Source organism: Lemur catta, chromosome 19 (genome assembly GCF_020740605.2).
Source record: "Lemur catta isolate mLemCat1 chromosome 19, mLemCat1.pri, whole genome shotgun sequence".
NCBI lineage: Eukaryota > Metazoa > Chordata > Mammalia > Primates > Lemuridae > Lemur > Lemur catta.
In genome coordinates, this window is record NC_059146.1 from 22,615,055 (window position 1) to 22,684,164 (window position 69,110).

At 49.6% G+C, this 69,110-nt stretch overlaps 3 protein-coding genes, 1 long non-coding RNA gene and 3 other non-coding genes across 10 annotated transcripts in view; 6 read left to right on the plus strand and 1 right to left on the minus strand.

Annotated features, from left to right (window-relative positions):
• KLK1 (kallikrein 1) overlaps positions 1 to 2,146 on the plus strand; it is a 4,873-nt gene extending 2,727 nt beyond the window's left edge. Inside the window, exons 3-5 of the mRNA XM_045531030.1 lie at positions 507 to 799; positions 909 to 1,045; positions 1,949 to 2,146. Coding sequence (XP_045386986.1) covers positions 507 to 799; positions 909 to 1,045; positions 1,949 to 2,104 — 586 coding nt within the window. The 3' untranslated portion in view covers positions 2,105 to 2,146. The remainder of the gene's footprint in view (positions 1 to 506; positions 800 to 908; positions 1,046 to 1,948) is intronic.
• Positions 2,147 to 15,455: 13,309 nt separating this feature from the next.
• On the plus strand, positions 15,456 to 22,749 carry LOC123623767 (piggyBac transposable element-derived protein 2-like). 4 transcript variants are annotated; one of them, XM_045531034.1, is made up of 5 exons: positions 15,456 to 15,541; positions 18,088 to 18,132; positions 19,883 to 19,927; positions 20,640 to 20,707; positions 20,933 to 22,749. In XM_045531034.1, exons 4-5 carry the CDS (start codon positions 20,680 to 20,682, stop codon positions 22,729 to 22,731), a joined length of 1,827 nt encoding a protein of 608 aa, XP_045386990.1. In that variant the 5' UTR covers positions 15,456 to 15,541; positions 18,088 to 18,132; positions 19,883 to 19,927; positions 20,640 to 20,679; the 3' UTR covers positions 22,732 to 22,749. The 4 variants fall into 4 exon arrangements, with proteins under 4 accessions (XP_045386990.1, XP_045386991.1, XP_045386988.1 ...); XM_045531035.1 differs by lacking the exon at positions 19,883 to 19,927; XM_045531032.1 differs by lacking the exon at positions 15,456 to 15,541 and having other exon boundaries at positions 17,845 to 18,132.
• LOC123624906 lies at positions 17,931 to 18,021 on the plus strand. Its single transcript, XR_006730268.1, has one exon. It is a non-coding gene; the product is annotated as a small nucleolar RNA SNORD88 (small nucleolar RNA).
• LOC123624907 lies at positions 19,696 to 19,785 on the plus strand. Its single transcript, XR_006730269.1, has one exon. It is a non-coding gene; the product is annotated as a small nucleolar RNA SNORD88 (small nucleolar RNA).
• Positions 22,750 to 23,186: 437 nt separating the features above from the next.
• On the plus strand, positions 23,187 to 23,274 carry LOC123624908. Its single transcript, XR_006730270.1, has one exon. It is a non-coding gene; the product is annotated as a small nucleolar RNA SNORD88 (small nucleolar RNA).
• Positions 23,275 to 26,443: 3,169 nt separating this feature from the next.
• On the minus strand, positions 26,444 to 30,726 carry ACP4 (acid phosphatase 4). Its single transcript, XM_045531036.1, has 11 exons — positions 30,596 to 30,726; positions 30,424 to 30,528; positions 30,265 to 30,351; positions 29,302 to 29,448; positions 28,853 to 28,951; positions 28,682 to 28,777; positions 27,844 to 27,976; positions 27,680 to 27,762; positions 27,092 to 27,216; positions 26,703 to 26,881; positions 26,444 to 26,627 (listed from the first exon to the last, which is right to left on the minus strand). Exons 1-11 carry the CDS (start codon positions 30,701 to 30,703, stop codon positions 26,512 to 26,514), a joined length of 1,278 nt encoding a protein of 425 aa, XP_045386992.1. The 5' UTR covers positions 30,704 to 30,726; the 3' UTR covers positions 26,444 to 26,511.
• A 2,866-nt stretch (positions 30,727 to 33,592) lies between these two features.
• Positions 33,593 to 34,064, plus strand: LOC123623769. The gene is made up of 3 exons (XR_006730022.1): positions 33,593 to 33,685; positions 33,775 to 33,834; positions 33,964 to 34,064. It is a non-coding gene; the product is annotated as an uncharacterized LOC123623769 (long non-coding RNA).
• The last annotated feature ends 35,046 nt before the right edge of the window (positions 34,065 to 69,110 follow it).

Consider the following 69,110-nt stretch of genomic DNA (forward strand, 5'->3'; position numbering starts at 1 on the left):
CCGCTCTCAGGCCTCCCCTCTCCTGCCAAGGCCCCCCTTTTCTCTCACAGCCCAGACCCTTGGCTTCCTCTCTGCCTCTGGCCCTCACTCTTCCTCTGACTTCCTCGCTCCCGCTCCCAATGGATGTTCCTCACACCTTCCCTGTTCTGCTCTCTCCTTCCTCTTCCCTGTGTGTTTCTCGCTGCCTCTGCCTTTCCTCTTTCTCAGCCTGTCTCTTTTTTGCTCCTTCTGTTGTTTCTCACTGTTCCCTGTCTGCCTTTCTCATTCCCTCTGTCCCTCTGACCATTCATTTTTCACTGTTTCTGTCTCTGCACCTGCCTTTTTCACTCACATTGCCTTCTCACTCACTGTATTTCTCCACAACTCTGCATCTTTCTTCCTCTGTCACCGCCCCACCCCCGCCCCAGTTCTTCTGTTTCTCTTTCAGGACCCTCCCCCCTACTCCCCTGCCCCATTTCCCTTTCCCTCTCCCCTCTCCTCATCCCTCCATCCCCCTCTTTCCCCAGCAAGTACCAGGTCTGGCTGGGTCGCCACAACTTGTTTGACGATGAAGACACAGCCCAGTTTGTCCATGTCAGTAAGAGCTTCCCACACCCACAATTCAACCTGAGCCTCCTGAAGAACTACACCCGCGCGGATGACGAGGACTACAGCCATGACATCATGCTGCTCCGCCTGACGGAGCCGGCCACGATCACGGACGCTGTGAAGGTCCTGGACCTTCCTTACGGGGAACCCGAACCTGAAATGGGGACCATCTGTTTTGCCTCTGGCTGGGGCAGCATCAAACCAGAGAACTGTACGCCTGGGCCGACTGTGCAACCTGGAGCGGGGACAGGCACTCCTGGGTCGAGGGAGAAGGATCCAGGTGGGGTCTGGCCTCAGCCCTTTTTCTCCCCGTTTTGTAGTTTCATACCCAGACAACCTCCAGTGTGTGGACCTTGAAATCCTGCCTAATGATGTGTGTGACAGAGCCCACCCCCAGAAGGTGACAGAGTTCATGCTGTGCGCTGGGGACATGAAAGGTGGCAAAGACACCTGCGCGGTGAGCCAGCCCCTCCCCTCAGGGTCTTAGAAGGCCTGGGGGAGGGGACTTAACTTCTGAATTGGTTCCTGAGAGCTAACCAGGCATCTGCCCCTCACCCCGGGGTCCCCAGCCCCTCCACTCCCCTCCAACCCTCTTCCCTTCCCACACCCCCATCCAGTTACCACCTGCAGCTCACCCCCTCGCACTGTAGTTCACCCGTTCCTGCCTTTGACACATATTTACTGTCTAGTCAGAGAAAGCTTCCTGGAGAGGTGGTCTCTGAGATGAACCCTGCTGGGGGCCAGGGAGGGGACAGCAAGGAGGTCCTGTAGATGGTCCTGCCCTGCTCCTCCTGCCACTGACCTGTTTGCCAGGACTGTCCTCCTGGACCCTGCCCCCTGCCCCCTGCACAAGAGCTGGACCCAAAAGTCCTTTCCTCATTGGCCAGGACTCAAGCCACCGTCCCCCTTCTTTTGAGACAGAGTCTTGCTCTGTTGCCCAGGCTAGAGTGCAGTGGCGTCAGCCTGGCTCACAGCAATCTCAAACACCAGGGCTCAACAGATCCTCCTGCCTCAGCCTCCCGGGTAGCTGGGATTACAGGCAGGGGCCACCATGCCTGCCTAATTTTTTCTATTTTTAGTTGCCCAGCCAATTTCTTTCTAGTTTTGGTAGAGACAGGGTCTCACTCTTGCTGAGGCTGGTCTCGAACTCCTGACCTCAAGAGATCCTCCTGACTCAGCCTCTCAGAGTGTTAGGATTACAGGCGTGAGCCACTGTGAACAGCCCACTGTCCCCCTTCTGTTGGAATCCCCACCTACCTTCTGGGAGTGGGGCCTGGAGGCCCTAAGTCTTAAGAGCTGGGGCTCCGCCTGGGCTCTGCTGTCTCCTCTGACACTGTCTCTCCTCCCCTTGTGCTCCCAGGGTGACTCGGGGGGCCCACTGATCTGCAATGGCGTGTTCCAAGGTCTCATAGGATGGGGCCACGTCCCATGTGCCAACCCCAAGATGCCCTCACTCTACGTCAGACTGCAGAAGTACCTTGAGTGGATCAAGGACACCATGGCAAACAACCCCTGAATGCCCAGCCAGTCCCCGACCCCTAAGTAAAATCAGATGTGCATCAAATGTGCCTCAAGTTCTGGCATCATCTGGCCTTCCAGACTCCAGACTCCTAGACACTTGGGACCCACTTGACTGAGGTTAGAGCCACCTCAGCTGTACCAATCTTGTGCCCAGAGGCCTGCAATCATGAGCAAGTGGGGGAAAGGAAGGGGCCCTGTCAGGTATAGACAAACATGCATGAAAAAGTCAGATCCCAAAAGGCAAGTCGGGGACACCAAACCACTTTGCTCACACTGGGCCTGACCCTGCCTTGTGGGGGAGATGGGGGCAGTGGAAGGTGGGATATGGAGATGTTGGATAGCCCCACTCTTTATTGTGATGGGGAAGCCAGGAGAGGGGCCAAGGGATGTTATTGCAAGCCACGCCTTCTGCCTCAGGGCTACACCAAATGCTGAGGGGTGCCGTGTCCACCTGGGGGCAAAAGTGGACATGGGGCGGGGCTGGAACTCCGGGAGAGGGGTTCTGATGGAGATCACCCTGGCTGAAAGGACAGAAAGTGGATTCAGGGCATGGCCTGTGAGGGCTGGGCACCCTGGGGTGGGGCCACACAAACTAGCCACACTGTAGGGCTCAGTGGAACGCTTAGAGCGGGCAGAACTGGAAGGGGTGTCGGCCTTCTGGAATGGGGGCACTGTGAGGACCCGGTGGACAGACACAGAACCACAAAGGGTTGGCCCTACAGCCATGGTCGGGGTTTGTCACCTGTCCTTGGAGGACATGGCCTGGTCTCAGGGAGTGGGGTCTCAAGGGAGGTCTAATCTTGGGGGTGTGGCCACACTGAAGGGGCCGGGGCCAGCATCTGGCCAGGGCTACCGGTCAGTGTCCTGAGAAGATCAGGTGCTATTCCTTGGTGAGACTTGGGGGCTCTCCTGGATGGTGTGTGAATTGGGCAAGTGCAGGATACGCTCACAGTTGATGTCTGGGTTCCGGTGTTTGGATGTGCACCTGTGGGCACAATGCTGCAAGGCCCACCGGCGAGAGCTCAACGGCCGCTCCTTAAAGGTCATCTTCCTGCTCCACAAGCCCACTTGGTTTAAGTAGGACAGGGCTCCTGGGGGAGAGAGCTGGGTGGGTCCTTGGACTCGAGCCCCACCCTCGGCCCCGCCCCATTGCCCATTCCTCGAGGCTTCTCCTCGAAGCTTCCCCTCCAGGTCCGCCCCCATCCAGCCCAAGGCCTCACCTCTTGTTCTCCCCCTCCCGAGATCCGCCCCCTGCCTTGCCGAGGTCCCGCCCCTTCCTGCCGAGGCCTCTCTCTGACCGGCCCACAGCATCAGGGCGCTGGCACACCAGCACAGGTAGAAGGTAACCAGGTAGGATATCCGTGGCTTCGGATGCACTGTCTCACAGTTAACTGCAAAGAGCATCAGGCTGACGAAAATCAGGAGCCCTGGGGTGGGGCCAGAGACGGAAAAGAGGCTGGACAGTGGCTCTGTGACCCCCAGCAAGAGAAGAGAGACAGATACATCCTCTTCTACCCACCATGACAAGCAGAGAGAAACACACACACACGAGACAGAAAGAAAGATACTTGGAGAAAATGCGGGGGTGGGAAGAGAGGGAAACAGTGTGAAACAGAGATACCCCCCACACACACCCCAACTGAGAAAGAGAGTAGAACTCAGGTAAACACAGAGAGTCAGGCAGAGATCCTAAGAGACATTCCAAGACAGAGACCTAGCAGACAGCAGAGCATAAAGTCTAGATACCCCTCCTCAAAGCCAGAAAGAGATGCTGGGGGTAGGAACACCGCCACCCCCACCCCGAGCCAACAATCAACAATGCTGATGCTAAGGGAACTGAAGACAAAGTCGACCTTCCACAGGCAGGGGAAGAATGGCCGGAAGGAGAGGCCCATGGCAGGGAGGAGGAAGACGCACAGCCCCAGGGCCAGGAACATGAAACATTCGCTCATATGGATAAGAACTGGGCGGAGGCAGGACAAGTATCCCAAAGTCACCCCCAGACGCTCCTCAAGGTCACCTTCCAAAGTCATTCCCACTGACACCCATGAGCAGCCCAATAGACATCCCCAAAGTCTGGCTTCAGACATCCTCAAAATCACCCCCACTCACATCAACAAAGTCACCTCCTAGAAACCCCCAAATAACTCCACTCTCACTCACAAAGTCACCTCCAGGTACCCCTAAAGTCAACTCAATGTCATCCCACTTACATCCTCAAAAGTTTTCCCAAATTACCCCCATTTACCTCAATTTCAATGGTCATTCTCATAATCAACCCCACATATACCCCCAAGGTCACCCCACAGATGACCCCCCAAATTCATCCCCGTTTACATCCACATCCTCAAGGTCATCCCGCAGAACCATTTCAGTCATTTCTAGAGTCAGACACCCCCAAACTAACCCTATTCGTATTCCTAAAAGATGTTCCATAGCAACTCACATTAATACCCATAGTATCACCCCCAAACAACCCCAATAGCACCCTCAAGTTATCCAAGACACTTGTCACCCCCAGTGATCTCCAAAGTCACCCTGTGTCTGCTATAGTCTCTCCTAGTCATACCCCAAGGTTCCTTAGTGATCCCATCAACATGCCCAGAACTTCCCCAGACATCCCAATATCACCCCATTCACACCCTACAGCCCCTCAACAAGCACACAAACAGATGTACACACAAGAAAAACTTCCAAATCAAATACTCTAAAACCAATGTGCTCCAAAACTCAGTTCTAGTTTACAACTGATATTTAGCCACTTTACATTTCCAGTATGACAAGGATGTTTCAGCTCTGAGAATTACATCTCCTCCTTTTAGCCCTTTTTCTACTTAGTCTACTGTTGAACAGCACAAGGCTGTTTTAGATAAATGAGCTAAGCTCTCATCTGCTTTGTTTCTAGAAAACTGCATATCTCTCTAACACTGGACAAGAAAGTGAAAGTTTCATCATATATACAGAACAGCAATAGCACTCTCAGGATTTAGGGAGACACCAGTCTTTCCCTAAACCTTGGTTCTGTCTGCTCATTGGAGAGTCAAGAAGCAGAGGTCAGGGAGAAGGGACTGAGCCAGAAATCAAGACCCTGAATGGAGAATTTGGTCTGCCCAGATAGCAGCCTACCATCTCTCGGGGGATACACTCCACTCCACTCAAATAATCCTGGTTGAAGGCTTCTCATGACATACCCTACCCTCTGGGCCACAGAGGTATTCCTGTGACTCAGGCTGAGCCAATCACTGTCCTTTGTGCTCCAGCCCCTGTAATAGGTCCAAAGATGGGGACATGACCAAAGCTAACCAATCAAGGTCTGCCCTGGGAACTTTTCCAATTAAAGCTGTCAGGGAAGAGCACTCTCTCCTCTAGGAAAGGGGATTTATAAGCCTGGAGCTGCCTGAGCCTTGGACCCAGCCTCATGGGGATAGAACTGAGAGTAAAACTAAGAAGGAAAAGCAGACAAGAGAAAGAAAGAAGGAGCACTGAGATGACACTCAAGTCCCTGACTCTCAACATCCCAGAGGCCAGCCCACTCTGTGGTTTGGTCAGGATGAGTGCACATTTACAGCTTACCTCCATGCCTTTCATCCTCCTACCCATGCCACACTCTCAGCCCTAATTATAAGCCAATCAGCACACTGCATTGTTTTGGCCACGTAACTAGTTCAGGGTACCCATGTGCCTCAAGCCACACAGGACTTTTGCAAGAACCATTGACATCTTTTTTTCTACCAGACTTGGAAGTCAATTAGCAATTCTGCAAAGTTGTTAACAGCTTTACCAGTTATTTGTCTGTCTGCTCTCAAGTCATTCCCACCGTGCCCTGTTCTGTATTGCAAGGACTACACTTCTCAGCCTCCTTTGCCTACAGGTTTACCAGTGTGTTTGCCTAATGGGAACTGGCAGAAGACTGGAAAGAGGGGACAAGCCAGGGTATTTGTCCTCTTCTCTATTTAGGCCTCTCTGGTGGTGTCTTCAGTGGTAGCTGAATCTCTTCTCTGATTCTAGCCACTGCTGAGCAAATCCAACCATGGGTCTATGCCTTCCAGATGGCTGAAGTTTCTGGGTTCTAGTAATACCACCTCCACCCATTGTCCTTCTGGCTGAGGGGAGTAGCAGCTTCCTGTAGTTTCTAACACCTGGTTTTCCCCACTATTCCCTATTTGACTTCTCAGCTGTTCTGTTACCCATGAAACCAATTCCCTATGAAGAATCTAGAATCTTCCCTCTGAAGAATCTAGAATGATTTGTTTTCCTAACTGAATCCTGACTTGCCACTACATAGAGCCTTGAGAATGAAACCAACTCAAGTAGCCAAGAAACAGCAGTATCTGAAGCTATCACTTGGACCCCTGAATCCAGCCATGCCTGAAAGCATTCCTACCTCCACCATTTTTCACCCAGGTGATCCCATAAATTCCTTCACTTAAGCTAGTTCAAATTAGTTTCTGTCACTTGTGACCCAAAGACTCCTAATTCAGGTCCCCTCCTTAGGTCAGCCAGGAGCACAAATTCAATGTTCCCTGCATACTAGCCACCAAAATCACAATCACACCCTAAAAATAATAATAATTGTTTTGAGCCAGCATCTCACTCTGTTGCCCAGGCAGTGGCGTCATCATAGCTCACCACAACCTCAAACTCCTGGGCTCAAGCAATTCTCCTGCCTTAGTCTCCCAAGTAACTGGGACTACAGGCATGCGCCACAAGGCCCAGCTAATTTTTTCTATATATATTTTTAGTTGTCCAGATAATTTTTATTTCTATTTTTAGTAGAGATGGGGTCTCGCTCAGGCTGGTCTCGAACTCCTGACCTCCAGTGATCCACCCGCCTTGGCCTCCCAGAGGGCTAGGATTACAGGTGTGAGCCACCGTGCCCGGCCATTGGTACTATCTTAAAATCACCTTTGGCCCTTTGGCTTTTGTTAAAAAAAATTTAGAGACAGGGTCTTTCTATGCTACCCAGGCTGGAGTGCAGTGGCTATTCGCTGGTGTGATCATAGCTCACTGCAGCCTTCAATTCCTGGGCTCAAGAGATCCTCTCGAGTAGATGAGACTACCAGCATGTGCCACCAGGCCCAGCTTTGGCCATTTTTTAGCATTACAGCATCTACTAAGGATAGTGTCTTAGATTTTATGAAATGCAATGCTATGTAGTGGTTAAAATAAAATAACGTGGGTATTCATGTAATTAAAAACAAAAGTTTGTGTTTCTTCTTTCAAAGGATATTCACAAAAGCCAAAGAAAAGAATGGGGAGACAGTAATTTGAAAAGTTCCCACCCCACACCCATATGAGAGGTCACACATATAGCTTGGGGTTCCTGCATCCCTGCTGACTTCTCTGATCTCTTCTTATCAAGCTGTCACTGGGTCTGCCTCCTCTCCCCAACCTGGAATTGGAAATCTTTGAGAGTGAGGAGCAGGACTAATTTTCTCTAGGTCCCTGAGACCCCAGAGAAAGGTGAAGAGAAACAGAGGAAGAAGAGAACAAGGAGAGTCATGGAACTTGAGAAGGGAATAAAAGGATGAAACTGACTCACAAAAGACCCTCAGAGGTGTAGGGGGAGGGGTGGGTAGTGAAACCACGCCAGAGTTAAAGAAACCAGCAACTAACAAATTCTTGAGCTTACAGGATGGCATATAAGAAAAGAAACAACTTGTTGAAACTGCTGAAACCCCTTCTACTTGTAAAATAACAAAACTGGCTGAAATCTGTTGGAACCAATATGGCCAACTGGCATCAACAGAGAATGAACTTGCTGACATCACAGCCAAATTTCATACTAACTCCAGCCAAATTTGCACATGCAACCCTTGAGGCGACATGAAGAGATAACTATGCATCCCTGAGGACTTTCCAGACCTCCCCTTTCCTTCCACCAGTCATAATCACAGAATCCCCACCCCCTAAACCTTTTCTAATTAAAGTACTGCCTTAAAGCCAGCACTAGGAGACAGATTTGAGCTGGACTCCTGTCTCCTTGTTGGCCAACTTGCAATAAAGCTTTTCTTTTCTCAAAAACCTGGCACCACAGTATTGGCTTCTAGCACATCAGGCAGCAAGCCCCTTTTGCTCAGTAACAGCAGGAAGAGGGAATTATAAATTCAGATGTAGGCCCTCCGGAAAATGTTAGAATTCATTGATAGGACAGCCTTACTAATAAATTATCTAACAGAGAAAAATAAACTAACAGAAATAAAAAAGAGGAGTAAACTCACAGCATATAATTTGCCCCTTTGAAGGGAAAGATCACAGCATAACAGCCCCTTGTCTAATTAACCACCTCAGGCTTAACTCGCTGTCTTTTAAGATTAACCACCTGTGTGGCTTAACTTATTCTCTTTAAGAGTTTGTTTTAATAGCCTTGAAGAGCCCTGAGCAGACATACCTGGGAGTATGAACTTCCCCCAGCCCCAGCTATCAGCAGACCATATACCAATGAGGCTGATAAGCCAGCCTCAGAGGAGAGGGAAGGAGGGAGAGAGAGGGAGAGAGGGGGCAGAGAGAGAGAGAGGGAAAGGAAAAACAGACACAGCTGCTTCACAACCGTTTTTGCTATCAGTTGGCAGCAATCACTTTTTTTCATGCTCATTGGCCCCATAAAAACCCCAAACCCCCTATTCTTGTGGCTGGCACTTCTCCTTTTTTCTCTTGTGCTGCGCCCTTCCCTTCCTTGAGAAGTAACTAAAGTTTCTTTCTTTAAAACAATTCTAATCTTTGTGTCGAGAATTCTTTCTCATCCTGCATTACAAGTTCCCACCCTAACATTCATCCTAGAGATGCTGTTGACCCAAGCCTGATTCACCCCTGCCTCAGCCCTGCCTAGCCCTGACCCTAGCCTGGCCCCTCTCTGACCTGCTGCCTCCAACCTGACCCCTCCCTTACCCCATCCCACCCCATCCTAACCCAGCCCCAGCCCCCACGTCACTCACATAAGGTAGAGTCTGAGGCCAGGGCCAAGGTCCCAACCTCCTGGAACCCCTCCAACTGTCATGGAACCTCCCCCAACCCCAGCTGAAAGCCAGACTGAATCCCTGAGCCCTGCCTGTGGATGGCAGGAGAGGCCAAGAAACACAGAAGAAGGGGCAGAGAAATCCAAATGACAGGGGACAGAGTCTGAACTCTAGAGAGAAACCAACAGGCTTCCAGGCAGCCACTGAAGCGTCTGGAAGGAGGGGCTGAGGCAGTTGGCAGGCTGCTGAATGCATCTGGGGACTGACCCTGCCCTGCAAATGGCTCAGAGGCGTCAAGCTGACCTACAGAGCACCCAGTCAGGTTTCCTGCCAGCAGCAACCAACAACACCCAAGCCAAGACCCAAGACCCTCCACCAATTACCTACAACCCCCAAGTCAATACCCAAAACCCTCCACCAGCTGTCAGCAGTCACCAGGTCAGTATCCAAGACCCTCTGCCAACTGTCAAAAGTCACTCAGACAGTATCCAAGACCCCTTGCCAATTATCCACAGTCACCGGGTCAGTATCCAAGACCCTCCATCAGCTACCACCAGGCACCGGGTCAGTATCCAAGACTCTTCACAAGCTGTCAGCAGTCGCCAGGTCAGTATCCAAGACCCCTTGCCAATTATCCACGGTCACCGGGTCAGTATCCAAGACACACCATCCATTACCTACAGTCGCTGTTTCAGTACCCAAGATGCTCAACCAATTTTCCAAACTCACCACAACAGTATCCAAAGTTTTCACCCCTTGACCAATGTTAAATCAGTCACCCATAGTAACCATGACCATATCCAAAACCACCTGCCGACAACCAAGACTTCCCAATTTAGTATTCCAATTCCCATGTCACAAATCTGGGCCAGTGCTGATGTCCCCCCATCAATTACCCGTAGCCCTTAGACCAGTATCCAAAGCTTCAAATTGATTATCTGGGATTTCCGGAGAATTTCCAAGAATATGTGCCCAGCTCCCACCTCAACCAAATTCCACCAGACAATAGCCACAATTTTTCATCGGGCAGCTCCACGGGGACCAGTTCTGGCGGGTAAGAGGCTGGGGCCCAGGCGGTGGGCCACGTTCTGGGCTAGAATTCTGAGGGAGGGGAAGCAGCCAAAAGTCAGGGACCTGAAGCAGGGTTGGTTTTTCAGAAACTAGAGGTGTGGCAGGGCTTGGAAGCTAGACCTAAAGGCTGGCCCCAGGTGGGGCATGGCATAGAGGCAAGACCTGGGAGGTAAAGGGCATGGAGGGTGGCCATGGGGTAGACACGGTCTAAGGCTGGACCTGGGGTAGCTGGGCAGGGTGGCAGGACTCAATGCTGACACTGGCGGTGGGCGATCTGCTGCAGGGTGCAGAAGTGTCACTGCCATTCAACACTGTCTGTATGCTGGTGGCTGCTGCATGAAGCCAAGAAGATCAGCAGCCAGCTGAGCCTGGTGTTGAGCCTGGCTGGTGTGGTGATCATCGCTCTCATCATTCTGGTCCAGCCCTGGGTCCACTTCCAGGTGCCACTGAGGCCCCCTGGGGATCCTGCTGGCTCCCTGACCATGCTCATCAATACCATCTTCTTTGTGCGGTGCCCTGACATCTCCTGCTGGCATGAGTATGACTACGATGCTTGTAAGCCCTGCCCTGTCCTCACCACTCCTGGGACTCATCTCTCTACTTTATCCCAGGGACCCCTTCACCTATCACAGAATGGTTTCTTCCTTCCCTGGAATGATTGTCACAGGCCCTGTGTGGTCCTCACTGCCCCCAGATGATCCTCACTGCCCCAGGATAGTCCTCAGAGCCTCAGGAAGATCCTCACTGCCTGGATGGTCTTCATGGCCCAGGATGGTCTCACTGCCCGAGATGGTCCCCACTGCCTGGGATGGTCCTCATTGCCTGGGATGTTCTCCTCAGCTCTAGGATAGTCTTTACAGCCCTTGGATGCTTCTCACAGCCCTAGGATAGTCCTCACTGCCTGGGGATGGTCTTCACTCCCCTGAGATAGTCCTCACAGCTCTAGGATGGTCCTCACAGTTCGAGAATGGTCCTTACTGTTTCCCACCTCACTTCTCACTGCCCAAGAACCTGTCCTCACCCACCCAGAGATATATCCTCAATGCCAGAGGTATCAGCTTCAATATCCCTCCTTTAGAACCTAATTTAAATTTTCTTAAAATTAGAATAAATAATTTGCAAGGGAGGGGATTTGAGAATACTCTCAGACTAACTGGTGATCCTTTTCCCCATGCCCAGAGCCCGAGGGCCAATCTTGGTGTTCTTGATTCTCTTCCTTCCCCAGACTTGCTGGACCTGGCCTGGGCCTTCCTCATCTTCTCCAGCATCACTAGCCTCTGCCTCTGCATAGCCCTACTGAGCACCATCTTCTTTACCAGCTCCAACCACCCCAAACTGGATTTCTTCATCTTCATCACCAGTATCCTGACAGGCACATCACTTAGATCCTTTCCTTGGGAACTTCACCCAGTGCCAATCATGAAACCCAACCCCATCCCCACTACACTCCAATCCCTTCCCTATCCTCACCTTCACCCCCCATCCTAATCCTATTTCCTTCCAAATCTCTAACCCATCCCAATAAAAAATATCAATCTCCAGTCCAACCCCATCTCCATCACCAACAAATGTCAAACTCATCCACATCCCTTTCCCTGATGTCCATCCCCACCCTGACCCCATCCCTAGTTTATCTTCTTTCTGATTTCCAACCCATCCCCATCTCTTCACAAACTTCAGTACCCAACTTAACCCCACACCTAATTATTCTCAGCACGTTTCAAATTCAACCCAACCCTATCACCTGTGAACTTCAACTTCCAACTGAACGTCTATCTCCAACTTGTATCTTCCAACCCCATCTTCTTTTCAATCCCCAACCCCAACCCTATAACCTGTGTACCTCACTCTCAAACTCAACCCAACCCATTCCCAACTCCATCCTTTTACCTGTATCCAATCCATCCCCACCCCCAACCACAACCAATCCCCATCCCCATCCCAACATCCTCCTCAACTTCACCCTCCACCTGATTCCCAACTCCATTCAAAATCCTGTCCCATCACCAGCTCTGTGATTTTGTTCCAGCTACTTCCTCTTCCCAAAACACAGTTTTCTCACCTGTAAGATGGGGACAAAATTTCCTACCATGTAGAGGTGTAGTGAGGACTGAATTAGAAAATGTCAGTACTTGATGGTAGCTATTTAATTTTGCACAAGTCCTCACCATGATAACCTCCCACCCCACCCAAATAACTCAAAATTGATATTCCAATTAGAATAGTTTAATTTTCCATTTGCATGCCAAATCATACTTTAAAATGGGGATTTTTAATCTGGAAATGAGGGATATTGTGTTCCTGTCCCTCGTAGTAATTGATCACAACTTTTACTTGCATCAGGAAAACAGTCTTGGAGAGTGATAGTAAGGGCAAGAATATAGAACATTTAGCTTCCTGTTTCCTTGTTAGTAACTAGCACTTATCCAGTTTACTAATAGCTCTTCCTAATTGTTTAAATATAAAGTACCAAGTGTAGAAAACACATTGGTTTTAAACCATCTACAACAGGACATTTTTCTATAAGAAAATCATTTCTGTCCATTCCCCTCCTTTTAATTAAGCATAAAACATCTACATTATTTTTCAATAGCAGAAGGCAAAATTTCCCAGTACTCAACTATCTGGGGGGAAAAAAACCAAGTCTTTTCTCATTCACAAATTATCTTTAATTCATGTCATTTCAAATATCCTTAAGGACCAAGTTCTTTGTCCATTGCTTCAGAAGCCTAAAATTAAAGACCAATATAATGATAATGATCATCCCAATCCTTGAGGGCTTACTATGTGCAAGGAAATGTACCTGGCACATAGTCAATAACTCCTCCTGATAGCCCTAGGAGATAGGTCCTATAATTATGCCCACTCTACATGAGGGAACTGAGGCTTAGTGAGATGGAGTGGCTGCCCTAAGGTGACAGGCAAAGGCAGGAAAGAACCCTGTTCTGCTGGACTCAAAGCCTGTGGTTTCAGACAGTATTATTGTCTGGTTAAAGAACATGGCTTGCACTTCCAATGTCCTCTAGCATGACATTGTCAGGAGCCCACCTTCCTGCTTGTGAGCAAAGGTACAGGGTCTGGGAGGTTAAATAAAATGGGGGAAAATGAGCAACAGCTGGGCAGCAGCACAACTATGAGCAAGAGTCCTCACATGCCTGATTCCTGGCCTCCTAACACCTGTATTCATGCAGGGACCAGCATCGTGTTGGGTATCCTGTTCTACCTGCTGCAGGCCCACCAGTACCTGCAGGAAGGCATGGGTTACCAGCTGGGGCCCAGCTTCTACTTGGCATGGACTGGTGTCTTCCTCTTCCTGATGACTGGTCTGGGCTAGGATGGGGTTGAGTTTGGGCATGGGTTCAGGGATGCAGATAGGTATTGTTTGGGATGCGGATGGGGTTGGGGATAGGGCTAGGGAGGATGCGACTGAGGTGGGAGAGACAGGGTTGGGGATGCACATGGGGCTGGATGTGTGGATGGGGTTGGGTTAGAGTTTAGAAATGAGTTGGAGTTGAGTTTGGGTTTAGGGATGGGTTTGTGAGTAGGTGAGAGGAAGGGATGGAATTGGGGATGGGTTTAAAAATAGGTTTGGGGATGAGGTTGGGTTTGAGAATGGGGTTGGACACAGTATAGGGCATGCAGTTGGGCTCGGAGACAGGACTGGGATCGGGGTTGGGCTGATGAACTCTGTGTCTCATCCCTTGTCCTCTTCCTCTCCCCAGGTTTCTTCTCCTATCTGAATTACATGAATTTCTGGTCCATCCTACCAATAGAGGCCATCTGGACTTAACACATTGGAAATGACCCCACTGCTGGCCTGCTCTCACGGCTCTTTGTCAAGCACCTGACAACCCTGCTCTCTAGCCCCCACCTCCACCAAGACTCTTGTCCTTTTTCAGTCCCTCTGACTCCTCTCAATCCAGATTAATAATCTGTACTATTAAATCTGTATTTTCTGCCCAAAATATTCTTTAATTTAGCTCGGTACCTTGGAAGTATTCTGTGGAACTACCATCCTTGTCTAGGGCCAATCTTGGGCTGTCTAGGGTAGAGGGAAAGGAAAGGGAAGGGACTCAAAGGTAAGGGACTCGAGGCACAAGGTCAGCAAAAAGACTGGGCCAATGGTCTCTGGCAGACAGATAGTGCCAAGAGAGAACAGAGGCCAGATCTCTAGGGGCCTCAGTAGGCCACAGTGAGAATTTTGCTTTTATGCTGTAGTGAGACAGCAGACGGTGACAGAAATGGCTCTTATTTCCTTAAGAGAGGAAGTTAGGTCTCTTCTTTTTCCTTCAGACCACAAGTTTAATGGAAGGAGTATCCTCCATAGAAGGAAAAAAACCCAATTGACCAAGGGGACCCGCTAAACAAAGTGTGTTCTATTCACACAAAGGAACCCTCTGCCTTTGTCATTGTTTAATGAATGAGATAATTCTGTAGGTACTGCTGTGGGGACACTACTTACAGGACAAATAAGAGTGAAAAAAAGTATCTTTCTCTGTAAGCTGTGTGTGTGGATATGAAGCAAAAAGCCCATGCCAAATTGTTGATAATGGTAATCTCTGGTGAGGCGGCATTGGAATAGAGAAGTTTCATATTTTTATCTTCAAAAAATTTTTGTACACTCATCTCAGTTGAAATGTACTGCTCTGATCTCCAACCCTACCAAGAATCCGGGTCCCCAGGCCTTAGACCATCAAAAGTGGGGGGTGAGCCTCAAACCCCGACCTCCCTCAGCCCCAAGTGTCCCGGCGCCCAATCCCCTCTTCTCCCAAACACAGGGAGCCTGACCCCAGCTTCCCCGCCAACTGACGCAGCAGTGCAGACCCCCAGCCCCCTGCACCCTCAGACCCCAGGGTCCCGCCTCCCGGACCTTGGCCTCTCACCGGGCAGGCTCCGCGCCTCGCGGGCGCTTCCCCACAATGGCTCCCTGTCAATCCCCGCCCCGGCCCCGCCTCCCGCTCCGGGGCTGGGACTCACCTAAGGGTTCGGCCTTTCAGCGTCGACCCCGCCTCTGCAGCCACGCTTCGCGCCACTGTCGCGCTGGCAACTCCAGTCGTTTCTCTCTCCGGCCCCGCCCGCCCTCGAGGGCTTTTCTCGTCACCGCCCATCTTTGGTGCTGTCCTCAGAATTGCCTGACGCGGGTGACCTGACATTTTTTTTTTTTTCCCCAGTATATCCTTGCTCCTTTTTGTCCGCCTCCGGAGACAATGTGTTTTCTCTCGTTCTGGAAGATTCTAGCGGAAACAAGCATCATGCCATTCCGCAAGCATCAAAGCTGGTTTTCTCCAGCAGGCGCGCGTCCCGGACGCCCCGGGAGCAGCCCGGCCCGGCGCCGCGGGCGGGCCTCGTGAGCGGCGCTCTCTATAAAGCGGGGCGTGCTCCACCGCGCGCACGCTTTGGGGACGGTAAGGGCCTTGTCGTCACTTCGTGGCTTCTTTTCTGTGTCTGTGGCGGGGCGTTGGGATGAGGGACAGGCGTGCCGCGAGGGTTCCGCGGCGAAGAGAGCAGGCGCGCGGTCTCGTGGGCCGGGCCTGTGTCAGCACCCGGCGAGCGCGCTTCCGGGCGAGCCTAGGGGTTCCCTGCGGGGATGGTGGTGGCATTTTGGGGGTACTCGGTGGGTGGCGATTCCTGCCGCTGGGGCGAGCGGGCTTTGGGGCGGGCCCTCAGTCTGAACCGCGGGCCGGGCTGCGCCGTTTCTGCTGCCCGCGTCGCTGGTCTCCGCCATCTTGCTCTCTCGGCGCGGGCGCGTGCGGGAGGGTGACATCGAGTTGTTTCTGAGGTTCTGTCCCCGGTGCTAGCTGCAGGTGCTTTCCGTAGGAAGTCACTCGGGTTTCCTCGGTTCTGGGCGGCTGGCATTTTTGTGCCGCCCAGAACAAGGACCCTGGGGGATGGCAGAGGAGGAGGGGATGTTGGGTTTCTGTAGGGGTAGAGACAGACTGTCGAATTGCCAAAGAAGTGGGAGTGAGGTTTATACGTGAATTACCAGGTAGGAGTGGACTTAGGAGAAATCAAAGGAGGCCTTTGTTCGCGTGCAGGAATCATTCTCACAGTTCACTTTAACTACCAAAGGATTTTGCTAATGTTAGGTTTGGGCTTAAGTCCTTAAGGTCGTCTTGAAGATCGATTTCCTGACTGCTGAGCGATGCCACCCCCCTGCCAAGGAGGCCCAGCCTGGAGGCAGGTAGCTGAGTTACTTTCTCGACACAGACACGGCAAAGATCCCCCGCTGTTGAATTTCCTCCGTTAGGCATCCACCTAGACTTTATCCTAACTACGGGCTGTCCCCAGATTACAGAAGACTCGACTGAGGACGTTCCGCACTTATGAACAGGCTTCCAAGGCTCCTCAACACTTAAATGATTAAATTAATAATTGGGAAAACTAAGCTTTTTTTTTTTTTTTTTCAATTCGATTTTATCAATCTTTGTTTACTCTTATGACCATGCCTGCAAAGCGAAAGTCCACTGCAAGTCTAGGTGAGCCTGCAGCGAAGAGAAAGGTGGTTACGATGGAAACGAAGTTGGACGTAACTAAGCGTTTGGAGAAAGGCCAGACGCCGTCATTCATTGGGAAAGTACTAGGTTTTAGTTGCTCTGCTATCAGAACAATTACTGATATAAAGAATAAAGTGAGAATAATAGAACATGTGAGAAGTGGTGCTTCAATGAAAGTAGCAGTTATTAGTAAGCAGCATAGTGGATTAATTATTGAAATGGAAAGGTTATTGATTTGGTTAGGAGATCAAAAAATAAATGTAACATTCCTGTTAGCTGCAGGGAGAGGGCCAAAGCATTTTCAGTGATTTAAAAGCTGTGTGTGTAGAAAGCAAAGGCAGTTGTGATGAAGAATTTGTTGGAAGGAAAGGTTGGTTTAATTGTTTTAAAAATAGGAATAAAAATTCTCTATTTTTTGTAATGATGGAGTCTCACTCTTGCTCGGGTTGGTCTTGGACTCCTGACTTCAAGCCATCCTCTCGCCTCAGCCTCCTGGAAGACTGATGTGTTTTTTTCTTTTCTTTTTTTTTTTTTTTGTGAAACAGAGTCTCACTTTGTCACCTAGGCTAGAGTACCTACCGTGGCATTAGCCTAACTCCCAGCAACCTCAAACTCCTGGGCTCAAGCGATCCTCCTCCCTCAGCCTCCTTAGTAGCTGGGACTACAGGCATGCACCCCGATGCCTGGCTAATTTTTCTATTTTTAGTAGAGATGGGGTCTCACTCTTGCTCAGGCTGGTCTCAAACTCCTGACCTCAAGTGATCTTCCTGCCTCAGCCTCCCAGGGTGCTAGGATTACAGGCATGAGACACTGTGCCTGGCCAAGACTGAATTCTTAATACTGCCATTTACCATCTGTTGTGTATTTGTTGTTTCTAAGACATCTCCAAAATGTGTTTTACAACTGATTTGTTCAAACCTGGTTTAGTCAGGGGTCTCTGGTCATCCTGGCTTTGTTTTTATTCTGGAATAGCCCCCTTCCTCCTTGTTCTTCTCAGTGGGTTCTTCTGGGAAATTACTAGTAGGTATAGCTAGTGCTGAAAAAAATCTACAAAACTGGGCAAGGGAGGAGTGGAAATTAGGGCCCTCTTCATTTACTGGGTTTAGAGGCCTATCCCATGAGGACAGTCCCCTGTGGACCTGTGACATTGGGGAGGTGGGGACATCCCAGTGTCTCCATAAGCAGAACTGGTCGTTCTTACCTTCCTGATGGGTTTTGGGTTTCCTAGGTTCTAAGCTCTATAAGTTTGGCTTCTGTCACTGAGCTTAGGTGGCCTTGGGACCTAGTTGTGGAGAGGCTGGGGCTCCCATGATGACTAGCACTGGGCTCCGATCACTCCTGAGGACACAGTGCCCCCCAGGACCTTTGACACCTGGGGATCTGAGGGGCCCCAGTTTTGATGTTCTGGACCTGCAGATTGTTTCCTCTCCCCCTAACCAAGTTCTTCTGTGTTACAGGTGTATCTTCAAGCTGAGGGGCCACCTTCCACCACCCCCATCATGGTAAGAACCCTTGATCCTGCTACCTGACCCACCCAGGTTTAACATATCTCACCATCTAGATGACTTCAGAACATAAATCTCTGGAACCTTGTTTATGTGCCAACAGTTGTACTCAGGATTCACATACAGTAAACATAGCTGTGGAGAACCAGGCAGGCAGCCTGGGTTCAAATCCCAGCTCTCATGGGCTTGGAGATGTTCATCAGGCCATCCTGAGCCTCGGTTGCTGTGTCTAGAGAAAACGTATTCGGGTTTCAGAGAAAAGGACTAATCAGAAAACCTAATTGTCAAACAGCAGTAAAAAAGAAGCGGAAGGGTTCTCAACATTATCTCCTGTCACATGAAGGGTTTTGTAGGTTAAATACAGTGTACTTTGAAGCAAAGCTTAGTCTCCAGATAATCATGTGATATATAAACTCATACAATTGAGTGCTTAATTTACATAATAGCCATTGTTGAAGTGACAGGATTTATCTGGGGGGTGTTTCACAAATGTTTCAAAAAGCTAAACCAGTGTGTGTGTTAGTTACCAAAAAGAAGCAAGTGCTCTGAGCCTTAGGAGGATTTACATTTGTTCCTTAGATGTCAGGAGTGGTGAGAACATTGTCTGCAGTGAAATAATAGTGAAAGTGTTCTCTGGGTTCATGGAGATTTCTTTGAAGGCTTGCCTTGGATTTCAGATCTTCTGAATGTCTTTCTGTGGGGCCTCGGCTCTTAATTTGTTATATCCTCTGCAGAGCCTTAAGTGGAGCTGATCGTTAGGTATGGTGGGCTTAGAGGGGATTCCTGGGGACATGGAGTAGGGACTTGTGAGAGAGATGAGGAGAAAAGCACTGGCTTGGGATAGGGAAGATGTGAGGGACATGTAGCATGTAAGGGTTCTAAGCCATAGAACTGCCATTGTCCAGTCTGGCAGTCGCTGACCACAGGAGGGTCTTAAGCACCTGGAATGTGGCTAGTGTATGTGGGAGCTGCATTTTTTTTATTTTACTTGATTAGTTTAAAATTTGAGGAGCAGCTGCCTCTTTGGACAGCATGTTCCTACACAGAATTTAGATTTCAGTGTTTGTGGTTGCTAAGTAGCATCTGACACTCAGCGAGCATTGCTGTGTTGAAGTACTTGGGGAGAATGAACTCAACAAATCGTACCAGGGTCCCAGGGAGTGGCAGCTAACTAACCTTTACCTGTGTGACAGGTTCTGGTGAATTCTCTTCCCAGAGTTACAGGGCCGGGCAGCTTGGAAGAGCTGGGTCGGGGGAGGACCAGCTGAAGTGTGGGCAGAAGCAGTCAAGGGGCATGCTCATTAGGGTGGAATGTCTGAGCAGGGGTGGGTCGAACCCTGTCCTCTTCACTGAACTCTGCAGATGTGCCCCTCTGCCAGGCAAGGAGCGACACGCAGATTGAGCTGGACAGTGAGGGGTGATCTTAGGGAGATGGCATTAGAAAGCAAGCCCTGGGGACTTGCCTCAGCACCCTTAGGGCCCAGGTGTATGGATTGTTTTTTTGCCGGGATCTCTGAGCTCTCTTCTGCCTTGTCCACCTTAGGACAACAAGTGGCACTGGGGCCTCCATGATGTCCAGCACTGGGCTCTGATCCCCCCTGAGGACACAGTGCCCCCCAGGACTTTGACACTTGGGGGTCTGAGAGGCCCCAGCTCTGGGGAGGGGGCGATGGAGGTGCCATGGCTGCCCTGCACCCCACTGACCTCCTCCCTTCATCCTCCATGTCTTGTTCCCTCCTGCCCACAGGTGGCTCCTCCAGACGTTGAATGCCCAGCCCAGCCATCCCTCTCGGTAAGAACAAGAGGCTGCCTCTTATTGGTGGCAATTGTAATGCTCACATAGGTTAATGCTCAGCATGTGCTCTGAGCCAGGCACTGTTCTAAGCACTAGAATTGTTTAACATGCTGACTGCCACAGTAGGAAAAAACAATTTTGTCCATGACCACCATGGTGTTTTATTATGAAAATAGAATAAAAACTTTGAAAAACAAAAGTGATTTTTTTTTTTTTTTGAGACAGTCTCTGTTGCCCAGGCTAGAGTGCCATGGCGTCAGCCTAGCTCACAGCAACCTCAAACTCCTGAGCTCAAGTGATCCTACTGCCTCAGCCTCCTGAGAAGCTGGGATTACAGGCATGCGCCACCATGCCCAGCCAATTATATATGTATATAGTTGTCCATTTAATTTCTTTGTATTTTTAGTAGACACAGGGTCTTGCTCTTGCGCAGGCTGGTCTCGAACTCCTGAGCTCAAACGATCCACCCGCCTCAGCCTCCCAGAGTGCTAGGATTACAGGTGTGAGCCACCACGCCCAGTCAACAAAATGATCTTTACTAATTTAATGAAAAAATTGTTATTTGCTTTTTGTTTTCTGTGCATGAGTCATATGCAGCTCACGTGGTGCTAGAATCGATTTTTACACTGCACACCACATGAGTTGTGTGTGATTCACGGCATACTTCTTGAATTTATTTCTGAGAATTGGGTGTTTTGTCATTCCACAGGTGTTCATTTGTGTCTGGAGTGGACCTTGAGTGGTCCTGGATGACAACCTCTGAATCATATCCCCTAAGTATGTGCAACGATGTCACATTGCCACATACTATCCTATTGATTTTGTCCAAAGAGCTGCCAGGCAAAAGTTCAGGGCGACATGTGCAATCGGAAGTTATCGTAGTTGGAGAATACAGTCCAGCATGTGTGGCGTGCTTGGGCAGGCCGGCTGGAACAGGTGTAGCTTTTGTGACCAGAGCTGTGATCCTCACGTAAGTTTATTTTGCTTTTTTTTGTTCTCAAGAGAAAATGTCTAGGGAAAATGAGCGTAAAGAATTGTTGGAGGAAATGGTGAACAAAGTTTTGGATATGAGTGATGAAGATGTTGATTTATTTAGTGATGGTTCAGAGGAGTGCCGTCCTAGTGGAGATCGTGGGGACAGTTCTGATAGCAGTTGCAGCCCACCGAGAAAAACTAGAAGAACATTACATGCAGATCTTTCCAGTGGGAAAGGTGGTTCAAAATTGATTACTGAAACAATGGAAGCTGTTGTAGCCAATTTCAGTGAGAGTGATTCTTCATCAGACGTTTCTCAAGAACCTGTAGTGACTAGTGTGAGTGCTCTGACCTGGGGTCCAGTGACAGGAAGAAACATGAAGATTTTTGACTTCTTTGAAAGTAACCCTGGTGTTCCAACTGAAATTGCAGTAAATCTCCATGATAAAGCACCTTATGATTTTTTCAAATTCTTCATAACAGATGATATTATTGATTACATGGTGAAGGAAACTAATATCTATGCAAGTCAGACTTTACAAAGGGGTAATATTAAACCCCACTCCCGACTAAAAAAATGGTACGATGTTACTTCTCAAGAAATGGAGCAATTTTTGGGAGTATTGTTTTGGATGGGCCTTAGCAAGAAGCCAAGACTTTCGGACTATTGGTCAAAAAACATTTTGTATGACAATTCATTGGAAAAGTTTATATCACGTAACCGCTTCGAAATGCTTCTGAGAATGTGGCATTTCTCTAACAATGAAGAATGTCCTCCTGGTGACCATCTCTTCAAGATCCAGCCACTTCTTGATCGTCTTATTGAAAGGTTTCAGGCTGCTATAGTTCCAGGTAAGGAAATATGTATTGATGAAACAATGGTGCCATTTCATGGACGTTTGAGTTTTGTACAGTATATAAACAAGTGCCATAAATTTGGAATAAAACTTTTCAAACTTTGCCTAAAAGACGGTTACACCTGGAATGTGAAGGTTTGTTGTGGGAAGGAAGCAAGATCTGGCATTCCTGTTTCATCCTCGGTTGTCGTGAAGCTATTAGAAGGTTTACTAGATAGTGGACGTGTTTTATACACTGACAGCTATTACACCAGCATCCGCCTAGCTCATCGACTCCTTGAGCGCTCTACGTATCTGGTGGGCACGCTGAGAAGTAACCAGAAGCTAAACCCGCCAGATGTAGTGAAGGCAAAACTGAACAAGAATGAAGTAATAGCTCGAGAAAGTGACACGGGAGTCGTCATCCTCAAATGCAAGGATAAGAGAGATGTACTCATGCTAAGTACTATGCATGGCGAAGACACTAAAGCAGTTGAAACGAGAAAAGGTGTTGTAGAGAAACCACATGTGATTGTGGATTATAATAATTCAAAGGCGTTCATTGACCTCTCAGATCAACTGAGGGCGTATTCGTGTTCTTTGAGATGTGGCATAAAGTGGTTCCAAAAATTAGCCGTAGAGCTCATCACAGGGTCAGCTTTGGTGAACTCGATCGTTCTCTACAGAGCTGTGAGCAAAAAGAAGATCCCAATCACAAAGTTCAAAGAACAAGTTTGCCTCAAACTGCTCCAGACAGACGCAACACCTCCTGCAGTGCCGTCCCTCCCCATGCCATCTGTGACTTGTTCCCTCAGGAACATGGGCGCCGCCAGAAGGAGATGTACTGTGTGCTATGAGAGAACACAAGCCGAGAAAGGGTGGGAATATGCCATGAAGAGATGCAAACAGACAGCATGGAAATGCAGCAAGTGCAGCGCGTACTTCTGTGTGGAATGCTTTTTCCTAAAACACACATCAATAAAAAAGTAGTATGAAAACTTGAAAAAACAGTTCCTAAGGGCAAAGTGTTGACTTATCAGGCCTAAGTGTAATTTAAAGGTGAACATACATAGAAAAACAAAGTTTGTTGACTTCATTTAATTTACATTTTTAGAATTGTCAATGCCAGTTGTAACAATAAGAACATCTGCAAGTAAGATTTTGCCCGGGTGCCACCCATCACATGTATGCTACAGTGTGGCAGCATGAGTTGCCTGGGTACCACATGGCTCCTAGGGTATACGTGTGAGTCACACATGTTTCATGAGACCCTGGGCTCAAAACCAATGTGAGTTATACACAATTCACATGGCAGTTAATGTGTTAACCTTCATAATCACCCTATGCAGGGGCCAGGGAGTCATAAGAGAAAGTTGTTGGAGGGGGGGGTGTCTGGGTTGCAGCGAGATGTCCTATGTCAGGGTTCCTGAAGGGGCTGCACTCGGGGACCCTTGTGATGTCCAGCACTGGGCTCTGACCACCCATGAGGACACTGTCCCCTAGATCTTTGCCAACCATGGGTCTGAGGGGCCCCACTCCCAAGAGGTGCTGTGTGAGGGTGAAGGCATTTCCCCGTGCCCAGTGCCTCTTCTGTGTCCTTCCCAGTAGCGTCTCTCTGGGCTCTACAGTTGCCTGCGTTGGAGCAGCCAAGGCCTTGGCTGAGAGCATTGGCGGCCACCTAGGCGGGCCGGTGGGGTGTGGGGGTTCCAGTTCTGCATGTACATGTACACTGAGCTGCTGGCAGAACGCCAGCCAGCTCACAGTCATCTGGGTCCTGCAGGCCTATGGCCAGGTGGCCAGGCCCTGTCCCTGAACTCCAAGGAGCTGGTGCTGCTAACCTGACCCTGAATGTGATCTTCAGCTACCACTGCGAGCCCACGTGGGGGGACAGCTGTGTGACACTGCTCACCTGGTTGCTGGCATCCCGGTGCTAACACTGAGTCTTTCCTGATCTTTGAGGCTGCCAAGCTGCCCTTTGGCCCTGGACTGCCATGGAGGGGTGTCCACTTGTGCCACTCTTGGCCCCCTCATCTCCCTTCTTGCCTAAGCTGCCTAAGGACATGCCCTGCACCCAGGGACAGCAGCAGCACCTGCTGACGGCAGCGCCCTCAGAGCCGCAGCTCCCACTGCTCAGCCTGCTGGCCAGGGGCATGGCAGTGCTGGAGGCCATCATGGAGAGCCAGGTGGTGGCCACACTGGGCTCACGCCGGGGCCCAACCCAACACACAGCACCTCACAGGCCGGCTCCTCCGCCCTGGCATGCCCAGAGAGAAGGTGCATAAATGGCCCACCAAGGTCCTAGAACTGTACATCAAGGAGTACACTGCCTTGTCATTGAGACCAGGCCTGAGGGGGGGAGCCACCTGCCCCACAGCTAGCCACATAGGGGTGGGAGGCGAGGTTCCAAGAGAGCTGCCTTCAGTTTGAGTTAGGGGAGTCGGGGAGATTGGGACATCATAGTAGAGAAAAAAGCCTTGGTCAGTGCCTTGCCAGTGCATCTGCAGTTTCCTGTAGGCCGGCCATGCTGTTATACCATGTTCCATGGCCCCAGAAGAGGGCTGTCCTTGTCCCCACCTGCCCCCATGGGTGTCACTGGCCAGAGCTGATGGGGGCAGCAAGCCCCGGTGGCCGCTTGCCACAAGTCCATGGGTACAGTGGCTTATGCAGAGGGAACAAGCCCCTTATACATAGTGTGCATCCTGTTAACATGGGTGGGCACAGTGGTGTGCCCGCCCCTCTGACGCATGGGCCCCCAAACCACTACAGGCCAAGCAGGGAGACCCCATGGCCCATGATGCGAAAGCATCCTGAAATTTTTACTCTGAAAATTTTTTAAGTGTTTTTTTAAGTGCTGTATTTTTTTACTCAATACTTTCAGCATGTGTGACACTGGTTTTGTTTCTCCCTTTGTGAAGGTTTTTCTCTTAAGGTTTTGTGATTTTTTTTTTTTTTTGGCTGTGCCTTCCCCTTTGGAAGTAATTTTGCTGTTTCCTATTTCATGGGCATCCAGCCCCTTCTGATCTGGTCTCTGTAGCTACTTGTGTGACTGGAATCCAGGCCTGACTGGATTCCAGACCTAGGTTTAAGGTGTGTTGGGGCCAGGATCACAGGTGACAGCTTTGTGAGGACAGCCCTGGCAGTTCTGGCTTCACAGCTCGGGTGCTGGGCACCCAAGTGACACCCATTGAATGGCAGAGAGCATCACCCTGTGTGGACTGTGGGTGTTGAGCTGGATCCTGGAGTCCCCAAGGACAGAACAGGGCAGGAGAGGTGTGTGCAGCCCTCTGCCCACCGTCCGGCCCCCGGCTCTGCATGGGCCGTCCCAGCAGCCCAGTGAGGATGGGTGCACTCCTGGCAGCCCAGGTGACAGCCGGTCACAGTGACAGGTAGCCCCAGCTAGCACTTTGCATCTTCATGAACCTACAAGAAGCCCGGGCCAGAAAGCTGAGGGGGATTTCAGCCTTGCCCGGGCCGTGGCGGCTGGCATCTCTAGGGATGGCAGGGTGGTGGGCAGGTCGGGGGTGGTCCAGAGAGGCTGCCTTCAGGCCCTAGGGCAGGGTTTTCCACAATGCAAGGGAGGGGAACTATGCTGGTGGCCCCATTGTGGAGGAGGGATTGTCCCAGTTTCTCCAACTGTGAGGACAGGACCACTTTTGAGGCTGCTGGCCCCAGACCAGCCCTTTCCCACTGTCCCTAGACCCAGCACCTTGCTTCCTCCTGGAATGCTGGGGTGCTTGTCAGGCCCAAGGGAGGGTTTGGGGGCCCTGGTTGCTGGGAGTGGCTCTATTGTCCCCCCCCCCCAGCCCTTTGAGCCTCCCTCTAGCTACCCCATCTAATGGGTGGTGAGTGGCTGTCACTGAGCACCCCAGGCTACCCCAGAGAGGTCTGGTCAGGTGATGGTGTGGACAAGCCACTGCTTCTGTCCCAGCCACAGCGAGGAGGCAGCTGCCCCGCCCCTGTCTGCCAGCCTATGGTTGGGGGGACCAAGGGGTAAAGCAGCAGTGGTGCAGGCGTGGGCTTGTCCCCCACAGAGCTCCGCAGGGCCTGCTGCCCTACCACTGGGCACCCAGTAACTCCTCACCTTCAGCGTCTTAAGTTTAAATAGCCACAGGTAGTCCCCAACCCCTTAAATTCATAGTTTCAGCAGGTGCTATGATGAGCAGCCCAGAGAGAATGTCCTCGGTGCCCCTGCTCTCTGCTTGTCCCTGGGAGGTTAATTTCGGGGGTCATGGAGCCTGCTGGCTTTGAATCTTGGCTCTGCCAAATGAGGCGCGATCACTTGCCCAGGGTCAGCCTTGGGATCGGTGCCAGCTGGCTGGCTGTGGGGCCGGGCTGCGCGTCCTGCATCTTCTGCGAGCCTCCCTCTGCCAGACCGGCCTGGCCCTGCCCCCGAGGGCATCCGTACACTGAAAGCTGGTGCGGGTCTGACTCCTGTGAACGCGTGGCCCACAGTGAGGCTCACCAGGACTAGGTTTTGTCATGCATTTATGCAGGAGTGTGTGCCACCCGTAGACATGTATATACAGACATGCACATAAGTGCAGAAACATCAACACACGTGTCCATACACGTACCGTGCAGGTGGACACGCACCCACATGTGCCACCTTGACACACATGCACACGCACACAACTGTGGCTTCCAGGCCAGGGACCCCACCCAGCCCTTGTTCCCTACACGCACAGTGAGTCACAGAAGCCAGAGCAGAGAGTGTGCACACGTGTTGGGATCCAACGTCAGCTATGGGGAGGGTGTTCCCCAGTTTCCGGCTCACACAGGACCCCCCCAGGCCCGCAGGCAGCTTGGTCTCCAGGCCAGCAGGCCCAGCCCCAGGCAGAGGGCTGCCAGTGCGGCCACGGCTCCGGCCAGCAGGGGTACCACGGGGGCTGTGGGGAGAACACGCAGGTTGTGAGTTCCAGGACTCAGCCCCCTACTCCCACCCCAGCACAGAGGACTGTCACCTGGGGGGGTGGCAGCCTCATAGGAGCCATGGCAGGCGACCCCGTGAGCTGGAGGCCGGACGGAGGTGGTCAGCTGGTGGAAGCGGCTGAGTGGGCAGGGGTCTGGGCACCCAGGGAGGCTGAGAGACAGGGGCTGGCGGGCCGAGTCATTGCGGTAGAAGAGGGAGATGGTGACATTCCTGGAGGGAGAGAGCAGACGGTGGCACTTCCCCTGCCACTGACCTTAAAACCTGGAGAAACAGGCTCATGATTCCCACCTGTCAATCTCCTAACACCATCCTACCCAGTTCCCCCTGCAGGCCAGTGCCTTGCTGTGCCCTCTGCCGGGCACGTCACCCCTCTTGAGAGTTCTGTCCCACCCACAGCCCTGGGTGCCACCCCATCCTCACCCTCCATCTTCATCCAGATCCCCAAGGCGCCTCCGGAACTCAAAGCCAAGACAGGCAGCGTATGGCGGAGCGTGCCCATCGTAGAGGCCCAGGGCCCCCTGGAGGGCCAGCAGGGTGCTGTCATGCTGTGGGCGGGTCCCAGGGCTGAGACAGGGCTCCTCTCCTGAGGTCTCCTCTCTCCTGAGCTCGAGACTTGTGCACCCAGCTGCCTCCCAGATATCCCCCAGGGTCCTTAGAACTAACCCCGCCAACCTGCTACTCCCTCCCTCTCTTCCTGAAGGCGGTGCCACCAGTTACAGGCATCCTTTAATAAAGATTGGTCAAATAGAGGCAAAATAAGGTTGGACAGCTCAATTAAACAACCTGCCCTTCCAGAGGAGCTAAATTCTTTTTCCCAGGACACCATCACCTCCCTCCTTCCTGAATCTATACCTCTAGTGATACGGTCCAAGAGTAGGGTTTGGAGATACGGGTTACCCAAGGCAGTGGGCTGAGGTTCCACTAGGACCACAGGCTGTTCCTCACCCAAATTGCCATCGCCCTCGTCCCTGTGCCCAGGTGGCACTGCCTCCCTTCCCGAGCACTCACAGCTGAGTACATGACCATCTTGAGGGGCAGCCCCAGGCGCTGGACCCGGGAGAAGTTGGAGAGGATAGCATCCAGCAGGATCCCTGAGAGGGCAGGAAAAGAGAGCTCGGAACCCCTGAGGGGAAGGTGGCCCGGCCTCCCAGCCTCCGGGCTCCACACCTCACCCCCCGTCAGCTGGGCTTTCTCTGCCGCCCGCGGTGGGCCCACGTGGGCCCCGATATCCAAAGTGGAGATCTGGGCAAGTGTCCTCAGGACATCTGGGGAGGCCCAGGATGGGAGGGGGAGGCCGTGGGCTTGCTGGAAGAGATGGAAAGAGGACAAAGAGACGGGCCCTCCCAGGCCTGTGCGACGCCCTCTCCCACCCCCCACCTCCCACCCCGCCCCGTCTGAGCCCCTCCGTCATGGGCTGGGTGTGGTCGGGAAATCACGGCGTGGAAAACAGTGGTAATTCCTAACAGCAGTCACCATCACTGCGCAGTCCAGAAGGCTTTATCTGAAACCCTTGGGGCCAGAGTTGTCTCAGAATTCAGACGTTTTGGATTTTAGAAAGGTGCGATGGTGCCACTACTATCCAGCAGGTTCCACACACAGTGACATTCCCATGGGGCGATGGGCAACCCTCCCATGAAGAGGGGAAGCAAGACTGTCGCAAGCACCGCATCACTTCAAGTCAGCTCCCGCTGCCCAAGTTTGGGGTTTTCCAGTTACGGGACTTTGGGGGAAGAATTGCCCACGTATCTATAGCCTCAAACCCGCGTGCGGCCCTCACTACCCAGTGTGCAGGGTGCTGTTGTAGCAATTATGTGGATTAACCTGTTTGAATCTTCACAGCATCCCCAGGAGGTGCTGATATGGGTGTTGCCATCCCCATTGTGCAGATGGGGAAACTGAGGCACAGAGGGTTAAGAAACTTGCCTGAGGGCACACAGCTAGCAAGTGGCAAAGCTGGGATTTGAAACCAGGTGTCCTTAACCCCTTGGCTGTGACGGGGTGAGGGCTCACCTGGCAGATCAGCGTGTCTAGAACTTTCCATGCCCTGCGGAGCGGCTCTCCAACCAGCGACAGCCCCGTGAAGTTCTCCAGGCGAGTCAGGAAGTCCTGGATGCACCGGGCGGGATGAGCCCCACCTGTTCTCCCAGCCCTGCCCCGCCCCACATCCACAGCCCAGCTCACCGTCCAGCCCTCCACAGCCTCCTGGTACTCGGCGGCCTCGGTGGTCTCCCGAAGCAGTTCGTGGTACCGGGGACAGCTGCGCATGGGGAACCTCAGCAGCTGGGGGAAACAGAGGCTCAGAGAGGACAGCAGCGTGCCTGGACTCGCACAGCGCACAGGGCAGCTGGGGCTCTCGGGCCTTGCCTCTGGTGCAGTCTCTCCCGGACCTAGCTGAGCGGCTGGGGAGGTGGCTCACCCCAGTCTGGACAGCCTGGCCCCGGCATGGCCTCGCTGCCCTGAGCAGGCTCAGGCTTCCAGAAGCGCACACAGCCGAGCCTTGGAGCTGCCTCTGTCTCCTTCTGGCTCAGTGACTCTGCCCCTCTCTGTCTGTGTCCCCTGTCTCTGTCTCTCTTCACCCCTCTCCCTTCACCCCTCCCCCTCCCTTCCCATACCCCGTCCAGCCCCCTGACCTTGTCCTCGGTGACGGGCACTGTGTGCACAGGGATGGGCCTCCAGTGGGCCTCCGAGCCCCCCGGGGCGGCCTCGGGGAACAGCCCGGCCAGGTTGGCCTGAGCGCTCTCCAGCGTCCGGTCAAAGTCTGTGCTGCGAATGTACACCTGGGGCAGGGTGGGGAGAGGGCACTCGGGGACCGTGGTCGGGGTCACAGCTCGGCTATGGTGACAGATCAAAAGCTGTAGATTCAGCCTGGGGTAGGTTAAAGGTCATGAAGGGGGATCAAAGGTCAGGCGTTGGGAGTCAAAATGCAGGGTGGGTTTGAGCATTGACCTTCCATGTTGGAAGTTGGGATCAAGGGTCAGAGATCAATGTCAAGAGCATTCAAATTGGAGGTCAGAAGTTAGGGGGACGTGTTGAATTAAGGGGGTCAGTTGAGTCAGTGAGGGTCAGAAAGGAAGATCAGAATCAGTGGAGGCTGGAGGTTAGAGGTCAAGATGTGGAGGGCAGGTTGGAGGACTTGGGGTCAGAGTTTAGTGTATGTTCGTCACAGGAGTCAGAAGTCAGAGGTCAGGTGGACTGATCCTAATTGGGGGATGTTAGAAGACAGGAGGAGACAGGAAAGGAAGGTCAGAATTGATGAAGCATAGAGGTCAAGGGCTGGAGGTCAGGAGGACAAGTAGAGTCAACATGGATCAAAGACAGAATCAAGTGTGAGGGTCAGAGGTCAGAGGTCTAAGGTTTGGTTGGAGTCAATGGGAGTCAGAAAACAGGTGGAGGCCAGAAAATAAAGTCAGAGTTGATAAAGGTCAGAGGTCAAGAGGTGACTCTAGTTGAGATGAGGTCAGAGATCAGAGGTGGGGTGCAGGTCAGGTTGATGGAGGTCAAAGGCCAGAAGTGAAGGCCCAAAGGGAGCATTGGAGTCAGTGGAGGTCAAAGGTGGGAGGTCAGGGGCCAAGTAGAAGTAGACATGGCAGTACCTCCTCCCGCCGGTACTTGGGACTCAGAAAGTCCTCATAGCGGCTCCTCAGGAAGCGGCCCAGCTCCAGCTGCTGGCGGACACCCTCCTGGGGACAGAGCAGCCTCAGCAGACCCCTCCCCAGCCACTCCCACACCTCACCTTCACCCCTGCTTCTCACCCCAGTCAGCTGGCCCAGGCCGCGTGGCCACAGGGTGGAGACCACCTCCTTGTGCGGGTCCGTGGGGTAGGAGGCCAGTGGGGCCCGGTCACCATGGCGGAACACCTGGGGACAGGACTGGATTAGGGCTGGCCTGGGGACAAGAGGGGCAAGGCCGGGCGGGGTGCCTCACCAGAGCCACAAACACCAGGGGTCCTTCCAGCAGGGCCTGTGGCAGCAGCACCAACAGCAACAGAAGAAGAGGTCCGGCAGGGTGGCCCCGAAACCCTGGCCCGGCCATTTCCACCAGCCCAGACGCTGAGCTCAGCCCGCTGTCTGGGCCGCAGCCCCGCCTGCGCGTTACCCTCCGCCTCAGCTCCCCCATTAGAGCAGGTCCCAGCATGCCTGCCCCCGGGCCACGGCCTCCTGGATCCAACTCCCTCCAGGCCTTTGCCAGCCTTGGATTAACCCGTTTAATCTTCACCACAACCCCAGGAGGTGTTGATACAGTTATCACCATCCCCATTGTGCAGATGGGGAAACTGAGGCATGGGGGGTTAAATAACTTGCTTGGGAAAACATCTAGTGAATGGCAAAGCTGGGATTTGAACCCAGGTGCTTTTAACCTGGGGGCAGACTCAGGGAGAGAGACCCCCGCCCCTACATTCTAGACTCACATTCTCTGTTCTCTTCTCCCTTCTCCCTCCCCCACTCCAAATTCAAGGTGTCAAGCAGGGTTGCTGTTTCCTTCCGGAGCGTCCGGGGGAGGATCTGCTCCATGCCCCTCTCCCAGCTTCTGGTGTTGCCAGCGATCCTTGTCGATTCCTGGCTCGTGAGTGCATCACTGCAGTCTCTGTCTCCATCGTCACACAGCCATCTCCTCCCTGTGCTTCTGTCTCTGCGACTCTTCTTTTAAGGACTCCAGCTATGACCTCATCTTAACTTGGTTACATCTGCAAAGATCCTATTTTCAAATAAGGTGACATTCACAGGTACCAGGGGTGAGGACTTCAACCTATCTTTTTGGGGGACTCAATTCAACCCCCAGCAGGGTGGTAGCAGCTCCCCACTGTTGCTAAGCCCCCAGGTGCTGCACTACCCCACACTGGTCTCTGCTCCCACCTTAACCCTGTCACTGCCTCTGAACATGGTCCCTGTACTAAACTGTCTCAAGTTAAACCCTTCGGAGCTGTGCTTGCTGCTTTCTGGGACACTAACGCAGAACGTCATTCCAGATTTTATTTATTTTACTTTTTATTTTTTACTTTTATTCTTTTTTTATTTTTGTTTTTGTTTTCTTCTTTTTGTTTTTTCTTTTTCTTTTTTTTTTTTTTCTGTTCCTATTTTCTTGTTCACAGTCACCAGAACATATCGTTCCAGATTTTTTTTTTTTTTTTTTTTTTTTTTTTTTTTTTGAGACAGAGTCTCACTTTGTTGCCCGGGCTAGAGTGAGTGCCGTGGTGTCAGCCTAGCTCACAGCAACCTCAAACTCCTGGGCTTAAGCAATCCTCCTGCCTCAGCCTCCCGAGTAACTGGGACTACAGGCATGCGCCACCATGCCTGGCTAATTTTTTCTATATGTATTTTTAGTTGGCCAGATAATTTATGTCTATTTTTAGTAGAGACGGGGTCTCGCTCTTGCTCAGGCTGGTTTCGAACTCTTGACCTCAAGCGATCCACCCGCCTCAGCCTCCCAGAGGGCTAGGATTACAGGCGTGAGCCACCGCGCCCGGCCTCATTCCAGATTTTTTAATGCATTTTTTCACATGTGTACTTCTCACCAAAACGAGGTCATACTGAAGCGGCAATTTCCTGTGTTTTCCAAGTAATTAACGATCTCCTCCTTTCCGTGGCAATAATACTGATACCCCCTCTCTATTCAAATGTCCCCCAATTTCTCCCCAAATACCCTTTATAGCTGGTTTGTCCAAACTAGAACCCAGTCCAGGATCCCATCAAATCTGGTCATGTTTCTTATGGATTTAATATAGCAAGTCCACTGCCTTTGTTTTGCTTTGTGACATGGACCATTGCTTCACTAATAAATATGTATATTAATATTATATATATATTTCCCCTAGAAGTAATGGTTCAGTATACGCTGATTCAGTGTTCAGTTAAACAGCACAACCACGATAATGAGAACATATCCGCCTTGAATGAGTGCATAGCTACCTGCATAACAAGACCATCTATTCTCCCTTTTTGCGGTAGATGTGGATATAGGTAGGTAGGTAGATACACACATATATCGAATGTAGATTATAATCTTAAATGCCCCCAAATGACTCATTGTGATAGGTTCTATTTTCTTTGTATCACAAGCAAAGACAAAAGACTCAGAAGTCTTAAGTGATTCACTTGAGGCGACCCCACCAGCAGGTGCCAGAGTTGGGACTCGAACCCCTCCAGCTGCCCCCAGAGCCAGAGCTGCTCGTCCTGCAGTGCGCCCCACAGTCTCCATCCTCTGGGCATCTCTGCGTGACAGCGGAGGCAAGAGGCAGAGCATGGCCTTCCCTGTGCCACCTCAGCTGGGCCTGGGCACATCAGGCGACTCACATCGTTCCCAGAGGCGTGCGTGTCTGCAAATGACTGCGTGTTGATGTGCAGTGTGCAAATACAGTTTAGTGGGTAAGTGAATTCACAGACACAGAATCCACACAGCAAGGTCAGCTGTACTTGTTTCTCCATCATCTGTATTTCTAGAACCCTGGAAGTTAGTTCTAAAGGCACAGTGGATGAAGAGTGCAGGCACCCACGGAAGTAGCAGAAGATCTGGCCGAGAATGTCAGGGCTGCCAGGGGGCTGTCAAGGTCGGGGTGTGCTGCTGCTGCTGCCACCACAGATTCTACCCTGTCACTGCCACTGCCACCCCCCGAACTGGTGACCAGACACTGGAACACGGAGATATTTCTACACCCAGAGCTGATCCTGTCCCTCCCCTGCTCACAAGCCTCCCATGGCTCCCCAGCACCGTCTGCAGAAAAAAATCAAACTCCTGAGTGTGGCATTCGAGGCAAGGACTCTCCACATGTCCCGATGCCAAATTGAGACACAGTATGTGACATACTGCACCCACGTCCCCTCTCCCCACAGCCCTTGCCCATTGTCTCCTCCACCCAGAATGCCCTTCCCTTGTTGCCATGGCCACCATTCTGGTCTCTCTGACAACCCCCTCTTGGGTTCTAGTGGCTTCCCCGCTCCCTGGCTCAGAGGCCCAGGAAAGGGAGAGAGAGGTGAAGCCAGTGTGCAGCAGAGACCCATGGCCATGAACTTTCAGGAAGTGAGGAGGGGTCTGGCAGGGGGTGGAGGCCTGGGGCAGGGCAGGGGACAGGGCAGGGAAGGGTCCTGACCTCTGACTTCCTCCCCCAGAATGTGACCCTGGCCATGGCTGTGTTCACCATCCTCGCCTCCATCTACTTCTTCAACAAGGTGAGTGGCAGGAGGGGCAGCGGTGGGGGGCTGAACTCCGGTCTCTCTGGCCCCCATTTTATCGTCTTATTCCCTCCCTGTCTCTCCCATGTCTCTGTGTCTTTGTCTCCATCTCTCTTCCTCTGTCAGGTTCATCAGTGAGAAGACACAGGACCCCCCAGTCCCAGAGCCCTGCCTCTGCCCACACCATGACGCTGGCCTCTGGGCCAAATAAATGTAACTGAACCAGCACATCCTGGACCTCCGCACCAGCCCAGGCCTGCTCCACGTGTGGGAGCTCCGTGTTGGGTGGGGCAGCCTCCTGGGTCTGAGGGAGGAGGGTGACGAGGGCCCAGACTGAGCCGGGTTTTGAGGGATGAGTAAGAGTCTGTGAGGAGCGTTCCGAGAGGGGGAGGGACATACCAACTCTGGGTGAAAAAGCACAGAGGGGAGAAAGAGCAGGGCCGACTCACCACCTGGCACCAACACGGACTGCTGTGTACTTCAGACTCGTTATTTCTCTTTGAGCTCTAGTTTTCTTCTCCATCAGACAAAAGTGACAATCTTTATCCAATGGGCTCCAGAAGGCCACAGCAAGGGCAGCCTGAGATCAAAGACGTGAAAGGACTTTGTAAGCTTTAGAGGGTCTGTAGTTATCATCATCTTCTTCTTCATTATCATATTGTATTAATACATTTTCGTCTTTTCTCTTCAAACTCCTCTTCAGCCTTCAACACCCACTATAAAAATGCCCAGAGCCCCAGCTAGGCAGTCTGTTAGCAGCCCCCTCACTGACTTCCCCCTCCCCACTCCCTGCCACCATCTCCAGCAGCCCCAAGTGAATGCCCTGGGGGACACACCAGCCTTCAGTTGAGCCTCATCTACTTTCTCATTCAGTAAGAAGCATTTTCATTTCAACTCAATATCTGAAAAGGTGGCTTTTGAATAGGGTAGTTATGCCTACTGGGATTCCCAGGAAAAGCCCAACAAGTTCTAATTATGAGCAGATTCCTAGTCGCACTACAATTTTAGCTCTGATTAATATAATTTTAGGGGATTACAAACACTTTGGTTTTGCAGACAGTCTTGAGTCCTTGCTTGCAAGACTCTGAGCAACCACACAGTGGCAGGTTTGGACTATTTTCTCGGCCACAAATTTGCCCGCACAAGGGTTGCGCTGGGGAAAGGAATGTTGGTTCCTGCAAAACCACGATTCTGAGCCCTGGGGGAGTCCTTGCCGCTTGCTCCCTCCTCCCTGCCCGGGACCCCGCCCCAGCCTTCTGTCTCTCTCCTCCAGTCCTCAGAGGGGCCCCTACCCCCAGAGCCCACCCTGCCGCTTCTCCTCACAGCCCTTCCCTGGCTCCCCGGCCCCCAAAATCAGAATCCCAGCCCCTTAGCCTGGCATGGGAGGCGGTGCGAATCCAGCTTTTTTTTTTTTTTAATCACACTCATCTCCCGTGTCCCCTCTGGTGGGCCCTCAGCCACATATATCTCAAAGATGGTCCAAAATGCCACAACCCCATGCCTTTGCACTTGCTGTGCCCCCTGCCTTGAGTGACCTTTGTGTCACTGTCCCAGAACTCTTCCTCACCCCCCCCAAGCCAAGTCAGTCTCTCCTACCTGCCGCCCCCCCACTCCGCTCCCCCAGCTTTCCTGGCTGTGACGGAGCTTGAGGGTGGGGGCCGCTCTGAACAGGATCTGGCTCCTGCCGGACCCCCTGGCGCACGGGGGCGCACTGGGCTTGGCTGTCAATGTTTGTAAAACAAACAAATACCGACAGCAAAGTCCATCTTTGCATCCTCCCCCCACCACCACCACCACCCCCAGGGATTTTCAACCACTTTGTGCCGGGTTGCTGGGTCCCCTGGGAGCTATCTCAGTTGCATTTTCACAACCACAGGCGCATGGAGACAGATGGTTCCCTGGGGATGACAGAGCTCCTCCCTGGACCATTTAAACCACCAAGCCTGGGGACAGGCCTGGGCATCGATTTTTTTTAAAGCTCCCCCCAGAGATTGTACCATGCAGCCAGGGTAGAATCAAGAGGCATCTCCGTAATGCGTTTGCTGATCACGGAAGAGAGAGATCTTTCCATCTGGGAGCTGAGTGCATTTTGGAGGCAACTCCGTGGATATATCAGAGACTCAGAATCTGGACCGAAAATTAAACTTTAGGTTGGAAACATTGGGGAATTTGAAGATGAAGGAGGCAAACGACACCATTCACCACTGCAGGGGGGCAGGAGGGAAAGGGAGAGGCACATGGGGTAGGTGACGGGCTCTCTGGGGACCCAGAAAAGCCGTAGCACTGCTGTCCAGCGTTAGCCATCCCACCTGGGGGACCGACATGCCCGGTTTGCAGGGGACTGTCCGGCTTTAGCACTGCAAGTCCCACATGTCAGGAATTACCCTTTCCTGGGACAGCCAGGAAGGTTGGTGACCCAAGTGCCACCTGCCAAATTCCTATGCCCTGCCTGTGTCCCAGCTTTACATCCGGCTCGTGTTCTCCCAGCCGCAAAGCTGCCTCTTGCTGTCTCTCGGTCCCTGTCCCATGCTGTTCGTCTGTCTGCCTCTGTGTCTGTCCCCACCACTGTTCCTCTCTCCTCCTGTCCCTCCGACACCAGTTCTATTTCCATCTCCCACTGAAGCACTCCATGTTCCTGTCTCCCTCTGGGTTTTCGCCTCCATGTCTTTTTCTGTCTCATCTCCCACTTGGCCCCTCCCGGCAGCCTGACCTGGCTCTCACCTCCTCTCCCTGCCTGGGTCCCTGTCCGCCATTGTGACTGTGATTCCATCCCGTCTACACCTCTCTCTGTGTCTCTCCTTCTACCTGGTGGCTTTCTCTCTGTGTCTCTGTCCCTCTCTCTCTGTGGGTCTCTGTCCCCTCTGTCTCTGGGTCTCTGTCCCCCCCCCCGAGTCTCTGTCCCCCTCCCTACACCTCCATCTCTCTCTGCTCCTCCCCACCCCAGCCCTCCCTCTCCCCAGCTCAGTGTCTCACATTCCCGAAGACTGAGGAGCAGGGAGCCCAGCCCCTCACCCCGCCACTGTCCTAACTCTCCAGGAATTTCAGTCGGGTCCTCCCAGCAGGGCCTGGCCTCCATCCCCAGTGCCTGATCCCAGCTGTCCCTCCTCAGAGCTTCCCCCTTTGGCATGATCAGAGGGCCTGGCACAGCCGCCTGGAGGCCTGGACCCCACACGCATAGAACAGAGGGTTGAGGCAGCTGCTGGCCCTGCCAGGGTGACCCCCAGGGGTCTGGGCAGCACCCAGCAGCGGTGAAGAGGAATCCACAGACAAACCGCCCCGGCCTCTGTGAGCCTGGCCAGCTGTGGCCTGTCCCTCACGAGGCTGTGGACGGGGCCCGGCCCTCCCCTTCGCACCCCAAAGCCAAACACCAGCTGAGTCAATGAGGGCCCGGGGTCCTGGCGGCAGCCGGCTGGCTCCCTGGCTAGTGTCCCATTACGGGGGTCAGCTCAGTTCATCGGGTCCCTCAAGGTTGGCAAGGCAGGTCCTCCTGGGCCCAGCAGAAGGAGCCAGAACCTGCCGGCCCAGAACACTGCCCCCAGGCCGTGGCCTGGCTTAGCACCCCGGCGGGCCAGGCTGGGGTCCATGTGGCAGAAAGTGCCACCCAGGGCAGCCGGAGTGCATCCAGGTGACGGTCAGCGGCAGGAAGACGGTGAAGATGGCATCGGCCCAGCCTGGTGGCCAAACCAGGCGGCTGACAGAGGAAGTGGCAGGAGGGGGCACTGTGGCCTGGGTCCCAGACTGTGGCTGGCCACCTCCAGCAGGTGTAAGGGGGGGCAGCCAGGGCGTAGGGGAGGAAGAGGGCAGCCCTGGGTGGGCTCCTCACTCCAGGGGGTAACAGTCACCAAGTCTCTGAAAGGTCCTGCATGGGAAGGACGATGCTGTCGGGACACACAGGCCTCCATGTTAGCACGTCCCACAGCCGTCCCCCGAGACCTCCCCAGGGCCTCCACCTCAGGGACAGCCCCACCAGCCACCCAGACCCCTGGCTCCATCCTGTGCCCCCTCCCCATTCTCCCCTCACCTCTCACAGCCTCCTCTCCCGACTGACTCTGCCCCGTCCCCTCCACGCTGTCCCTGTCACTTTGCCCAGCTCAGACCTCGTCGTCTTCCCCAGCCTCCCTGCCTTCAGCCTCGCCCTCCAGAGCTGACCTGCCCCCACCCCATTCAGGGCTCCCCAGTGCCCCTGGACGAAGTCCCCTTCACCAGACCTCCTCACGCTCCTCACCCCCGCTGTCCTCCACTCTCCCGGGAAACTTGCAACCTCAAAGCCCTCCGAGGTGGCTACCCTGAAAAGCTCCACTTCTCAGATGGGGAAACTGAGGCTCAGAGAGGGGGATTCAGGCGCTCAAAATCCCACAGCAAAGCAGAGACCAAGTCTGAATTCGAACTCGCATCTGTGAGACCTCAGAGGCCCGGATGCTAACTCGGGATCCGTGCCCAGGCCCTGCTCTGTCCGCAGACATCGCTCTGTCCCCTCTGTTCCCTCATGTCCTGTGGAGCAGGTGTCTTCCAGGCACCTAGGCAGGAGCTGGTGGCCTGGTCTTCCCCTGAACACTCGAAGTGGGGACATGTGGGCAGTTCGACAGTGGACAGAAGAGGACATGGGAGCAGGGGCCTGGGTGGAAATCAGAGAGGCTGCCAAGCAGGGTCTGAGCATGGGCCTCAGTTTCCCCCTCTGTAAATGGAAAGACTAGTTTGTTCCCCTGGGTTCTGTCTTCCCATCGCCCCCAGGATAAGGTCTGAGCCCCTCTGCCTGGCATTTGCGGCTCTGCCTGCTGTGGCCCCGCCCACCTCACCAGCCTCTTAGCTCACCACTTCCCTTCCTTCCCCTCTGCAGTTCCTAGGACAAGCCGCGTGGTTTCACACACTCGTGCACACGTCCAGGCTTTACCTTACTGCTTCCCCATCCTGGAGCAGCTTGCTTTATCACATTGCCGCAGACGGCAAACTCTTACTCATCCTTCAAAACCCAATTAGGTGCCACCTTCCCTGGAAACCCTTTTCTGACCTCACCACTCAACACATCAGGCTGGGTCAGGGGTCCCGTTCCCAGAGTCTCTAAGAGTAGATTCAAGCTGCGCCAAGGGCAGGAACTAAGTATCCACTATGCATGGAGCAGTGTGCTGTGACCCGATCCCTCATGCGTCTCTCTGAGCCGTTTTCTCAGCTGGAGAACGAGAGTTCCACCAGCAATCCAATGGTGAATAACCTGGCACACTGCAGACATCGTCATACTGGATCCTCCCAACGCGCCCCCTCTGACCACACTCCCGCTAGGCCTTTGCACTGGCTGTGCCACCTGCCTGGAGTGCCCTTCCTCGTGGGACCTCCTGGCTGCCTCATGTCATCCAAGTCTTTGCTCAAAGGTGGCCTCTTCCGAGAAGCCTTCCCTGACCACTGTGTGTAAAGCGGCAGCCCCTCATGGCTTGCTCTACCCCAACCCTTCTTTTCTCTCCTCCATAGCACTTACCCTGTGTGCTGTTTTTTTTGTTTTGTTTTGTTTTGTTTTGTTTTGTTTTGTTTTGTTTTGTTTTTGAGACAGAGTCTCACTCTGTTGCCCAGGCTAGAGTGAGTGCCTTGTCGTCGGCCTAGCTCACAGCAACCTCAAACTCCTGGGCTCAAGCGATCCTCCTGCCTCAGCCTCCCAAGTAGCTGCGACTACAGGCATGAGCCACCATGCCTGGCTAATTTTTTCTAAATATTTTTAGTTGGCCAGATAATTTCTTTCTATTTTTAGTAGAGACGAGGTCTCGCTCTTGCTGGTCTCCAACTCCTGACCTCGAGCGATCCACCCACCTCAGCCTCCCAGAGTGCTAGGATTACAGGCGTGAGCCACCACGCCCAGCCCCTGTGTGCTGGTTTTAACTTCTGTATTGTGCTGTCTGTCTGTCTATCTGCATCCACCCCTCACCCCCCATCCTGCCCACAACACTTTGACATAGAGACTGTGTAAGAGCAGGATTTCCGGCCAGTTTTTAGCTAAAACAGTTGCTGGTGCACAGTTGGTGTTCAATAAACATGGAGTGGAGGGATGAGTGAGGTGAGAGGGGACCCCTGCACCCACTGTGGCAGCAGATTAATGGCCCCAGAGATGTGCACATCCAAACCCTGGAACCTGTGACTGTCACATTGCATGGCAAAGGGAAATTAATGTTGCAGATGGAATCTAGGCTGCTAATCAGATGATCTTAAAGCAGGGAGGTTATCTCGTATCATGCAGGTGGCCCGATGTAGTCCCAGGGGCCTGTACGTGAGGGTCAGAGAGATGGAAGATGCTGCCCTGCTGGCTCTGAGGACAGAGGAAGGAGCCAGAAGCTGCGAAACGTGGGCGGCCCCTAGAGCCTAGAAAAGCAGGGGAGAGAGGTGCTCCTCTAGACCCCAGTGAGACCTACTTCGGGCTTCCGACCCCCAGAATGCCAAGATAATAAATTTGTGTTGTTTTAAGCCACTGAATTTGAGGTAAGAGGCAACTAATACACCCATTTTACAGACCAGCCAGTGGAGGCTCTCAGAAGGTCACGCAGTCATTCAGTTGCTGGGTTTGCCTCTGGAATGAGAAGGGGGTAGGGGGCGGGGACAGGCCTGGTGGGGAGGGGTCTGGACCCGGGACTGCCAAAGGAGAGGCCTGGAGGGAGAGGCCAGCAGTGGGGGAGGGTGGGGCTGGTGACAGGAAAGAGGAAGGAGTGGCAGAGGGGCGGGGAAGTGGATGGCTGGCTTGGCCAGGCCCTGTCTTGCAGCTCCTGGGGGCTTCAAAGTGCCCAAGACTTGGAGGCGGGAGCGGAGGGGACCCTGGATTTCAGCCTTTCCCTCCCCCAGCCCGACAGTGCCCAGCACAGCGCCACCCACCCCTTCCCTACTCTCTCTGCCCCATCCTCCTCCTCCCTCCTCCGGCTCCTCCTCTCCCCTGGACTCCTGCCCCATCCAGGCGCTGCTCCTCCTCCCATGGCTCCCCAGCACCTTGGCCTAAGTCCTAGCCCCTTGGCCTGGCCTTTGACTGAGGCCACCAGAGCCACCTGGCACAGCTTCCGCCTTGAGCTCCGTCCTCTGGGCCCCTGGCACCCCTCTGCCACAGCCCGACCTCCTCGGAGGCCCTTTGTGTCCATCTCCACGGCCAGCTTGAGGTCTCTTTGAGATCGGGGCCTGGGCCTGACTCCTCTGGGGTCCCCAGCACCCCCCACCACACGGGGAGGCACAGGAGAGGCCCCTGTTTTTTTCAAACGAGCGAGTGACTGCCGTTCACTGAAGCCAGGTCTCGGGCCGTGCGAGACAGTGCACATGACGGAGCATCACCTGCGTCCCAGACGCAAAACAGCCCCAAATCCCACACTGGCATGTAAGGACGTGGGGCTAAGGCTGTCACGCCCCCTCCTCTTCATTTTATTCTACTCCAACAAGAATGGGGACCCACAAACCCACACCACATCTGGCGGTGCTGGGGGGAGGCCCCGGCCCTGGACTGCCACAGTGCTGAGTTCGAGTCCCCATCCTCACGTCGCCGTCCTGCCCGGGACCTCAGACAGCAAAGTGTCTACCCCGGCAGAGCCGCTGCGAGCGTAGCAGGCGCAGAGGTGCTCAGGCAACAGCGCTAGAACCTGCAGCTTTGCAGCCACACGGGAGGGTTTCAGGCGGGCTGGGAAGGTGTCAGGGGGTGCGGAGTCTCATGACAGCTATTTTCCGACACTTGATGACAGTCTGTCTGTCTCCTACGGCTGGGAACATCTCAACATCTCAAACCAGGCCACGCTGGGGGCGCCGCCTCCCCTCCCTTACTGCCTGAGAGAAACGGAGGTAGTGATTAAGAGCAAGTAATTACCTCTCTCCTGCCTGGGAGGTGAATATCTTTCTGTGGGATCTTCCCTCAGAACCGTTTCCCCAGGCGTCGCTCCATTCTTTCCAGGCACGTCGGAATCCCCGGGATGGCAGAGATTTGCAGCTACTATGAACCCAGGCAGCACTTGTAGGGACAGGGTGTGGCGGGGAGGTGGGGGTTATAGGCCCTGAAAGATAATGTTGGCCCCTCCCCCTACAATGCCAGCCTTTCCAAGCTGGGACCTCTGTCTCCTTCAACTGTCTCCCATGCCAAATGCCATTCACCTGCCAGGTGCTCAATAAACATCATTGAACGGATTAATGAGTCAGCTAGGTCGAGTCCTGACTCTACTACTTATTTGCTGTGTGACCTTTGGTAAGTGACTTTGCTTCTCCGAGCCTCGATTGTCCCCCTCTGTACAATGGGCATAATCCCAGTACCGCCCTCATAAGGTTGAGAGGCTGATTATGGGAGTTCACACGTTAATGAAGCTCTGGACAGGACCTGGTACTTAGGACACGGTCAATGCCTCTGAGCTATCATTACTTGATGAATGAATGAAGGGGGGAACCGCCCTCTTCGGTTCTCTTAGCAATTCTATCAGACGAGGATTTTTAGTCCCCATTTGGCAAAGTGGAAACCCAAGGCTGAAACCAGCCTCCACAACTCTCTCTCTCACCGAGCGGCCCAAGAAAATGCCAGATGCTCTCAGTGGGCCACTCCAAGAAGCCGTGCATTCTCCAAACCGACCTTCACCCCCAAGACTGGCTTTCCCCAGCAAACCAGGGTCTCCCCGGGAGAATCCTGCAGCCGGCTCTAAAACCGCAGAGCCTCCTGCACAGAAGCGTAACCGCATTCATTAGAAAATCAATGCAAATTAAAAACCTCCCCGGGATCCCACTTCTCTCCTCTGAGAAGGCAAAGATCAAAGAGGTTGACTTTGCGGTTGCCGGTTGCGTTGGCGAAGCCACCGTGGGAAACAGCCTTGCCGAGCACAGTGTTGGTGTCTGGCAACATCGAACACGCCCTCCGACCTGGCAATCCCTCTAGGAGGAATTTATTCTAGCAGTTGGTAATATTGATCGTAGCACACGCACCGCTCTTCCTCAGCGCCAGGCACTGAGCTAAGCGCCTTATCCACATCGGTGCAAGTGATCTCAGCAACCCTTCCATTGCACATGGGTGAAACTGAGGCACAGAAAGTGGAAGCAACTTGTGTCCCTTAGCTATAAGCACTGTGGCGCTATTCTGTCTTCTTGGAGTATTCATGAAAGTACACAAACATAAATGTAAAAGAATATTATTGTTGGGTGTGTGTGTGTGTGTGTGTGTGTGAGAGAGAGAGAGAGAGAGAGAGAGAGAGAGAGAGAGAGAGAGAGATGCATGGAAAAGAGTAACTATTTTTTTCCCCCCGAAGAACCAGCTTCTTATCATTGTCCACAATCTTTTCTTATAAATTAATTTCCTGGCTGGACACAGTGGCTCCCAGCTGGCGCTTTGGGAGGCAGGGGTGGGAGGATCGCTTGAGCCCAGGAGTTCAAGGTTACAGGGAGCTATGATCGGGTCACTGCACTCCAGCCTGGGTGACAGAGGGAGACCCTGTCTCTTAAAAATTTTTTAAAATATAAATAAATACATAAATAAACAAATTTACTCATCATCCTCTCTTGGTAAAAAATTTCCTCCTTAATCTCCTAGCAATGTTTTCTTTCAACTTTTACTGCACTTATTTTATTATTCTTTCTCTAGCTTCTTCAATCGTTTACTTTGCTTTGCTCATTTCCTTTTGGACTTTATTTTTCCTAATTAAAATTTAAAGCTCTAGGTATCCTTCTGAGTACAACTTTGGCTTCACCTCCCAAGTTTTGACCTGTCTGCGTGCTTCCTAAAAAAGTGGAACTTCAGTTTTAATTATCGGTTGAGCCCAGGCGTCACTTAGAGGGGTGTTTTGTACTGTCCAAGGCAATTGGAGTTTTTTTTTTTCATCCTTTGTCATTAATTTCTTACTTTGAATGTGGCCTGTATTACTTCTGCTTTTGGGAATCAACAAATGGTTTGTTTGCAACCTAATGCATGGTCAGTTTTTTCCAGGGGGTGAGAGGAGATATCATTGCAGGATCCTGAATTTTTGAAAATGCTCTGAAGTTCATTATTGGGACAGGTGGGAAATTTGAATGTCGACTATTAGATAATATCAATGGTAAAGATCTTCAGGGGGATAATGATATTATGACATTATGGTTTTGCAGGGAAATGCCCTTGTTCTTAGGAGACACAAGAGGAAGAATTTATAGATGAAACATCATGAAGTGCTACTTACACCTACTTTCAGGAGGTTCACAACTATCTGTAGGTTCCTCTGAGCACTGTGACCCTTGAAGGACAGTGGCAATGCCAGGTATGCCAGGGGCTCCCTCCCTGGCTCTTCCAGACCTCGTGTCTCCCTAATGGTCTGCTCATTGTGACAGATGTACCGTGGTATGTATGTATGTGTGCAGAGAGAGAGAGGGAGAGAAAAAGAGACCAAATGTGGGGTGGGGATGGGCAAATATTAACATTTGATAAATTTCGTTGAAAGACATATTGTATTATTCTTTTAAATGTACCTTTGAAATGTTTCAAATGAAATATTTGAGAGGGGGAAAAAAGCCAAAAAAAATGTTTACAAGAACATTTTGGATAGAGGTTATGTTTGGATGGAGATGGAGGAGTGATTGGCAGGGAGAGAGAGGGGAACCCTGAGTTGGCCACACAGTTTTTTTCTATGAGCTAGCTGGGTTGTGGGGCTATTCACTTGGTGATAAGTCAATGAATTCCCCCAGTTCTGTTTTTTTTATATTGTTCAGAACTTGTGTTATATTGAATAATTTTCAAAGTTTCAAAAATATCATCACAGCAGATTCATAGCAACCTAAATGCTCATCAGTAGGGGATTAATGAAATACCTTTGTGCCTAGTGCCTACATATAAGGGAATACTAGGCAGCCTACTCCTGGACTCCGGCGATCCTCCTGCCTCAGCCTCCCGAGTAGCTGGGGCTACAGATGTGTGTCACCATGCCAGGCTACTTTTTCTTTATTTTTGTAGAGACAACGTCTTGCTATGTTGCACAGGCTGGTGTCAAACTTCCAGCCTCAAGCAATCCTCCTGCCTCAGCCTATGGAGTCGCTGGGATTACAGGCATCGTGACCCAATGCACACTGCAGAACTCTGTGTATTTCTGTGTAATCATCCCCAAGACGTACTTTCAGTAAAACGCACACAATGTATGATAATGCATATGGCATGTTCTATTTGTGTTCAAAATGCTTATGCATGGGTGGGATACCTGGAAGGATACACAAAAAACTGATAATAGTTTCTAGTGAGAAAAAGTAGGAATGGGGGATTTGGAATGAGAGGGAGAATTATTTTCTTTTTACCATGTGTCTACTGCGATTTAAGGTTTTGTTTTGCTTTTTAATAAACTACATTTCCCAGTTTATTTATTTATTTTTTGAGGTACGTGCATCCTTCCTGACGCTCAGTCACTGTATCATTTAATCATCTCCCCATGGTAGCATCGGGGGGGTAGCATCGGGAGACTATGGTAGCATCGGGGGAAATGAGCCTCTGAGGGGTGGGGCTCTCAGGGCAAGTCAGAGCTGAGCCAGAGCTGCTGCTTCTTATCATGAACAGGTAGTGTGATAACTTGCGGTTTGGATGGCAGATTTCTTTTTGCTTCTACCTAGAACCAGAGACCAGGGACCACTAGGATTTCTATTCCTGGAAAGGAGTATTTATTGCATGCATCAGTAGGGGCTGCGTTGGGTTTCAGGTAACAGAAGACCTGACTCCGATTGGCTTCAACAATAAGGACGTTTATCAAATCGCTTCACAAAACATTCCAGGGGTTGGCAGCATAATAGTTAAGGTCTAGATCCAACTGCCGCAGCACAGACATAAAATAACAGTGGCTTCAGTGGGCTAGAATCTGAAATCTCTCTCTTCACAGCCTGAGTGTAAGCATCCCAGGGCTGGCATGGGGACTCCTTGGGGACACAGTAGCTTTCCACCATGGCTGCTGTGGCAGATTACAAAAATGGCTCTGATACTGCACACCCTCCTGGGTGCATGCCCCTTCACAATGTCACTTTGCAGAGTTTCCCATCTTTGCCACGTGACAAAGCCAGCCTGCAGGATGAGAGCTGCATGTCTCCGTCAGTCCCACCCTCCCAGCTGAAAGCCAGCCCCTCCTCCCGGAAGCAGCGCCACTTAGCTGACACACAGATGCATGAAAGAACCCAGCCAAGACAAGAGAACTGCTCAGTTGTCCCCAGACCAAATTGCTCACACACAGAAATCATAAAAGGTTATGGCTTTAAGCCCCTAAATGTTGGGGGTATTTGTTACACAGCAAAAGCAAACAGAGACATCCATATTCTAGAGAGGAGAAAGGGGGAGACGGATGGGTGGAGGGCAGGACCCTTCCACATAAGGGCACTTCAAGGAAGTAACAGTGATTATTTCCACTCTCATCCTATTGGCCAGAAAGCAGTCACAGGGCAATACCCACTTGCAAACAAAGGATACTGGGACATGTAGTCTTTCCTTTTTTTTTCTGGTTAAGCCTGTGCCCAGTTTAAAACAAGTAGGAGTCTCACTACAAAGCAGGGAGAAAGTGGACGCTGGGGAATAAACAGATGTCTCTACCACAGAGCTTTAGATGAGAGGTTGCTGGGAAGACTTCCCGAAGGAAGAGGCAGGATGTGGCAGGGTCTTGGAAGCCGGGCTGGGCAAGGGGCCGCAGGCTAGGAAGGAGGACTTCCAGCTTCCATGTGAGGGTGTCCATCCCGCCCCCCCGGGGGGGCTTCACCTCGGGGACAGGATGACTGAGAAACCCCTCCTCACCAAACGCCCTGGCCAGGGCAGAGGGCAAAGACTGGAAAAACTCTTCTTGGAAATCTCTGCCAATGAAGACGTAGAGGAAGGGGCTGACCGCACCGGGCAGAGGGCGGGGTCGCCGCGGGCCAGAGACGAGGACCAGCAGCCAGACGCTGGTTAGGAAGGTAGGCGCCAGAAAGGCCATGTAGCATTTGCAGGCCAGCGCGTTCTTCGGGAGCCACTTGCCGGAGGCCACGTGGTTTATGGCGACGCGCAGGGACAGCGAGAGAGTGAAATCGGCGAGGGCCCGGACGGTGGGGACGGTGCGGTCCATGCGGAAAGAGAGTCATCCGAAGCACCAGCCCGTTGCCCAGGACGCCCACGACAAAGCACACAGCCAGGGCGGCTACCGTCAGCACCCCACGTGCTCGGGCTGGCATTCGGAGGTACTCATCTTTCTAGAACAGGAACGACCCCAGGTCAGAGCCCCGCGCTGCATTTCTCGTTAAATAACCCCTACCGAGCACTCACCAGGACACAGGGATACTGTTCTAGGTACCGCAGACAAGCCATGTCCCAAAACAAGCCCTCCTGGAACTTACATCCTGACCATGGGCGTCAGATGTGACACACATAGTAAATCCATGATATACCACTTCAGAAGATTGCAGGTGTTATGGAAAATAAAATAAAATAAAATAAAATAAAAAGGTGTCTGACTTTTGGTAGTCTCACACACACACAAAAAAAATACAAAATCTGGATAAAATATTAAAACTCTACCCATTATTGGTTGGAAAAATAGTCAATCTAGAAAAAATTGACAGGAAAAAAAATCTATCCATCCAGAATTTTTATAACCTGTGAAAATAGCCTTCAAAAATGAGAGTGAAGTAAGGACATTTTCGGATAAACCAGATCTGAGATAACTTATGCCCCACAGACCGCAAGAAATGCTGAAGGGAGTTCTTCAGGCCAAAAGGAAATGGTACCAAACAGTAACGCATACCTACAGGAGGGAATGCAGATCGTGAAATGTTTTCTTTAAAATAATCAAAGTAAGGAGAATTGGGAATGTGAGGGTTGAGGCAGAAGTGGGCTGCTTGTAGTGTGAAATGGGGTGATCAGGGAAGGCCTCATTAAAAATGTGACATTTGAGCAAAGATTTGGAGGAGGTGAGGAAGTGAGGTGTGTGCATACTGGAGGAAGAGCATTGCAGGCAGAAGTAGCAGCTTGTGCAAAGGTCCTGAGGTAGGACCATGCGTAGAATGTTCAAGGAAACAGTGAGGAGGCCAGTGTGGCTGGAGCTGAGTGAGCATCGGGGATTGGGGTGGGAGGTGAGGGTGGAGAGGGAAGAGGGGCAGATTGTTCAGGACCTCGTGGGTCACTGTGAGGACTCTCCCAGCTTTTACCCTGAGTGAGATGGGAGCCACAGGAGACCCTGGAGCAGAGAAGGGACAATATCTCACTTAAGCTTTAACAGGCACTGTGGCTTCAAGGCTGAGACTAGACTGAGGTGGGTGTGAGGGAAGCGGCTGCCGCAGTAATCCAGGCGGCAGTCATGGGGGCTGGGGCCTGGGTGATGTCAGAGGAGGGGACGAAAACCAGATTCCGGGTTCAAGATGAAGCTGACCAGATTTGCTGCTGGGCTGGGTGTGCGAGGTGAGAGGGAGAGCAGAGTGGGGGCGGGAGGAACTGCAAGACTTAGGAGCAGCAGGAAATTGGAGTTGCTGTCAACTGTGATGGCAGTTGGATATTGGCTGCCAGATTACAGGAGAGAGTTTCCGGCTGGACATGGATGTGTGGGAATCATCAGAACTCAGATGCTCTTTATGGCCTTCGAGGCTGGGAATGATCCCTGAGGGTGAATGTAGACAGAGGAGACATCTGAGGTTGGAGAAAGGCTTGAGCTTAGACAGCAGACAGGCACAGGTTGCAATTCTAGTTGAGACACTGGATGACTGTGTGATCTTGGGCAAGGAGCTTTCCCTCTCTGAGCCTCAGTGCCCTCACCCGAGACAGTTGTATAGAATCCTTGAACATCCTTCTCGTCTCCTCCCCAACCCCCACATCCAATTCATCACAAAGCCCTGTTGATTTTGCCTCCAAAAAGTCTCTTGCCTCTGTCCTCTGTTCATGTCATCCTGCCCTCACACTCACAGCCCCATCATCCAAGCATTCAACATCCCAGAATTTTTTTAAGAGACAGGGTCTCACTTTGTCACCCAGGCTGGAGTGCAGTGGTGCAATCATAGCTCACTGCAGCCTTCAACCCCTGGGCTCAAGTGATCCTCTTGCCTCAGCCTCCTGAATAGTTGAGACTACAGGCATGCGCCACCACGCCCAGGTATCCTGGCTGTACACTTGTCCCCTACAAGCCCTTCACTGCCCCACAGCCAGAATGATCCCTCAAAAGTTCAAATTGGAAAACTATTTTGTGGCTCCTCATTGCTTATGGAATAAACACATGTCTCCTTGACACAGCTGGAGAGGGGTGCTCACGGGGGTGGGGCCTGCCAGCCTCTCCAGACTCCTCTGGCACCTAATTCCCCTTTGCTCACCATATCCCAGCTCCTCTGTCCTTGTCTCTGTCGCTGAGACTCACCTTGTTCCCTCTCACCGCGGGGCCTTCGTACGCGCTGCTCCCTCTGCCTGGAACACCACTTTCCCCCTCTGCTCTTTTCTTTTAAAACTCATTCTCGAGATCTCAGTGCAAATTTCGCTTTCTCCCCAGAGCTTCCCCTGACTGCTTTGCCTACAGTGGACCCTCCTATAGCAGCGTCTCTCCTACGCAGGGATTGCTGCGGGCAGCACTTAGAACATTTGTTTGTTAGACTATTTGATTCCCATCCATCTGCCCCTAGTACACAGTAGGCACTCGCTAAATACTTCACACGTGATTGATTAAGGAGGATAATCTCTCCTTTGTCACCTGGAGGATGGATTCAGCCATTTAGTCTAAAAATACGCATTGAGCTCATACTGTACACCGGTCACTATCCTAAGCGCTGGGGATACCCCAGTGACAAGGACAGCCAAATGCCTCTGCCCTGTTGCCGCTGACGCACATGGGATGAGAAAGTTCTTCACCAGAAGGAGGTGGCCCAGAACTTTTAGCCTCTTCATCCACCTCCTTTGTATACCGTGGCCACACCTCAACTCTCCTTGTTCCTAAGTCCACCCTCCGACCTCCCTGAGACGCCTCCCAGCAAATCCCAGTCCCCTGTCATCATGTGCTGTGTCCAAGGGCAAGGTTCAGACGAGGGGGCTCTGTCTCCGTTGTCTGTCCTCAGTAGCTGCCAGCCAGGTTGGGGTGGGGGGCAAATGGCAGGAAGGTGGCCTGTGAGTTTAGGAGCAGATAAGGGTCCAGGAAAGTCTTGAGCAAGAGTCACGGTGGCTCCAGAGATCACTATCAGAGACCTTGAAGTGTCACCAGATGTGGGTCCTGATAGGCCCTGGGGGCTGGGAGCTTGGGGACTAAAGAGAAAGGGGTTCCAGAGAGATTGTTTTTCGAGGCCATTCCAATTTTCCTCCCTTCCTGGTTCAATGAAATTAGTTAAGATATGCAAAACACTTAAAAACGGTGCCTGCACACAGTAGGTGCTCAAACATAGTCAGCTCTCATTATTGATATTACTCCGGTCATGCATTGCTTAACAATGGGGATACAGTCTGAGCCATGTGTCGTTAGGTGATTTCATCATCGTGTGAACATCACGGAGCAGCGTACTCACACAAACCTAGACGGTACACCCTGCTGCACACCCAGGCTGCAAACCTGCACAGCACTGAGTACCGCAGGCAATCGCAGCACGACGGCAGGAAGTCATCTACCTAAACATATCTAAACATAGAAAAGGCACAGTAAAAATACGATATAGGGCTGGGCGTGGTGGCTTATGCCTTAATCCCAGCTACTTGGGAAGCTGCAGTGGGAGGATTGCTTGAGGCCAGGAGTTCTAGACCAGCCTAGGCAACAGCAAGACCTCATTGCTTAAAAATAAAAGTTAAAATAATATGGTATAATATAAAAAATGATACACTTGTATAGGACACTTACGGTGAATGGAGCTTATAAGACTGGAAGTTGCTCTGGGTGAGTCAGTGAGCGGTGAGTGAACGTGAAGTCCTAGGACATTGCTGTACACTACTGTGGACTTTATAAACATCATACTGTAGGCTACACTAAATTGACTTAAAAGTTTTTTCTTTCTTCAGTAATAATTTTTTTTTTTTTTTTTTTTTTTTTTGAGACAGAGTCTCACTCTGTTGCCTGGGCTAGAGTGCCGTGGGGTCAGCCTAGCTCACAGCAACCTCAAACTCCTGGACTCAAGCAATCCTCCTGCCTCAGCCTCCCGAGTAGCTGGGACTACAGGCATGCACCACCATGCCTGGCTAATTTTTTCTATATATATTTTTAGTTGTCCAGCTAATTTTCTTTGTCTTTTTAATAGAGACGGGGTCTCACTCTTGCTCAGGCTGGTCTTGAACTCTTGAGCTCAAACAATCCACCCGCCTCGGCCTCCCAGAGTGCTAGGATTCCAGGCATGAGTCACTGCGCCCGGCTCTGTATATGCTATGGTTTTAAATAGCTGACAGTACAGTAGGTTTGTTTACACCAGCATCTCCACAAATACATGAGTAACGCATTGCAATGTCACTAGGCAATGGGACTCTTTCAGCTCCATCATGATCTTATGGGACCACCGTCATACACGTGGTGCATTGCTGACCTAATCGCCCTGTAGGACATGACTGTGTTTCCTCTGGGAGAATGAGTCCGCTGCTCTGTTTCATTGACTCTGAGACACACCATGTTTATAGTTGTCACAAAGGAAGTGCACAGATAATAGTAACATTCACCAGGTGTCGGGCAGGTGGGAGGGGGGTAGCAGGGGATGGGTACATTCACACCTAATGGGTGTGGTGCATCTGGGGGATGGACACACTTGAAGCTCTGACTTGGGTGGGGCAAAGGCAATATACGTAACCTAAACATTTGTACCCCTGTAATATGCTGAAATAAAAAAAATATAAAAATTTTGAAAAAGGAAGAAAAGACAGCTTATAAAACACAACCCAATGCTTTCTTATCACTTGGAATTTTTATATTTATTCAAAAAGCTCTTAGAGATACATTTATTGCATGCCCCCAAAAGAAAATGCAAGTAAAATAAAGTATTCCCACAATCGTTTCATCATTGAAGTCCTTTTCTTTGTTTTTTGAAAAAGCTGTATTACGCAAAGAGAATATAATGGCCCTCCCTGCGGCATCACTTGACTTCAACAATCTTGTTTCACCTCTATCTTCATCGACTCCCTGTAAGCAGCCGATTTTGAAGCAAATTTCAAACACTGTATCCTATGGTTCCAACTGTAAATATGTCAATATCTATTTCCAAAAGAAAGGACTCCTTTTAAAAAGGTAATTTCATTACCATACCTACAAAATAACAATAATTCCTTAGCATGAAAAAGTCTGTTCAATATTTATATTTCCAATTTATACTTCCAATCATCTCATAGCTATTTAAAGGTTTCTTGGGGGGTTGGGGCTCATCTCCTATGGATCACTTTTGACTCAGAATCATGCATGTCCCTGTATTGCTATGTAATACCATCCTTTGTGTCATCTAGATCAGGGGTTGGCAAACATTTTCTGTAAAGTGACAGAGAGTAAATATTTTGGGCGTTTTGGGGCCACATGGTCTGTGTCTCAGGCAGTCAGGTCTGCTGCTGTGATGTGACAGCAGATCCATGGAAAACCGGCAAAGGAGTGGGCGTGGCCACTGCTATAAAAGATGTGGGACCCTTGACCCAGGGAGAGACTGGGCCAGCAGCTTGCGCCTATAATTCCAGCACTAGAGGAGGCCGAGCCAGGGCTGGGGACAGACTTCGAGGACTGGGAAGACAGCATGCACCGCTGGGCTCAAACAGAATTTATCTCGGGTTCACCGAAGGTTCATGAGCAGGTGACATTCCCTTCATCTGGCCCCAATCTCTCCGTTGTCAACTGTCCAGAATGGAGGGAGATATCTACCTCCCAGGTAGATAAGAAAATATAGCCTTAGGGGCATGCAGAGTACTCTGAGTTACCGCATTTGGCCACCTAGAGTTTCAGATTAAATTAAATTAATTAAATGAAAACTTCAGGTCTTCGGTGGCACTAGCCACATGGCCCGTGGCCACCATGTTGGACAGCACAGATGGAACATGTCCACCAACCAGAAAATTCTACTGGACAGCCCTGAGTTCTAGACCAAGGACCAATTTTAAAAACAGATGAACAAAGAAACAAAACCAGAAGTCAGAACAACAAACACAACCAAGGGCCAATGTGTAAGAAAAATTAAACATTAACTCTCTGTTTAAGGGGGGCAGAAGCCCAGTGCCCCAAAGGCTGGCGAGAGAGGGGCACAGCTGTTCTGCCCAGGACGGAGCTCAAGGTGGCGAGTGGGCATCTGTGGTCCTCTGTGCTACGGTGAGGATACACATCTGGTCTTTGTTCCCGGTTCCTAACTGCTGCGGTCTGAAATATGTGTCCCCTGCACCAGCCACCCAAACTTCATATGCTGCACTTAACCCCCAGTGGGGGCCGGGCGCGGTGGCTCACGCCTGTAATCCTAGCACTCTGGGAGGCCGAGGCGGGTGGATAGCTCAAGGTCAGGAGTTCGAGACCAGCCTGAGCAAGAGCGAGACCCTGTCTCTACTAAAAATAGAAAGAAATTATCTGTCCAACTAAAAATATATATATATATAGAAAAAATTAGCCAGGCATGGTGGTACATGCCTGTAGTCCCAGCTACTCGGGAGGCTGAGGCAGTAGGATCGCTTAAGCCCAGGAGTTTGAGGTTGCTGTGAGCTAGGCTGACGCCACGGCACTCACTCTAGCCCGGGCAACAGAGCGAGACTCTGTCTCAAAAAAAAAAAAAAAAAAAAATCCCCAGTGGGATGGTGCTAAGAGGTGGGGCCTTTGGGAGGCTCTGCTCTCACGAAAGGAATCAGTGCCCTTATCAAAGTTCACCCCCTCCGCCACGTGAGCACATATACAGGGCACCATCTATGAGGAACGAGCCTCCCCAGACACCAAGATCTGCTGACGCCTTGATCTTGGGCTTTATAGCCTCCAGAACCGTGAGCAGTAAATTTCTGTTTTTCTTAAGCCACCCAGTCTATGATACTCTGTTAGAGCAGCCCGAGTGGACTGAGATGCGAGCCTACACGATGAAACCTGCATGAAAAACCCTAAGCAGTGGAGTTTGGGAGCACCCAGGTTGGTGAACACCCTGAGGTGCCGGGAGGGTAGCAGCCCACCTGGCAGCTCCCTGCCCTTCCCCCACACCTGCCCTGCACAGCTTTTCCTTTGCCCGTTCCTGAGTTGTAGCCTCCATAATAAACCAGTAATAGTAAGTAAAGTGCTTCCCTGAGTTCAGTGAGTTGTTTTAGTGAATTACTGAACTTTAGTAGGGGTTGTGAGAACCCTGAATTGATAGCTGGGTGGGCAGAATGTGGGTAGCCTAAGCACCCCATTGTAGCTGCTGGCATCTGAAGTGGGGGCAGTGTTGTGGGAGGGATCCTTAACCTGTAGTATCTGACACGAAGTCTGGAGAGTTAGTGTTGGAACTGAATTGAATAGTCAGGCACCCAGCCGTGCTGGAGAATTGGGGAACTGGGGACAGAACCCCTCAGGATCTCTTTAGGGCAGAGCTGTGCCTCCATCAGAGCAGGGGCACAGGGAACGTCCACCTGGGGGACAAAGCAAGTGATGTCCAGAGGGCTGAAGAAACGGCTCCAGTGATGAGGCAGTGAGCACCAGGGCTGGGACCCTCATTAGTTCTCTCCTCCCTACCAGTGACCCCCACAAGGAACCCAGGCCAAAGGTCGGCCCCACCCAAATGGAGTAAATGGAGCAGAATGACAGGGCACCTCCCATCTTTGGGGTGAGTAGCAGATAAGCAGACATATGTTCTGTGTCTGGGCATTTTACGGTCACAGCTGGTTGGGGCCTGCTGAGGGGGCAGGGGCAGGGAGTGGAGTGACACTGAGGGAGAGGCGGTCCGGTCCGTGGCGCCCCTACAAGTCCCGTGGCTTTGCCGGCTCCTCCCAGCAGCCCCTGTGCTTGGGATGGTGAGACCCTTTGCAGAACCTGACTGAGGCAGGAGGAAAGGGACCTGCAGAGGTTACACAGATGCAAGAGGCAGAAGTGACCCAAGCTCCGTCTGATTCCAGATCTTTCTCTGTTCCCCATATTTGCTGAGGAGAAGCTCCAAGCCCAAGAGGCTTCCACTTTGTATCCGGGATTGGGGGAGGGAGGAAGGAGGAAGGTGGATTTTTTTCTTGAAGGTTACAGAGTTTCTCTCTCTCTTTCTTTCCTCCCTCCCTCCCTCCCTTCCTTCCTTCCTTCTTTCCTCCCTCCCTCCCTCCCTTCCTTCCTTCCATTTATTTTTTAGAGACTGCATCTTGCTCTGTCACCCAGGCTGGAGTGCAGTGGCGTCATCATAGCTCACTGCAGCCTGGAATTCCTGGGCTCAACCGAGATCCTTCTGCCGCAACAGCTTCCCGAGTAGCTGGGACTACAGGGGCTTAATGGGTACAGAGTTTCTGTTTGGGGAGATGAAAAAGTTTAAAAATAGATAGTGGGGATGGTTACACAACATTATGAATGTAATTAATGCCGCTGAATTATACATTTTAAAATAGTTTCATGGAAATTTTGTGTCACATATACATTAACATAATTTTTTTAAATGAATAATGTAATATACCAAAAACCATCGAATTTTACATTTTAAATGGGCAATTTGTATGGTATGTAAATTATATCTTAACAAAGCTGTTTCTTTTTTAAAACTCAGTACCTTACTCACATGTGGCCTGTGGCTACCATCAGACAGCCCAGGGCTCGACTGTTTATCTTAGTGCTCAGGGTCCCAGCCCTGCCGCCTGCTAGCTGGGTGACCATGGGTAAGTCACCTAACCTCTCTGAGCTCCTTTTCCTCCTCTGTAACACGGAGATAATAATAGCACCCACCTAGGCATGTTGTCACGAGGTTTAAATGACATCATCCATGTGAAATTCTTAGCAGAGTATCTGGAAGACAGGAAGCACTATCTGTGAGTCATCATGATTATTGGCCCATTGAGAAAATATCACCAAAGGATAAATCCCTAAAAGTGGAGTTGGTAGGTCAAATGTGCATTTAAAAACTGCTGGCCGAGCAAGGTGGCTCACGCCTACAATCCTAGCACTTTGGGAGGCCGAGTTGGGAGAATCATTTGAGGCCAGGAGTTTGATACCAGCCTGGGCAACAGAGCAAGACCCTTTCTCTACAAAAAGATAAGAAAAATTAGCCAAGCATAATGGTGTGCGCTTGCAGTCGCAGCTACTAGGGAGGCTGAGGCGGGAGGATTGCTTGAGCCCAGGAGTTTGAGGTTGCAGTGAGCTATGATGATGCCACTGCACTCCAGCCTGAGTGACAGAGTGAGACCCTGCCTCTTAAAAAAAAAACGATGCTGTGAATTTATCCTGAAACACCCCCAGGAAGGCAGGGGCAGATGCCACCGGCCAGAGGTGGGTGAGAGAGCCCGTCCCCACACAGCATCCTGGGCACCGGGCTCTCTCAGTCAGACTCATCTGTACAGAGGGGACAGTTCATTGTTGTTGTCACTCATATTCTCTAGTTATGGGAGAGGGTGGCACTTCTAGCTGTCCTGAGCCCCAGGGGAGGAGATTGTGAGGAGGATGCGGTCAGAGAGGATCTAGAAATGGTGTGTGTATAGGAACACGCACAGCTGGAAGGTGTACCCAGCCTGATTCCCCATGTGATTGGTACGTAAATGAATGAGTGAAAAAAAAAATGCAGAGGTGAAATCCTCAAAAGGAAGATGTAAAACTGTTAACAATTCTCATTATCTGAGGGAAGAAAGAGGATGGAAGGGAACTTTTTGAGTACCGATTGCAGTTCGGTTAGCATTTTTTCACCCGCTTGGCATTGCTAGTTTTATTCACAAAGAAAGAAAGAAAAAAAAAATGGGGGTCAACATTAAAAAACATAGAACGACCAGGAGATAAAAATTGCTTATTCACCATGTCCATTCTTTTAGCTTTCCTATATTTTAAGCACTTGAACTATAACAGGGCTTGAGGGAATTCGGGGCAATGGAACTGCTCTGTGTCTTGGCAGGGTGGTGGTCACACGATGTATCCATTTGCCAAAACCTCAGTACTGCGCCGAAAAAGGGTGAATTGTGCTGTATTCAAATTAGTGTTAATTTTAAAAATGCTTAAGCGATTTTTTTTCTCTTATTAAGAATACAGATTTGACAACCTTAAACTCAAAAGCTCTGTGTATAAAACACAGCTCGCACTAAAATTATAAGTCGAGAAATAGACTTGGAAAAAAACCTCATATCCCCTGTGACAAAAATAGTGTCAATAATCTTATCATGTAAATCACACCGAAAAGGGAACAAAGAGTTGGATTCCAGGAGGCAAGTGGGCAAAACACATGAAGAGACAGTTCACAAAAGAGGAAACAGAGTAAATAGCCAACCATTCCAGAAAGACGTTCTATCACACACACAAAAATCAAAATCCAATCCAATAAATCAACAACCAGCAAAAAATATTAGCAAGAAGCCCCGGAGCTGGTGGACAGGGCTGGGGCAGAATCTGTGCTGCTCTACTGTAGGATTCTTACATCCTTCTGGGTGACAAAGACAAGGTCTTTCCTTTCTTCTTCTTTTTTTATTTTTATTTTTATTTTTTGAGACAGGGTCTTGCTTTGTTGCCTGGGCTGGAGTGCAGTGGTATCATCACAGCTCACTGCAGTCTCCACTGCAGCTTTTAACTCTTGGCCTCAAGTGATCCTCCTGCCTCAGCCTCTACAGTAGCTGGGATTACAGGTGTGCACCACCACACATGACTAATTTTTTTTTTTTTTTTTTTTGTGGAGATGGGGTCTCGCTATTGCCCACGCTGGTCTCCAACTCCTGGGTTCAAGTGATCCTCCTGCCCCAGCCTCCCAAGTGTTAGGGTTATGGGCATGAGCCACCTCACTTGGCAAGATCTTTTCTTTTTGGGGGACAACTTGTGGGAATCCAGACCAAAGAAATAAACCTAAACATGGGGGAGCGGGGGTGGAGGGGGGAAGCATTATCGCCAAAGGTGTTATTTGTAGCACTGTTTATTGTAAAAGTTGTCACATTCAAAATAGAGTCACTAATATTTAAAAAAAAACCCTGATAAATAGAGCTGCAAAAACCCTGACAAATAGACCCATGAAGAAAGGGTCCTCAGGCTTGTATACCTGATAACAAAAATGATCATAAAAGACTCTGCGAAAACCACAACCTTGCACAAAGGCTACTGCAACCATATACGAAAAGTACTTCCACGAGGACATCTGCCCAACAACTGTTTGTCCAGCCTCAGGCTGTATCACTCTTATTATTAATCTTGGTAGCCAAGGATAATGATTGCAAGGCAATTATGTAATCCTCCTCATTTTTTCCTTTAAAAACCTTTTTCTTCTTTTACCTCCCTGAATATACACTTAGAGACCCTGTTTCTATCTATGCCCCACTGCTTGTTTTTGTACATCCTGTGAACTAAGAATGGTGCATTAATATATATATATACGTGTATATATACATGGGGTGTGTGTGTGTGTGTATATGTTTGTTTCTAAGAGATGGCATCTTGCTCTGTTGCCCAGGCTGGAGTGCAACGGAACAATCATAGTTCACTGCAGCCTTGAACTCCTGGGCCCAAGCGGTTCTCCCACCTCAGCCTCTTGAGTAGCTAGGAATACAGGCACATGGCCACCTGCTAATTGTTTTTAACTTTCTGTAGAGACGTGGTTTTGCTATGTTGCCCAGGTGGATCTTGAACTCCTCACCTCACACCATCCTCTGGCCTCAGCCTCCCAAAGTGTTGGAATTATAGGTGTGAGCCACCACACCTGGCCCCAGCCAAGAGGTTTCTTAAACAAAGAAAAGGACCTCAATTGTGAAAAAATTGGGGGAATACATTATTTTACATACATTTTCCTTTATGGCTTGCCATAAATACACCTATAAGAGCTCTTTCAATAAGTAAGAAATAAAAATTCCAAGTGATAAGAAAGAATTGTGTTGCCTCTTACAGGTGGTATAAACTGTTCTTTCTTTGTACACCTATAAAAATAGAGCGTCTTAGAGTCAGTGAAATGGAGAAGCCAACACATTCTACAGAGTGAATAATATTAATAATGGGAGCTGATGATTTGCGAGTTCTCAGTGCTTTGCATATATTAAATAATTTCATGGACATTATAGAAAGTGAAGGGAGAGAGGGGAGGGGAGAGGGCAGACAGAGGAGAGATGGCCCCGTGTGCTAGAGATGGCCAAAGAGCTTTTTAGGAGCAGACTCACATGTCCATCTCCCCCAAACAGTCTTTTCAAGTCCCCAGGACCTTGGTGGCAAACATCGTCAGGGACCACAAGTTCACAAGCACCAGCATTATCTGTAGGGAAAGGATGATGTTAGCTGTTGACCTAGGGTGTTCAAAGCTTTATTCATTATATCCTCATACTGGGAGAACCCAAATGTTTGTCAACAGGAGAATGGAATATTGCTAATCAATACTATTAATGACAGCAGTGAAATACTACTCAGCAACAAACAGGAACTCATTACAGATATCTGCAACCATGGGGACAAATCTCCAAAACCCCATCCCCAGCCAGACTCAAAAGAGTCAGGGTGGGCAAACGAAATACAAGATGCCCAGTTAAACTTAATTTCAGAGAAGCAACAACTTATTTTTAGTATAAATATGCCCTGTGCAATTCTGAAAAATTATTCATTGTGTATCTGAAATTCAAATTTAGCTGGGCATTCTGTATTTTCAATTGCTTGCTCTGGTAAGTCTAAGAAAAGTGCCTATTGTATGATTCCATTTATATGAAACCCTAGAAAATGGAAAACTAATTTATACTGTTAGAGAGCAGATCAGCAGATGGAAGCCTCGGGTCTGAAGGAATTTTGAGGACTAAAAATATCCTGTTTCTTGATCATAGTACGGGTGTATACACCTATAAAAACCTCAATGACTGTGCATTTAAAATGGGCAGATTTTATTATACGTAAATTATATCCAAATAAAGTTGATTTTTAAAAAAATATTGGGCCTTATCAAAGGTGGCTTCTTGGCTTTCTTCTGTAGATAAAAACATTTTATGTTTCATATTCCATTGGCTAATCATCCGTTTTTAATACTTCCTTCCTGTATTTATACTTTGAGCTTTTCAGGTCTGCTGTTTTTTCTTAGCTTTAACTAAAGAAATTCTGGTGCTTGGTTTTCAAAATTTTAGCTACTCTGAACTGCTGGTGAAAGAAATCTCAGCAAAATCTGAGGGAGAAAAGGCCGTCATTCCTAATACTTATAGAAAAGCAGATATTATCCTTGGGGCCTTTGTACATGCCATTCCCTCTATCTGGAACACTATTCCCTCCCTCTTTGCCTATTTAATTCCTATCATCCTTCAAATCTCACCTCAGATGTCACTTCCTCAGCAAATCTCTGGCTCTGACACCATATCCTTTGTTGCAACTTTCATCAGCCTGGATTCCTTCACTCCAGAACACTTAGCCCCATTTGAAAACAAATACATTTGTTTGTGAGTGTGTTTGTTTAATGTCTATTTGTCTCAGCACTCAGAGTTTCCTGTATTCAGGGCCTGGCTCTGTGTATTTGCCCTTTTATCCCCAACATTGGCACAGTGCCTGGCACATGGTAGGTTTTCAATACATGTTTGTTGATTGAATAATTTTTTTTTTGAGACAGGGTCTCACTCTGGTGCCCAGGCTAAAGTGCAGCAATAACTATTGCTGTTATTGGCATCAGTAAATGACCAATATATGTATAATTACCAGAAGGAGAAGATAGAAAGATGAAGAAAATTAACTTGAAAAAATAATGGCTGAAAACTTCTCAAATTTATTACATTAACCTATACATCCAGGAAGCTTAACAAACTGAAAGTAGGATAAATGTAGAGATCCTCAATCAGACACATTATAGTGAAAATGCTGAAAGTCAGAGACAAGGAGAAAATCTTGGCAGCAGAAAGAGAAAAATGGCTTTTCACATACAGGGGAAACTAAATCCGATTAACAGCTGACTTCCCAACAGAAAAAATGGAGACTAGAAGGCAGGGGGATAACATTTTCAAAGTGCTCAAAAAATAAAACTGTCAACCATGAATCCTATATCCAGCAAAACTTTCTTTCAAAAGAGAAGGTGAATTAAAGACATTACCAGATAGACAAAAACAGAATTTGTTGTTCGCTGACTCACCTTATAAGAAATACTAAAGGAATGGCCGAGCATGATGGTTCATGCATATAATCCTAGCACTTCGGGAGACTGAGGCAGGAGGATCGCTCGAGGTCAGGAGTTCGAGACCAGCCTGAGCAAGAGCCAGACCCCATCTCTACCAAAAATCAAAAAAATTAGCCAGGCACAGTGGTGCACACCTGTAGTCCCAGCTACCCCGGAGGCTGAGGCAGGAGGATTACTTGAGCCCAGGAGTTTGAAGTTGCAATGAGCTATGATGATATCCCTACACTCTACCCAGGACAACAGAGGGAGACGTGGGGAAAAAAAAAAAAACTAAAGAAAGTTCTTTAGACTGAAAGCAAGAAATGCAGATTCACATGAAAGCAGAAATGCAAATCCACATTTACACAAAACAGAGAATACTGGTAAAGGTAATTTTGTAACTGCAAAAGACAGTTAAAAGGCATGTTTATCTCCTTTCTTCTCATAACAGATTTTAAAAGCAATTGTATAAAATAATATGTATGTAATTTATTGTTGGGCCTATAACATATATAAATGTGATATGTTTGCAATATATTTTATTGCAAATATATTTTTGCTGTTATTGGGTTAAGGAAATCATGACAGATGGTAAAGTAATAATTATAACAGTGTATTGTTGGGCTTGTAATATTAATGTGTATAGCAATAATACCACAATAAGAGAGGAAAGGAAATAGAGCTACACAGGAATAATCATTCTATATCTCACCGAAATTAAGCTAGTATAAGTCTGAAACTGATTCTCACAAACTAAAATGTATGTCATAACCCCTAAAACAGCAACTCAAAAAAAAAAAAAATAGAATATATAAAGAACCCTTACAACTCAGTAATAAAAAGACAAATAACCCAATTTTAAAATGGGCAAATGATCTGAATAGACATTTTCCAAAGAAGATATACAAATGGCCAAAAAGCACATGACAATATTAACACCATTAGTCATTATGTAAATGCAAATAAAAACCACGATGGGATACCACCTCACACCCAATAGGATGGCCAGAATAAAAATTCAGATAATAACAAGTGTTGGCAAGGATATGGAGAAGTTGGAACTTTCATATATTGCTGGTGGAAATGTAAAATAGTGCAGCCACTTTGGAAAACAGTCTGGCAGTTCCTCAAAAACTTAAATATAGAGTTACCATATGATCCAGCAATTCTATTCCTAGGTACATACCCAAAAGAAAGGAATGCATATGTCCACACAAAAACTTGTAACTTGTTCATAGCAACATTATTCATAATAGCCAAAAGGTGAAAGCAACTCAAATTTCCATCAACAGATGAATGGATAAACAAAATCTGGTCTATCCATACAATGGAATGTTATTTGGCCACAAAAAGGAATGAGGCCGGGCACGGTGGCTCATGCCTGTAATCCTAGCACTCTAGGAGGCCGAGGCGGGTGGATCGCTCAAGGTCAGGAGTTCGAGACCAGCCTGAGCAAGAGCGAGACCCCCATCTCTACTAAAAATAGAAAGAAATTATCTGGCCAACTAAAAAATATATATAGGAAAAATTAGCCGGGCGTGGTGGCGCATGCCTGTAGTCCCAGCTACCCGGGAGGCTGAGGCAGAAGGATCGCTTAAGCCCAGGAGTTTGAGGTTGCTGTGAGCTAGGCTGACGCCACGGCACTCACTCTAGCCTGGGCAACAGAGCGAGACTCTGTCTCAAAAAAAAAAAAAAAAAAAAAAAAGGAATGAAGTACTAATAAATGCTACAGCATGGATGAACCTTGAAAACATTAGGTAAAGTGAAAGAAGCCAAGCACAAAAGACCACAGAGTGTATGATTCCATTCATATAAAATGTTCCTGATAGGCAAATCTGTAGAGACAAAAAGTAGATTAGTGATTTCTTAGGCTTGGGGCAGAGTGGGGGAAACTGGGGAGGTAGAGGGACGAGAGCTAAAAAGTGCAGGGTTTCTTTTTGAGATGATGAAAATGTTCTAAAATCAACTGTGAATACACTAAGAACCATTAAATTGTACATTCTAAATGTGTGAATTGTATTTTATGTGAATCTCAAGCTGTTAAAATAAAAACAAGTGGAAATCTGCTTTCAATGGTATTAAATCTACAAATTATTTGTGAGGTATTGACATCTGTATAATATTTAATAACCATCCCCACCATGAGCAGAGAATGTCTTTGTTTTTAATCAGATCATCCCTAAGTTTCTTTATTAGAGATTAAGTTTTCTTGACAGAATCTTGTGTATTCTTCTTTGCTAATTTCTAAAGGATTTCTGCCTTTTGGTGGGATTGTGTACGGTATTTTTAATATTTTATGTTTGTTTGTCATTTGTATAATGATTTCTATAGGCTAATCTCGTAACCAGAGACCTTGTTGATATGTCGTATTATTTGTTCTAATAGTTTGTCCGTTGATTTATTGGTTTTACCAGGTACACAATTATATCATGTTCAAATAATAGCAGCTTTCTCAATTCCCTTCTAGGCTTTATACCTCTTATTTCTTTTTCTGTTTCAATAAAGCATTACTCAGAACTTACATCCTAGGTAAAGCAATAGCCTAGTCTGTTCTTAACCTAAAAGAAAAGGCATCCAAAAGTTCCATGGGTTTTGCTGGAAGTTTTATGAAGTTAAGAAAATTCTCTTTTTTTCTTAGTTTGCTGTTTTAATTTTTAATCATAAATAGATATACAGCCTTATCAAACTATTTTTCACATTAATTAAAGTCATTATATTTTCTACCTTGATCTATTGATATGGTGATTTACACGGAATGATTTAAAAAAAATTTTTTTGAACCATCTTTACATTAGGGGGCTAAATCTTACTTGTTTGTGATGAATTATGATACGTTGGATTTAATAATTATTTGATTTAGGACTTTTGCATCTTCATTCACAAATGAAATAAACCTATAAGTTTTATTTCTTGTTCTTACCTGGTTTTGGAATCAACATTGCATTAGCCTGGAGCAGCTATTATATAATTTTCCAGCTATTTTCTGGAATAATTCATATAAGACAGGAATTAAACATTCCTTGAATGTTTGGTATCACTTGCCTAGAAAACCATCTGTGCCTGGGGTTTTTTTGGGGAGAGGGGAATCTTCGAATATAACTTCAAATACTTGAATACTTACTGGCTTATTCGAATTCTCTAATTTTGTGTCATTTTAGCATTTTATATTCTTCTAGTAATTGAACCACTTCATCAAGGCTTTTAAATGTTAGCACAAAGTTAGCCATAATATAATTTCATTACTTTTTATATCTCTGCCCTGGCTATAATTATTCACCATTTTACAGTTTGTATTTTATTTCCAGCCTCTCCCTTTTTTCTTGATTGGTTTTGCCAAGCCAGACTATCTTAGTAACTTTTTCAAACATTAAAATAGCTTTCGGTTTTGTTAATCTTCTTTTCTTCCCAAATCCATTTCATCAATTTCTCCCTGCATTTTTTATCATTTTCATACCATACCACAGTGAAAATGCACAAACGATAGCTACAGGCACCAACAGGAACAAATCTTAGTAAGGTTTGCCTTTAAAAAGCAAGTTGTAGACGACATACAGTAAGATACGGTGATGGGCTGAATTGTGTCCCCCCAAAATTTGTGTGTTGAAGCCCTAACCCCTAATGCCTCAGAATGTGACTGTATCTGGAGACAGGCTCTCCAAAGAGGTGATTAAGGTTAAATGAGACCATTAGGGTGGGCCCTAATCCAATCTGAACAGTATCCTTGTAAGAAGAGGAAGTATGGCCACACGGAGATCTCCAAACACTTGATATTTGCTGGTACTTGTGCCACTGAATTCTCTGAATTGCTTCTGAACTCATCCTTTACTTAAAAAAAAAATTAAGGTCATTAATCAGTTCCTCAGACCCAGGGTGCTCATGAATTCCTTAAAGTCCTTTTGCACATCTGGCTTCCTCCTCTCCTTCTGTAACAGATATTCTTGGGTCCAGTTTCAGTGGGAAAGTTTTGGGGCCTCCTACTCCCCAGATGGGTGTCTGCCTGGCGAATGTGATTGCCTTCTCCATCCCGAATTGCTTTAACCAATAAGTATTTGAGCCATTTGGCTTAGAGTGTTTTGCTGAAAGCATCCCTGTGTACAGACCCCTGTCACAGCCTCAGTCCTCCCATCTCTGTAAAGCAAACAGGTTGCTCTGTCTGCTAAAAAGACCAAGAAGCAAACATAGCTCAAGGGCACTGAGCACACCTAGCACCCAGATCTTGGTCTCTAATACCACTCCCCACTAAAAGGACCCAGGGCTCTTGGGGGAAATGTCTGATTTCAGGGTTGAGACAGACAAAAGATGAAGTACAGATTAGCCTGGAAATCTTATTATGCCACAAAGTCAAGGAAGTGCTTTAAAAAAAAAAAAGATGGGTAATAAAACTATAACCATGGAAAAAATAGGAATTCATGAGTCTGTTTCATGATAAATGGCCAAATGAGGGGAAAGAGATGGACTTTTGCTTATAATAGAATGCTGAGTGTTGACCGGCAAATGTGGAGGTGATACCAGCACTGGAAAATCATCATTTTGCAACCATTATGGTATATATGGGATAAGGGAAGAATCATCAATGAATGCTAAATCTGGGAAATTTTGCTGAGGAGCCAGATATTTGCCTGATATTAAAGTGTCTGCCCAGAGACTGCTTATTAATTACAAAGGAGAATTATACAGTGTAGGAATTGGATATCACCTCAGCTGGGTGATAAAAGCTAATATCACAGATGAGGGACAATTGGACATTGACTGTATCCAGATGGGATACCTTCACAGCAGAACAAACCTCACCTCACATATTGTGGTGGAGAATATATAACCTGAAACTAATCATCATGAGGAAACATTAGACAAATTCAAATTGTGGAATTTCTATTCTTAAAAGAGCGAGGCGTTGCTCTTCCAAAATATCAATATCATAAATATGGAAATATTCCAGATTAAAAGAGGCTAAAGAGACATGACAACTAAATGCAATGCCTGACCCCAGACTGGATCCTGAACTGGAGAGGGAAGTGCTATAAAAGACATCATTGGGTCACCTGGCAAAATTGGAATACCACCAGTAGATAAAAGTATTGCATAAATGTTACATTTACTGAGGTTGATTACTGTGGTTATGTTAGAGAATATCTCTATTCTTAGGAAATACAAACTGAGCAATGGAGGGGTGAAGGGCCATGGTGTGTGTAAATAACCCTTACATGCCCCAGGAAATATGTGTGTATATTGAGGAACTAAAACCAGCTAATACTGTAAAAATCTTCCCTGCCATCCACCTACAGACCCAGGTAAAGCCAGCTGCAACGTTGCCAGGAAACATTTCACCCAGGGATGTGAAGCAACTGTAATGCATCCTAACAATCCCCTTTGTGAGTGGCTAATGCCATTTTACTCACTGAGAATCCCTGATCTCTAAAATTATAGACTGTTGGAAACTTGGCTGTTTGAAAGTATATCCATAAGAATGAAACAGCCTAATTTTTCTTGCCTGGAAGATCTCAGCCACTTTTGACACATAAGAAACCTCGATTTCCAGCCCTGGTGCAGAGCTTTAAATAGTTTCTGGGCACAACACGCCACTTTTATATTAACATTGTAGTTTCCAAGGAAACAAGATCCTGGGTCCACTTTGCAGTTCAGACCTGATGTTGACTCACTTATACACATTCCTGCTTTGTTCTGAACCTGTCAAAAGACTGTTTCACTTAAGTTTCACTCAAATTTCTCTCGGCTCCTAAATCCTATAACTCAATCACAGCTCCTCCTCTGGGGTGCGGTCTCTCTCATTGCAATGGGTCAACAAATATGATTTGGGTTTTGTCCCTGGTGATCGGGCTAGGATGGATGGGGGAGTGGGTGGATGGATATATGGATAAAGCCAAAATGGGGTAAACCGTTAACAATGAACAAATCTGGATAAAGAGTATGTGTATGTACTACAGTATTTATATTTGCACAGGTTATCAAAAAGTTTTAAATTATTTTCAAATAAAAAGTTTTGGCTTTGTTTTTTGTTGTTTTGTAAGAAACTAGGTTGGTTTGAACCAGCGTTCAAACTTAAAAGGAAGAAATTTTACATCAAATTTCATTTTCTAATTCAGTACATACTCAAATGCCTAAATGTTGAAAAATATTTCTTTCCATGTTCTACACATACTGATATTTTATATGACTTTATTTCACTTTTTAAAAAATGGTTATGATCTACTCATAGGAATCCACACGTGTTTTGAAAAACTTGTCTGTAAGATCAGAGTGCCGATTACAGCGTAAGAGAATGTTGATGTGTAAGCGAATGTTAAGGACTAGGAGGCTTCGGTTTTCCTACCCGTGCACACGCGACCGGACTACATTTCCCAAAATACCTCGAGGCATGGAGAGGAGGGGTCTGATCTCTGATTGGACACTGCCATTCTCTGACCTCATTGAGAGGGGCGTGGTCTTTCAGGCTTATGGGAAATGTAGGCGAATCCCACGTGGCAGGAGGGGGTGGGGCTTGCGGGAGGACTTGGTGAGTCACTCGATGACTGCAGAAAGACTTGGTTCTGGGGAGGCGGTGGGAGGCCTCCTGCAACTCGGCCTCCTGGGATTTGCAGTCCTGCAAGTCCGTGCGGCCGCTGGTTCTTCCTCCGCGCTGGCTCATTGCAAGCCTCCCGCCCTTCCTCTACTACTTTCCTGGGGTCCCTTAACATCGATTCCAGTCAGCTGCTGAGGCCTCCCATGGTTCACGCTCTGGCCTCGCAAACCTCAGGCGCTCCGCGGAAAGCCAGGGGAAGAGTATTGGGAATTTCTGGCCCACAGGAGGCCTGAGCAGGCTTCCTAGAGGAGAGGGTAGGTTTGTTTCCTACACGCAGACTGCGGGTCAGGAATCAGCACGAATGCCGCGTACAGGCGTGCTGTTCTGGTGCATAAACAGTCTTTGCAGACGCTCTCCACTCCCCACTTTGGACCTCTTTGCATACCCACAACTCTGTCGCTGGGCTTGGTATGGTAGCCCGGGGCCCTGTCAGGGAGGCATACATTGACCAGGCGGTGGCACCGAAAGTGATGCGGAAAGCTCCAGACCCTGCGGGAAACCAGAGGAGGTGCCTGACCCCAGCCTCGGGGAGGCCAGAAAGAAAAAGCAGCAGAGATCCGACGCATCTCAGGGTCCCCAACTTGATCCCACATAGGCATTTTCATTCAAAGGGCCCCCATGTGCCAGGTGTGCCAAGACACAGAGTTGGTCATAAGCAGTCCTGCCCCCCCCATCCCCACCCAGGTGTCCCCCAGACTGGCTGATCAGGGCTGGGTCAGGAGAGGAGCCAGCAGTTTTGAGACACCAAAGGGGACCCTAACCCTGCGAGGTCGGGGGAAAGGCTGTTTGCGGTGACATGTTAGCCGATTCTTGGAAGTGGGTGATCACCCCCACAGAGAAGGGGAGGGAGGACGGGGATCTTTGCACGTGCAAAGGCACAACATCGGGAGAGAGCCTGCAGAGGGGAAGGGGCGGTTGAATTGCTGAGTGAGGCACAGATCTGGGTTTGGCAAAGACCCCTCTGTGTCTGGCTTTATTCTAGGAAATAGGTATTATTATGTCCATTGTACATACGGGACACTGGGAAACGGCAAAGTTATTTCTCTTACCTACCCAGTAGGTAAGTGGCTGAGGTAGGAGTAGAACCTCGATCATATGGCTGCAGAATCCAGGCAGGTAACCATCATGCTGCCTCACCCACACACTTTCCAGAAGGGAAGCTCTGTGAGAAAGGGGTACCCTTCCACGAAATAGGAGGTACTCATCAGTGCCTGCCTAATCCACTCTCTGGTTGGCTATGAGATATCCTGCTGCCCACCCCACCCCGGAGAAACTGAAGCTCAGAGTAGAAAGAATTTTAAGCAAGGTCTTCGGTGCCTCTGATTGAAGCCCTACTGACAGCAGGCCGCAACTGCCCCCGCCTCTGAACCCGGTACTTCCTATGAGGCTGGGGAACTGAGAAATGACTCCCGAAGGGACAAGGGTGGGTGATCTCTTCTGGAGATGACACGGATGACTAGCTCCTCCCACGGGTGGATCCAATGGTGACACTTTGGTGGTGGTGCCCCAGTTGAGGGAGAGGAAGGGGCAAAGATGTAAGGACAGATAGGGTCACATCCCCCATTCCTGGGCTCCATGATGCCAACACCAGGGGAGGCACTGGGGTGATTTCCAAAGAAGACCCTCTCCCTCAAATAGCGCTGTCTGCGATGCT

Excerpts from the sequence above, each read along its gene's own strand:
- ACP4 (XM_045531036.1), bottom strand. The coding sequence starts at position 30,703 with ATGGCCGGGCCAGGGTTTCGGGGCCACCCTGCCGGACCTCTTCTTCTG. Across the intron at positions 30,352-30,423 it reads GCCTGGGCCAGCTGACTGGG|GAGGGTGTCCGCCAGCAGCT; the intron begins GTGAGAAGCAGG and ends CTCTGTCCCCAG. Across the intron at positions 29,449-30,264 it reads CCAAGTACCGGCGGGAGGAG|GTGTACATTCGCAGCACAGA; the intron begins GTACTGCCATGT and ends ACCCTGCCCCAG.
- LOC123623767 (XM_045531032.1), top strand. The coding sequence starts at position 17,939 with ATGATGACTAGCACTGGGCTCCGATCACTCCTGAGGACACAGTGCCCC. Across the intron at positions 19,928-20,639 it reads CAGCCCAGCCATCCCTCTCG|GTGTTCATTTGTGTCTGGAG; the intron begins GTAAGAACAAGA and ends GTCATTCCACAG. Across the intron at positions 20,708-20,932 it reads CTCTGAATCATATCCCCTAA|AGAAAATGTCTAGGGAAAAT; the intron begins GTATGTGCAACG and ends TTTGTTCTCAAG.